The sequence below is a fragment of the Arachis stenosperma genome, chromosome 4 (assembly GCF_014773155.1).
Source record: "Arachis stenosperma cultivar V10309 chromosome 4, arast.V10309.gnm1.PFL2, whole genome shotgun sequence".
Taxonomy (NCBI): Eukaryota; Viridiplantae; Streptophyta; class Magnoliopsida; order Fabales; family Fabaceae; genus Arachis; species Arachis stenosperma.
In genome coordinates, this window is record NC_080380.1 from 100,100,103 (window position 1) to 100,164,908 (window position 64,806).

Sequence of the window (64,806 nt, forward strand, 5' to 3'; positions counted from 1 at the left end):
TTGCCCAATAGTATCACAACAAATCAACCAACTATGTTTGTAAATATAGATACTAATGTAGATAACCTACAGTTTTGAAGAAGCAAGTATGCAGTTTAATACATTTACCATATTGTATCAACTGCCAAGTCTTAGGTGGTGTTTATTTGTATTTTTAATTTTTTGTTAAATTTTCAATGAGGTTTATTTTAGTATAGCGACAAAAATTGGTATTCTAAACTCGTTGATGATGGTGACAAATCAAAGACTCTATTGCGACTAAAAAATTTGAGATACCTATCAATACTAGTTTAAAAGGAATTTGCAATGACATTTGGCGATAGTATTGCAACTAATTGACTACATATTATTTTCTAGCAAGTTAGCGACTACTTCATAACTCTACTTTCTCATTTAGGATAGCGTTGGTTTAGCGACAAAATTACGACAAATTCGATTAAGGATTTTCAAAGATTAGCTATAGATTTGCTACAAAATGTGATAGATTTTCGACCATATTAGCGAACATTTTGCGACGAGTTAGGTTCGGAAAAATTCTTCGCTAATTAGCATCAACTAAGCATTCCATTTTGTCTACAAAGTTAGCTTGCATTTAGCGATGAGTCTGCTGCAGTAGAGTTTGTCGCTAACTAGCAACTACCGTTTAGTCTATTTCTTCTATGGAAGTAGCTTTTCCTTTATTTATGGTTTTGCGACTATTTATTTGGTAGCTAAAAAATTTTTCAATGAATTAGCCACTGTTGTATTTGCCTCACAAATCTGTGACTTGTAATTAGTGAGGAAAGCATTAGTTGCTAGGCAGTAGCTAATCTATCACAAATTATATTTTGCGTTAGATTAGCGATGATTTTACGACTCTTTTTGTGGTAGCTAATCGGCCATATTCTTGTAGTGTCCGGGAACAATCATGATGCAGAGAATTATTGGAAACTCCCATGGACATTACTAAAGAACCTGAAGATTCTTAAATCTAGTGTATTTTGTTGTGCTGCATGTTCTCAAGGAAAGCTAATTTTAAGGCCATCACCAATAAAGATTGGATTTGAGTTCCCTAAATTCCTAGAAATGATTCAAGGCGACATATGTGGACCTATTCATCCATCATGTGCATCTTTTAGATATTTTATGGTCCTAATAGACGCATCTTTGAGATGGTCACATGTGTGCTTATTGTCTTCTCGCAACCTGGCGTTTGCAAGATTACTTGCTCAAATTATTTGATTAAAAGCACAGTTTCTAGAAAATCTAATCAAAGCCATTCATCTTGATAATGATGGTAACTTTACTTCCCAAGCCTTTGATGCTTATTGTATGGCAAACGGAATAAGCGTTGAACATCTAGTAGCTCATGTTCACACACAACATGGGTTAGCAGAATCACTTATTAAATGCCTCCAATTAATTGTTAGACCCTTACTTATAAGAACAAATCTTCTAACCTCAGCTTGGGGCATGCTATTTTACATGCTGCAGCACTTATTCGTTTGAGGCCAATAAGTTACCATCAATTCTCTCCTATGCAATTAGCTTTTGACCAGCAGCCAAATATTTTTCATTTAAGAATATTTGGGTGTGTGATATATGTTCCCATAGCACCACCTTCTCACGCCAAAATGGGAGCCCAAAGAAAATTGGGGATATATGTCTACCTTTATAGTGAGGTATCTTGAGATACAAACTGGAGATGTATTTAAAACCCGATTTGCATATTGTCATTTTGATGAATTGAAATTTTCAACATTAGGGGGAGAGAATAAGCTTCTTAAAAAGGAACTTAATTGGAATGAACCATTCTTGATGCATTTAGATCCTCGATCATAGCAATGTGAACTAGAAGTTCAAAAGATCATACATTTGCAAAGAATAGCAAATGAATTGATTGATGCATTTTTTGATACAAAGAGAATAACCAAATCCCATATACCAGCTGAAAATGTCCCAGTTTGAATAGATGTCCAGTTGGACAAGTGGCTACTGAAACAAATTCACGCCAGAAGTATGGTAGACCTGTCGGTTCTAAAGACAAAAATCCTCTAGAAAGAAAAAAGGTAAATACTATTCCTGTTGAAAAAGATATAGTAAAGACATCTACAGTTGTCCAAAATTTTGATATAGTTTTGACGCTAGAAGACATTTAGGTACTTGAAAATTGTGAAAATAACAAGATCTCGATAAATTATGTCTTTACAGAAGAAAAATAGGACCGAAATAAGACAATTGTTAATGAAATATTTGCATATAATGTGGCATTAAATATCATGCATGAAAGTAAGGATCTTGAGCCAAGAACAGTCGAAGAATGTTGACAAAGGAATGATTGACCGAAATGGGAAGAAGCTATGAAGGCTGAGTTAGACTCACTTGCAAAACGTAAAGTCTTTGGACCTGTAGTCCGTGCATAGAAGATGTAAAATCTATTGGATGCAAATGGGTATTTGTGAAAAAATGAAATGAGAAAAACAAAGTTGTACGCTACAAAGCTTGACTTGTGGCACAAAGTTGTTCACAAAGGCCCGGTATATATTATAAAGATACTTATTCCCTATAGTAGATGCAATAACATTGTGTTGTTTGGTTAGTTTATCCGCATACCATAAACTACATATGCATTTAATGGATGTGGTAATAGCCTACTTATACGAATAATTAGATCGTGATATCTATATGAAAGTCCTTGAAGGATTGAAGATATCTAAATTATCCAATGAATATTCACAGGGGTTATACTCAGTCAAATTGCAAAGATCTTTATATGGTTTAAAGTGATCTGGACGAATGAGGTATAATTGTCTTACTGAGTATCTGGCCAAAAATGGATTTAAGAATGATGATATCTACCCATGTATTTTCATAAAGAAATCTGCATCTAGATTTATTATAATTGCTGTGTATGTTGATGATCTGAATATCATTGGAACCCCTGAAGAGATTCCAACAATTATAAAAGCTCTAAAAGAAGAGTTTGAAATGAAAGATATTGGAAAGACTAAATTTTGTCTTAGCCTGCAGATCGAGCATATAAAAAAAGGGATCTCTATTCATCAAACAACATACACAGAAAAGATCTTGAAGAGATTTTACATGGATAAGTCACATCCATTAAGTATCCCAATGATTGTAAGGTCTTTGGATGTGGAAAAAGATCAATTCCGTCTTAAAGAAGAAAATGAAGATATCCTTAGTCCTGAAGTACCATATCTTAGTGCTTTTGGAGCGCTAATGTATCTTGCTAATAATACACGACCTGACATATCACTTGCGGTAAATTTACTAGCAAGATATAGTTCCTCTCCAACCAAAAGATATTGGAATGAAATAAAAAAATCTTTCAAAATTTTCATAGAACGGTTGATATGGGATTGTTTTATCCATATGGATCCAAGTCACAACTAGTTGGCTATGCAGATGCAGGATACTTGTCTGACCCACACAAAGGGAGATCTCAAATAGGATGCTTATTCATATATTGTAGTACAACTATATCATGGAGGTCTACGAAATAAACAATTGCCGAAACATCCTCTAATCATGCTGAATACTAGCGATACATGAAGCTAGTCACGAGTGTTTTTAGCTCAGGAGTTTGATCCAATATTTTCTGTCATCGTGTGGATTGATTGATTATAAAATGGCTCCAACTATTTTGTTTGAGGATAATACAGCATGCATTGCTTAATTTAAGGATGGATACATCAAAGGTCATAGAACAAAGCATATTTCTCTCAATTTCTTCTTCACTCATGATCTTCAAAATCAAAGAACAGTTGATATCCAACAGATTCGCTCAAGTGATAATCTGACAGATTTATTTACAAAGTCACTCCCAATGTAAAACCCGAGAGATTAGTAAATAATTAGCGAATAAATTAGTTATTGATCAAGAAACTTAGAAAATAGAATTTAATAGTTTAATGTGGTAGAATTAATTAAAATAAGAATTTTGACACTAATTTCAAAGAAATAGGCCCAAGATTGGGCCGAACGGGCTGAACCAGTCAAACCGGTCCCAAAATGGGCCCAAGCCCCAACCCATTGGTCCAATATCTTAAAGAGAAGAGTCTTCTTTTTCTTCCTCATTTAGCCAAGGACGCTAAAGCATACAAGGAGGAGGAGGAAGGATTCTAAACCCTAACCTCCATTTCAAACCACCATATCTCTCCACTCCGAGCTCCGATCGCCGCATCGTTTGTGACCACACGACCTCCAAGTCGAGCTTTACAAATCTATCGGAACAATTTCAACAAAGAAACTCTGAGAGATCTATAGCTTTTTCTTTAATATTAATCACTGCCTTTTTCCTCTTACTGATTTTTTCTTACAAACCTCACTATGTTTGCCTTTTACCATGAGACCCAGACAGGCAATACTAAGAAAAAAAAACAAACTGAACATCTTTGAAAGAGAAGAACTCAAGAAGCTCGGGTAGCTATGAGAAATATGTGCTTTCACTTTTTCTCTTTGATCTCAACCCTTGGCCATTCACCCTTAATATAGAAGGGGAAGCTTCCAAGGTTGAAACCGGTTCAACCAAGCAACTTCTTTTCCAACCAAAAAAAATAGGAGCGGTTTGGACAGAGAGAAATGAGAGGAAAAGATCGAAAACCAACATGCATGTACCTCTTTCAACCCTTTTCATCAAGCTCCTTCAATCTGAACCCTTGATCTTGTCTTTAACTCCAAGAAAGGATTCGGACCTTTGATGATCTTCTGGCTTTGGACAACTTCTTTCCTTCCATTTTTGCTTCTTTCTATGTGTAGCTCGGCGGCTACCTTCTTTCTTTGATGAATAAAAATGGAGGTGAAATTTTGTAACTGAGATCTTCCTCTCTAACAGAGGCGGATCCTTTCTTTTCTTGGTATGGAATATCTTGAAGCTCTTCTTCAAATCTTGCCTTCAATGGCAAAGATCTTGCCATGCCTTACTTTAGATCTTCTTTCTTCATAGTCTTTCTTCCATAGGCTTCATTGTGACTCTTTTTTCTTCCGATAAATTTTCAATCTTCTTTTCTCTCATTGACATGACCGAATATAAAGAGGGAGAGGAGAGAGAAGAGACAAAACTTTCAATGCACTATTAAACTCAATTTAATTTTGAGTTTCGGTTACCTATGCATGCATTTAACTAAATTGGAATTTGAGTTCCAATAGCCAATGCATAGAGTAACATATGGATCTTTTAATGTGATTCAACCAATTTGAATTTTCAACTTCAAGTTACCAAAGTGATCGAAACATGCTAGACACCCTTGAGCCATTTTCTTCATTTTTTTGTTTTATCAAAATGGGCTTATGATTTGGACTTGTCTCAATCTCAAAGTTCAGCCACTTTTTGTTTAAATTAATTTTGCACAAAGCTAAATTAATTCATTGATCAAAGTGGGCTGCTCTAACTTTTTGGCCCAATAGGAACTTAATTCCTTCTTCCTGCACACTAACAAACACATCATCCAAACCATTGGAAGCAAATAACTATTTAATAATTTTCTAATTAATATTTTAATAATGTTTGATCATCATTTTAATTAAACATAAGTTTTCCAAACTCAATACTTAATACTTTCTAATATTTATAGCCCTTTTTTATAACTAACCATTAATGACATAATACTCCCTTGTGTGCGAAAATTTGGGTAACTGTTCCCGCTCCTTTGTCCAAATGTATGACGGTTACTAAAAAATCCTTTAACTCAAAAAAACCTTCTATCTCCCTCATTTGAGTAGCTATTCAATTTACTATGTCCATTGAATCCGTGCCAAATAGTTTTCCACTCAATGTCTTCATGTGCATCCCTTTTGATCTCTATTCCATTTCAAAACTTTGTTAACATCTCAAATCAGCTCTACCTTCAAATATAATTATTTTTTACTAACAATTATAAACTTAGTTTACATTCTCAATTCATTTAATTATATACCACAATAATAAAAAATATTTATACATTTAATTTTGGAATTTTTAGTGGTAAATAAAAAAAAAACATTAATGGAAAAGAATAAGAAAATCTTAAATTATTGCATATGTCAATCTTTGTGTTTAGATACGAAATATGCATCTAATTAATATAAACTTGCCATATTGATCATTTGACCGATTTATCATTCTGAAAGAACCTTTTATTTAAGATTTTGTATTTTTTTTATTTTTTGCCAAAAACAATTTCAATTTTTCCTAAATATTTCTAACATTTTTTTATTAATTTTAATTGCATTTAAGTTATTATATTTTCCAGGAAAATAAATTTTCACATTAGATGTTTCTCTTTCTCCAATATTTTCACATTAAACATGTTCTTTCGACATTTTACTCCTCCCTTGCCAGGACTAATCTTTATTCTTTTAATTGTCCTTTTGCATGCAAAGATCTTTCAAGGAATCAAGTGTCTTTTGATTCCCTTATCTTCTTTCTTTGTAAGATTTGCTTCTTGTTAACCAACACAAGGATAGTCTCGTAATAAACAACCAAACTATATCCACGTCATAAACTTTCCAGAATCACTTAATAAAGGGTAACAATGTCTCTCAACAACTTTGTCAACAGAGTTTTCCTCCAATAACAAAATATAATCAATGATTTAATTAAATTTTAAATTGTAGATATCTTTAATTTGATAAAAAAATATTCTATTAATTCTAATATTTTTTATATAGACAAGAATTTAATTACAAAAGTAAAATTTGTGTAAAAATTCAATTAAAAAATATAAAAATTTAATTATAAAAATTTATAAAACTATAAGTACTAACAAAATAATTAAACATTTATTGTTTGAATGCTATGGATACACTTACACTACTACATTTTAGACTTTTAGTAACATTTATCTTTTAACATTTATTAAAATGTTTGTAATTATAACAAAATTACATATTAAGTAACATTTATGCTAACATGTTACCAAATATATTTAATTTTTTTAAAAAATGTTACCTATTCCTAATCACTTATTCATATTCACAGGAACAAGAGAAACTCCTTGGTCACAAAATCAAAATCTCTCACTCCTCACATCCAAATCTCACTCGCGCTACGATCTAATCATTTATTCCTTCGCGCGTTTGCTTCAATCTCGATCTCGCTGGATTTCAATCTCAATCTCGCTCTTGCTCGATCTTGATCTCGCTCTTGCTCGATCTTGTCTCACTCGATTCTTGATCTCGCTCTCGCTCTGCAAGATCCCACATCGGTTGCGGAGGGGAACAAAGCATGCCTTATAAGAGTGTGGATACCTCTCCCTAGCACGACGCATTTTGACGAGTAAGTGTGGGGGGGCTTCAACTATCATCCCTATCGTCAAAGGCAAAACCATGAGGTCTTGTGTGCCAAAGCGGACAATATCGTGCTAGTAGATGGTCTGGGCTGTTACAGATGGTATCAGAGGCGGAGCCCGGATCGATGTGCCAGCGAGGGCGTTGGGCTCCCTTAGGGGGTGGATTGTAAGATCCCACATCGGTTGAGGAGGGGAACGAAGCATGCCTTATAAGGGTGTGGATACCTCTCCCTAGCATGACGCGTTTTGATGAGTGAGTGTGGGGGGTTTCGGCTATCATCCCTATCGTCAAAGGAAAAACCGTGAGGCCTTGTATGCCAAAGCGGACAATATCGTACTAGCGGGTGGTCTGGGCTGTTACACGCTCGATCTCAATTATCGATATCTCTTCGGGGAGGATGTAACCTTTGAACCTGTCGCCGATCCGCTCTCCTAAGTCATTGTTGCCTCTGTGATCGTTGCTGCTCCTCTGTCCTCCTCATTGTAAGTGTCTTTGCTTTCCACTCGCAATCCTTGTCACCATCGCCTTGTAGGTAGGTCATCCTTCGATCCTCAATGTGTTAATTTATGTTATGAATTCGTGGCAAACCCCTAATTTAGTGCTCTTTTATTATAGAATTTGTTAATATATGAATTGATTTTGATTATTGTATTTGTTAATTTTTGTAAATTTTGATTACTGTAGTTGATTTTTAGGAAATTAAATTCCCTATGTTTAACACTATGAAATTCGGACAAATTTTAGTTATCGACTTCATCATTTCACTTCAGAAACAGAATAGTGCATTGGCAGTTAAAGCACATTAAAACCCAATTGAATGTCAAAAATTAATAATGAAGGGCCAGACTAATGTCATGACCTATTTAATGCTAGAAGAGATGAGGATGAAACAGGTATTGCTTGTATGTTTGAAGGACTTAATCATGTGTGTGTGTGTGTGAACTTATTTTTGTATCTGTGTGTAAGTTTAATTGAAGTTTGTATGTGGACTGATTTTAAAGTTGGATGTTGTCATTTAGAAGTTGTACTTTTAGAGAATGTGGAGCTAATACTTAATGTAAAACCCGATTAATTAATGGCTAATTAACCCGTAAATGAGAATTTATTCTAGAAAGCCAAAAATGGATTTTTATGGCTTAACATGATAGAGGAGATTGAGATGAGAATTTCGATACCAATTTTATAGAAATCGGACCAAAATTGGACCGAACGGGCCAAATTGGGCCAACCGGACCCAAAGTGGGCCCTTGGCCCAACCTAACTAAACCCTAAAACCCTCATTTCAGCACTCTCTCTCCTCACAATACACTCAAACACACTGAAATAGAGTAAGGGAGGGGAAGAACACTCTCTCAAACTTCTATCTCTCACTTGATCTTCAAACCACCATAACTTTTGATCTAGAGCTCCGATTGCCGCAACGTTTACGGCCACACGTTCACCGCGGAGAGCTTTAAAAAACACATACAATCAATCTTGAGGTAAGTGATGATCAGATTAATTGATAGTAACAAAATTCAGAAGAATATAATCACATTGTAAGTATAGTTTCTAAACCAACAGAGAATCCTTTCGTACAAAAGTTTGGTTGTCACAAGTAACAAAACCCAATAAAATTTATAACCGAAGTATTTAAACCTCGGATCGTCTTCTCAAAGAATTGCAGGGAGGTGTGTTTTATTATTGGATATGGAAAACAATATTTTTGGGTTTTTGAAAGGTTTGAACAAGAGAAATAAATTACAGGAATTAATAAATCAATAGCTAAGAAAACTCTTTGCAAGGTATGAAAATTAGAAGTCCTATCCTAGTTATCCTTATCAATTGTGATGAGAATTGCTCGTTGCTCCTACTTAGTCAACCTCTAACTATGAAGGTAAGTCTAGTGGATAAATCAATATGAATCCTCAAGTCCTAGTCAATTCCCAAAGAAAGACTAGAGTTAGTGGAATTCAAGTTAATTAGCAACTTCCAATTATCAATCAACAAAAGAGTTTGATAACTCAAGAGTCTCTAATTACTCAACCAAAGCCAAGAATATAGAAAGCTAAATAAAAATCATATATCTGAAATACCTCAAATTACATTAATAAGAGAAATCAAATCTAACATGGAGTTCATAAACCAATTTGAAAAGATAAATAACAATTAAAGTAATAGAATACATAAAAGTAGAAAATAAATTAAAGGAATATTGAACCTGGAATGAAGAGAAGTAGCCTAATCATAATAGAAATCCTAAATCCTAATCCTAATCCTAAATCCTAAGAGAGAGGAGAGAGCCTCTCTCTCTAAAAAGCTACATCTAAAACTAAAATTATGTATATGAAAGTTATGTTCGTCTGTATTGAGTCTCTGCATGTTTCCTGGCTTTATGTTGTGTTTCTGGGCCGAAAATTGGGTCAAAACACGGCCCAAAATTGCCCCCAGCGATTTCTGTTAATTCTGCAGATTGCGCTTGTCACGCGTACGCGTTGTTTGACGATTGTCCCCTCCACGCGTGCGCGTTAGGGACGCGCTCACGTCGCTTGCGCGAACTCCAATCCACGCGTACACGTTAAGCACGCGCACGCGTCGATGTGATTTTCTTCATTTGTGCGCACGCGTCAGCCATGCGTTGCGCGTCGCTGTTTGCTGATCCTCTCCTTAGTTTCTTGTGTTCTTTCTATTTTTGAAAGCTTCTTCTCCATTCTCTAAGGCATTCCTGCCCTATGAAGCATGAAACTCTTAACACACAGATCACGTCATCGAATGGTATAAAGGAGAATTAAAATACACAATAAAAAGATCTCTAGGAAGCAAGTTTTCAACCATAGAACAACTTTGGGAAGGAATTGTAATATCATGCTAATCATATGAATAAGTGGGTGAAAAGTTAATAAAAACCACTCAAGTTAGCACAATATAAACCATAAAATAGTGGTTTATCAGTAAGCCACAGTTTGCTCTTCGAAATTCCAGCTCTTATTTTCTAATTTCATGGGTGAAATGTTGAGATTTTGGACTCTTTGATGTTATAGGACCCAACTCTCTTGAAGGAGAAGATTAATCTTGTCTTCTTGAACCTTGGATAAGGTAAGATATCTCAAACCCTAGTGAGAATGTTGAATTAGTGGTTTTGGGTATTGAGCTCTTATGTTTTGGTATGACATTATGGCTTAAGCATTTTATATATATGTATTGGAGCTTGATTGGTGATTTTGGAAAGCATGGAAGAGGGTTTTGTGTGCTAAAATCTGTTCTTGGAGGTGTTGAGCCCTTGAGAGCTTGAGGAAAAGTGGTTTGGAAGTGCTCCGGTTGAGCTTGGGAAATCGGCTAAGGTATGGTCTCGGTTTCTCGTATCAAAAATGTAATGTAGAGGGAAATACTTAGGCTAGAGGCCTTAAGATAGGCATTGAATTGTTGATGTTGTTGAATGGTTGCAATATATGATGTGGTCATATATGTGATTATGAATATTGATGCCTTGATGGTGTGATATATGAGAAAATGCATGTTGTGATATATGCTTGATGAATGATTGAGGTCGAATTATGGTGAAACCATGTTGATGGTGAGTATGATATTGATTATATGTAATGATCGTTGATTGAAAATTAGGATGAGAAAGGATGTATGACATGTTAATGTGTTTGTCTCTTAGCCATTTGATTGAGGAGTGTTAAAATGGTGGGATGATGTTTTGTGAATTGTGGTGAAATGTTAATGTGTGAGTTGAGGAGGCTTGATGTTATTTTTGGTATAATTTGATTGATTTTAAAAAGGGATGAAATTGGAATATTTTGGTTGATTTTAGAAAGGGTTGAAAATGGCTTGTTTTGAAAATGGCACTTTGTGGTTTTCTACGAAAATATGGTTTTTGGACATACTTTGATGGAACATAACTTGGACTCCGGACCCCTGTTTTGTGCCAAAGTTGTTTAGAAATAAAATTGGATCTGGGATGTTCATGCTGTTTGAAGAACGGGCGAAAAATGTTTTGAAATGAAGAAGTTATGTCCGTTGGAAGATTGTGGGTTTAATCTGTGGATTCTGCAACTTAGAAAAATTTTTAGCAGAACACCCACCCACGCGTAGGCGTTCTTGACACGTGCGTGTTGTTTCTCAAAAGGGCACCATCCATGCATGCGCGTGGTGCACGCGTGCGCATCGATGCGCTGCACCAAATGCCCAGCCATTTTCCCGAGAGTTGTGCCAGAATTGTACCAGTTTGTGCGTGGGGCACAAATGCACCCATGCGTATGCGTCGTTTGGCTGCTTTTCAATCCACGTGTCCGCGTGGGTGACGCATACGCGTCGATGAACTTTAAGGCCATCCACGCGTGTGCATGGAGGACGCGTACGCGTGGCCCTGTATTCATCCCAAAGTTGATTTTTGAGTTTTAAAAGCCAAATTTCATACTTCTAAGCCTCCGATCTCACCACTTATGTCTTAAATCATTATGATATGCCTAGCAATGAGAAAAGGAGCTAGGGTATGTGGTAACTTGCGAGTGAAGCAAGGGAAAAACGAATGATCAATGAGGATCAAAGATGATTATATGAGATGTAGAGGATGGTGGTGGAAGTGCTTGTTATGCCATGGGCCGAAGGGCCGTAATTGTTAATGAATTGGCTGGTTATGGATATAACCGTGGGCCGGATGGCTGGATTATTGCCGTGTTACGGCAGTGCCATTATTGAATTATGGCTGAGTATAAATGCATATATGCTGTTGAATGAAATATGAATGTTGCACTTCCACCATTTGAGACACGAGTTTTACTGGGAAAAATCAGTGGCTAGCCACCACGTGCTCCAGGTGGAGACCTGAGACTCTGTTGACCCTATGTCGTAAGGGTGGCCGGGCACTGTGAAAGCCCTAGATGAGCTCGCCCCCGTTAATATACACCAGTGAGGGTGTTGGATATGGATCATGATTATGATCACGATTATGTTGAGTATAACTCGATTTGGGGATGCACGACAGAGGGACAGTCCAATAGTTAGCTACCAGGACTTGTCGGATTGGCTATATAACCGATAGATGATATCATCAGCCATTAGCGACATGCATTCATCATATGCATACTATGTGAATTGTTTGGTATTGCTTATTTGACTACATATTACTTGCTAATTGTCTTAGTGCCTTATCTGTTCCTATTTGTATAACTCTTGTCTGATATAACTGTGTTTGCTATATTATACTCCTGCTGGTGGTTGGAAGGTCTGAAGGAATTGGAAAAGGAAGTATTAGTTAGACTGAAGAATCCTTAGTCAGTTGCCATTTATGGTTTAGCTTGTTTATAAGCTTTGATTTTATTTGGAGGGAGATCTAGGGTTACCTTTGGCGTTTCTCTAATATTACACATTAAATATGTGGGAACTGTTACCATACTGGAAACCTCTGGTTCTCACCCATGCAGATTTTGTAGTTTTCAGATGTAGGACGTGAGGCTTCTCGCTGAAGCATGCTGGAGACTTCCGGATTAGCGAAGATCCTTTGTTCTTGGGGCTCTGTTTTGGTTTATATGTTTTGCTTAGATACTTTTATCTCCATTAAATAATACAAACTGTGATGACTCCTCTTATAGGAGATTTTGGAGAATAGGTGTTCTTTATTTGTATCCTTTTGGGTTTCCTTGGGGTTCCTTACTCTATTTACTTGTATATATTTCTATGCTCGGACCGGTTATCTTCGTAACTGGGTTATGAGTTTTGATATTCATGTTTTTGACACTCCTTTGTATATATATATATATATATATATATATATATATATATATATATCTCGCATTGGTTTATCATTGTTCGTTACGTTATCGATCGGAGTGTTGTGCTTTCGAGTTACGATTTTTGCTTACCCATTTTTCTTCAAAGGCTCCTAGTTATACTCATTATTCTTACTACTATATGCACTAAATTTTAATTTTTGAGGTCGTAATACCTTGCCCTCTCTGAATTATGAGTTAAGCATAAGACTCTGTATGGTAAGATGTTACACTTGAAGCATTTGATTATCTCTAGCTTCCGTTTACACTAAAGCAAGGTGCAGTGATATCATCCTTCTATATACATTTTAATGATTTTTTTTTATTTTACCATTATTTCGTACTATTTTTTCCTCCTTGATACATTGGTTGATTAGAAATTTTATATATAAAGTCATACATTCACACTGGACCTATTTATCATCCACACATTACATCAAAAGAATTAGGTGCTAGTCATCTGTATGGTGTAAAGCACATGGTCTCTTCAAAGGACTTCCCTTTCACATGTTGAGAGATTGGAAATTCATAGTTCACAAATGTTTTGATTTTCTTTGTATTCTTAGTTGGGAGGATATCTTTTCCTCCACTTTGTGTCTTTTCTTCTCTAACAATTTAATTTTAAGGTGGTAGTGGGGTACTGAAGCTGTTGAGAAAAGAGATTTTGTTGGCAAAAAGGCTAAGCTAGTAGCAACGAGCAAAGTTGGAAAAGTTATCCAAACGTGTGAGTGGTAAGTCCTTTGTTTTCAATTTAAAGTCCTACCTATTAAAGTTCCTTTCAGTGATTTTGTTTATAGTTAGGTTCTATAATCTCCCCAATTTGTAGTTTTTTTTCCCTATTGCATTTGTCCTAATTTTTGAAAGAAAAAGATTAGTTAGCTTCGTTGCATCTTTTAACTTTACTAAAGAAGATATAAAATTTGGAGTCTGAGCTTTTGGACTTGTCATTGTGTTAATTCATTCTTATTTTATTTTAGTTTTTTTTTATTTTTGGACTGTTATGGTGTATAATGTTATGGTCCTTCTTGAACCTCTCTTTATTATGCTTTGCAGTTGTTTATTTCTAAAAACAGATATTGAGTTCTAAATAGTTATAAATGCTTTGTTTAGCTGCTCATTCATGTTTATGTAGATTCATGGGCAACATTTACATATACATTCTTGGCTAGCTAGATTTGTTGCTGCAGTGTTGTACTTGTTAATTCACACATTAGGTGCCACATGGAGAATTTCCAAAGGAATTTATTAATGAATGTAAACAGTGAACTCCCCCCCTAAAAGGAGAAAAGTTAACTGCATAGATCAATATGAACTTATTTTTATTAATTCAACTACTAATCGTTGGTGAACATTAGCCATTCTTTTATGTAACTGATGCATTACTTCGATGAGTATTGAGTCATTGAACTGTGTAATGTAAAACATCTGTTATTAGTGAATGTGCTATATATATATATATATTTCTCTATTTGTATACATATAGTGGTTGTGATTTGTTAAATTGAAATTTATCCTCGACTGTTGGTTGCTTTGGAGCAGAGGATTAGCTGGTGCCAAGACATTGCTTGATCCTGTCTCTTGAGGTATGCACTTAAGCTTTTTTAGTTCTTTCTTTTGTTGTTCCTGCTGTGTAATAAAAGAAACATAGTTTTTTAAGTTATTAACTTATTATCTTCTGCTCTTCACCGTTCTGTTTGTGCCAATAATGCGCATGTTCAAAGTATTCCTCTTGCTCATTCAAGCACTTATTATATGTACTTTATTAAGACCATCTCGTATTAACTTGTTGTTTTCATGAATAGTGCATGGTATGGAATATAGCAGAAACTAATTAACAATGAAATGCTTCACTTGCATATTAACTAGTTTTTGGTTCTTCATATTGATCTGAAGGACATTATTGATTCCCTTCTTCCAGCATGCACGACGCCTGATTTGGAAACCGGTGTTCCATTTAGATCCCAGGCTATTATTGCCAATCCTCCAGCTTATGGTGAGTAGTTATTAGATCAAATATAAAGTGTTAGTAATGTTCTTAGAAAGGGAATAGGAAACTAAGATTACAAAAGTAACTTGCAAATTTGAAGTTTGAAATTCAGAGGCTTTTACATAAAAAAGCATGTAGAACATAGAAGTTTGTTTTTCCAAAATTTGTTTCCCAAATTCATAAGGTTATTGTTGATTGCTCTTTGTTTCAAAAGAAAAGTTTTCCTTTCATTCTTGTAGAACATGTTTATTGTTTGCAGATTTGTGTAACAGTGGCGCATGACTTTTTAAGAATGAAATAGATCAAACTCTATCATCTGCTCTGACTTGTAGGACACGCACATGTTGCTGAAGCCCTTGGGGTACCTCTTTGCATCTTATGCCATGGACGTGAGTTTAAATTGCCTTAACAATTATATATATGTAAGATAAGGTTTCATAACAAGTTAGGCATAACATCAGAATTTGATATTTAATATGCAGGCCAACATATGCATTTCCTCACCCTTTGGCATGAGTTCCTCAAAGTGCTGGTTACTGGATAAGTCTTTTGCCAAAACAATATTTTGTTATTTAATTTTGGTGCTTTTGTAGTTTCCAATAGATCTTTTGTTCCAATATTTCCTTCTGGCTCCAGTTATCTTATATAGTTGTGGATCTACTAATATGGTGGGGCATAAGAGGAATCATCAATGACTTTAGGAAAAACAAATTGAAGCTTTGATGAGCGGATAATTTGTATGCTTTTTGGCATTGTTTTTAGTATGTTTTTAGTATCTTTTAGTTAGTTTTTAGTATATTTTTATTAGTTTTTAATTAAAATTCACTTTTCTGGACTTTACTATGAGTTTGTGTGTTTTTCTGTGATTTCAGGTATTTTCTGACTGAAATTGAGGGTCCTGAGCAAAAATCTGATCCAGAGACTGAAAAGGACTGCAGATGCTGTTGGATTCTGACCTCCCTGCACTCAAAGTGGATTTTCTGGAGCTACAGAAGCCCAATTGGCGCGCTCTCAACGGCATTGGAAAGTAGACATCCTGGGCTTTCCAGCAATATATAATAGTCCATACTTTGCCCAAGATTTGATGGCCCAAACCGGCGCTCAAAGTCACCTAAAGAAATTCCAGCGTTAAACGCCGGAACTGGAATAAAATTTGGAGTTAAACGCCCAAACTGGCATGAAAGCTGGCGTTTAACTCCAGAAAAGGTCTCTACACGAAACTCCTTCACTGCTCAGCCCAAGCACACACCAAGTGGGCCCGGAAGTGGATTTTTCTGTCATTTACTCATTTCTGTAAACCTTAGGACACTAGTTTACTATTAATAGGATCTTTTGACATTGTAACTTGACCTTATGACCCCATAACATTTTGTACACGTTTCTTTCCACAGTATGAGCCTCTAAACCCCATGGTTGGGGGTGAGGAGCTCTGCTGTGTCTTGATGGATTAATGCAATTACTACTGTTTCTTATTCAATCATGCTTGCTTCGATTCTAAGATAACACTTGTTCTTAATCCGGATGAATGTGATGATCCGTGACACTCATCATCATTCTCAACTATGAACACGTGCCTGACAACCACCTCTGTTCTATCTTAGATTGAGTAGTTATCTCTTGGGTTCTTTAATCGGAATCTTCGTGGTATAGGCAGGACCTGATGGCAGCATTCAAGAGAATCCGGAAGGTCTAAACCTTGTCTGTGGTATTCTGAGTAGGATTCAATGATTGAATGACTGTGATGTGCTTCAAACCTGTAACCTACTGGGCGTTAGTGACAGACGCAAAAGAGGGATTCTATTCCGGTAGGGGAGGGAACCAAACCGGTGATTGGCAGTACTGTGACAGAGTGCGTGCATTAGCTTTCACTGCGAGGATGGGAGGTAGCCATTGACAACGGTGAAACCCTACATGAGCTTGCCATGGAAGGAGACTTGCGTGTTTGATGAAGAAGACAGTAGGAAAGCAGAGATTCAGAAGATGGAGCATCTCCAAAACCCCAGCCTATTCTCCATTACTGCAAAACAAGTACCTTTTTCATGTTCTTTTGCTTTTTACAATCAATCCTGATAATTTCTGATATCCTGACTAAGATTTACAAGATAACCATAGCTTGCTTCAAGCCGACAATCTCCGTGGGATCGACCCTTGCTCACGCAAGGTATTACTTGGACGACCCAGTGCACTTGCTGGTTAGTTGTGCGGGATTGCAAAAGTGTTATTGCAATTTCGTGCACCAAGTTTTTGGCGCCGTTGCCGGGGATTGTTCGAGTTTGGACAACTGACGGCTTATCTTGTTGCTTAGATTAGGACTATTTTATTTTTGTTGGTTTAGAGTCTTTTAGTTGAGTCTAGTTTCATATTCTAAGTTTGGTGTCAATTGCATGCTTTTTGTTTTTCTTCTTTTAATTTTCGAATTTTTCTTGTCCCTAGTCCCGTTTTGATTCATAAAAGTTCTAAGTTTGGTGTCCTCTTTGTGTTTTTCCTTTAAAATTTTCGAAAAAAATTAGTGTTTGATTTTCTAAAATTTTAAGTTTGGTGTCTTTTTGTGTTTTTCTCTTTCCTCCTTTTAAAAATCAAATCTTTTTCATAAAAATTTTTTCAATCATATCTTTTTAATTGCTGTTTTCAAAATCTTTTTTTTACTAATTGATTCAGTTCTCAATTTACTTTGATCTTATTCTCTTTTGATTTTCGAATTTTCATTTTAATTTTCCTTTATTTTATTTTAATTTTTTCGGTTATTTTAAAAAAAAAAAATAAACAAAATTTATCTCTTTGCAATCATTATCATTTCCCTTTTGTCCATTATGGACTTAAGTGGAATTAATCAGTCCAGAAGGACTCTGGGGTCATATGCTAACCCCATTACAGCTGCATATGGGAGTAGCATCTGTACACCTCCCATCAAAGCAAGCAGCTTTGAGCTAAACCCTCAACTCATTATCATAGTGCAGCAAAATTGCCAGTATTCCGGTCTTCCACAGGAAGAACCTACTGAGTTTCTGGCACAATTTTTACAAATTGCTGACACAGTACATGATAAAGAGGTGGATCAGGATGTCTACAGACTATTACTGTTTCCATTTGCTGTAAAAGATCAAGCTAAAAGGTGGTTAAATAACCAACCTACAGCAAGCATAAAGACATGGAAACAGTTATCAGACAAATTCCTGAATCATTTTTACCCTCCAAAAAGGATGACACAGCTAAGGCTGGACATCCAAGGCTTTAAACAAGAGGATAATGAATCCCTTTATAATGCCTGGGAGAGGTATAGAGGTATGCTAAGAAAATGTCCCTCTGAAATGTTTTCAGAGTGGGTACAGTTAGACATTTTCTACTATGGGCTTACAGAAAAAGCTCAGATGTCTTTAGACCACTCAGCTGGTGGATCTATACACATGAGGAAGACAATTGAAGAAGCTCAAGAGCTTATAGACACTGTTGCTAGAAACCAATATCTGTACTCTAGCAATGAGTTCTCTCCAGAAGAGGAAGTCATGACAGCAGTCACTGACTCTAATCCTCAAGAACAGATAATGGAGCTTAATCAACAACTACTCCTGATGACAGAACAGTTAGCAGAATTTAAAGAGATGCTCCATGAAACTAAAGTTGCTAATAAAAGCATAGAACTACAGTTGAATCAAGCAAAACAGCAAATATCTAAACAGATAACAGAGGAGTGTCAAGCAGTTCAATTGAGGAGTGGGAAGACCTTGAATAACACTGCTCAAAAGAGCAAAAAGCCAAACAAGGAACAATTGACAGAGGACAACCAAACCACTGTTCAAAATCCCTCTGAGGACAGTAAGAGCCCAGAGAGGAATATTGGCGTTCAAACGCCAGAAAGGGAAGGAAAGCTGGCGTTAAACGCCCATTCCTTGCCCAGCTCTGGCGTTCAAACGCCAGAAAAGGGGGAAAAGTTGGCGTTAAACGCCCATTTTCCACCCATTCCTGGCGTTCAAACGCCAAGGGAAGATCAGACACCTGAGAGTGCTGACAGTAATCCCTCTAACAAGGCTTTTTCAACCACTTCTGTACGGAATAAACCTGCAGCATCTAAGGTTGAAGAATATCAAGCCAAGATGCCTTATCCTCAGAAACTCCGCAAAGCGGAACAGGATAAGCAATTTGCCCGCTTTGCAGACTATTTAAGGACTCTTGAAATAAAGATTCCTTTTGCAGAGGCACTTGAGCAAATACCTTCTTATGCTAAGTTCATGAAAGAGATCTTAAGTCATAAGAAGGACTGGAGAGAAACTGAAAAAGTGTTTCTCACTGAAGAATGCAGTGCAGTCATTCTAAAAAGCTTACCAGAAAAGCTTCAAGATCCTGGAAGCTTTCTGATACCATGCACATTGGAAGGCACTTGCACCAAGACAGCTTTATGTGATCTTGGAGCAAGCATCAATTTAATACCTGCATCCACTATCAGAAAGCTTGGGTTGATTGGAGAAGTCAAACCAACCAGGATATGCCTCCAACTTGCTGATGGCTCCATTAAACACCCATCAGGCATAATAGAGGACGTGATTGTCAAGGTTGGGCCATTTGCCTTTCCAACTGACTTTGTGGTGCTGGAAATGGAGGAGCACAAAAGTGCAACTCTCATTCTAGGAAGACCCTTCCTAGCAACTGGACGAACTCTCATTGATGTACAAAAGGGGGAAGTAACCTTGAGAGTCAATGAGGATGAGTTCAAGTTGAATGCTGTAAAAGCTATGCAGCATCCAGACACTCCAGATGACTGCATAGGCGTTGACATTATTGATTCTCTGGTAGAAGAGATCAATATGGCTGAAAGCCTAGAATCAGAGCTTGAGGACATCTTCAAAGATGCTCAAACTGATCAGGACGAGCCAGAGGAGGCAAAGGAATTTTCGAAAATTCCTCAGGAGGAGGATAAGCCTCCTAAGCCTGAACTCAAACCACTACCATCATCCCTGAAATATGCATTTCTGGGAGAGGGTGACACTTTTCCAGTGATTATAAGCTCAGCTTTAAATCCACAGGAAGAGGAAGCACTGATTAAAGTGCTAAGGACACACAAGACAGCTCTTGGGTGGTCCATAAGTGATCTCAAGGGTATTAGCCCAGCTAGATGCATGCACAAGATCCTGTTGGAGGATAATGCCAAACCAGTGGTCCAACCACAGAGGAGGCTAAATCCTGCCATGAAGGAGGTGGTGCAGAAAGAGGTCACTAAATTACTGGAGGCTGGGATTATTTATCCTATTTCTGATAGCCCCTGGGTGAGCCCTGTCCAAGTTGTTCCCAAAAAGGGAGGCATGACAGTGGTTCATAATGAAAAAAATGAACTGGTTCCTACAAGGACAGTCACAGGGTGGCGCATGTGTATTGACTACAGAAGACTCAATACAGCCACCAGAAAGGATCATTTTCCTTTACCATTCATAGACCAAATGCTAGAAAGACTAGCTGGTCATGATTACTACTGCTTTTTGGATGGCTATTCAGGCTATAACCAAATTGCAGTAGATCCTCAGGACCAAGAGAAAACAGCATTCACATGCCCTTCTGGCGTGTTTGCCTATAGGAGAATGCCTTTTGGTCTGTGCAATGCACCTGCAACCTTTCAAAGGTGCATGCTCTCTATCTTCTCAGATATGGTAGAGAAATTTCTGGAAGTCTTCATGGATGACTTTTCAGTATATGGAGACTCATTCAGCTCCTGTCTTAACCACCTATCACTTGTCCTGAAAAGATGCCAAGAGACTAACCTAGTTTTAAACTGGGAGAAATGTCACTTTATGGTGACTGAAGGAATTGTCCTTGGGCACAAAATTTCAAGCAGGGGAATAGAGGTGGATAAGGCAAAGGTAGAGGTAATTGAAAAATTACCACCACCTGCCAATGTTAAGGCAATCAGAAGCTTTCTGGGGCATGCAGGATTCTATAGAAGGTTTATCAAGGATTTTTCGAAAATTGCAAAACCTCTAAGTAACCTGCTAGCTGCTGACACGCCATTTGTGTTTGACACACAGTGTTTGCAGGCATTTGAGACCCTGAAAGCTAAGCTGGTCACAACACCAGTTATCTCTGCACCAGATTGGGCATTACCATTTGAATTAATGTGTGATGCCAGTGATCATGCCATTGGTGCAGTGTTGGGACAGAGGCATAACAAACTTCTGCATGTCATTTATTATGCTAGCCGTGTTCTAAATAATGCACAGAAGAATTACACAACCACAGAAAAAGAGTTGCTTGCAGTGGTCTATGCCATTGACAAGTTTAGATCCTACTTAGTGGGATCAAAGGTGATTGTGTACACTGACCATGCTGCTCTTAAATACTTACTCACAAAGCAGGATTCAAAACCCAGGCTTATCAGATGGGTATTGCTTCTGCAAGAGTTTGATATAGAAATAAGAGACAGAAAAGGGACAGAGAACCAAGTGGCTGATCATCTGTCCCGGATAGAACCAGTAGCTGGGGCGTCCCTCCCTTCTACTGAGATCTCTGAGACTTTCCCAGATGAGCAACTCTTTGCCATCCAGGAAGCTCCATGGTTTGCAGACATTGCAAATTATAAAGCTGTAAGGTTCATACACAAGGAGTACAGTAGTGTGCAAAGAAAGAAATTAATTTCAGATGCCAAGTATTACCTTTGGGATGAACCATATCTCTTTAAGAGATGTGCTGACGGAGTGATCCGCAGATGTGTACCCAGAGAAGAAGCACGAAGGATCTTATGGCACTGCCATGGATCACATTATGGAGGACATTTTGGAAGTGAGCGAACAGCCACTAAAGTCCTCCAGTGTGGCTTCTACTGGCCTACTCTCTACAAAGATTCCCGAGAGTTTGTGCGTAACTGTGACAGTTGCCAAAGAGCTGGTAATCTGCCTCACGGATATGCCATGCCTCAACAAGGGATATTAGAGATAGAATTGTTTGATGTATGGGGAATTGACTTCATGGGGCCATTCCCACCATCATACTCAAACACTTACATTCTGGTGGCAGTGGACTATGTATCTAAGTGGGTAGAAGCAATTGCTACACCCACTAATGATACCAAGACCGTGCTGAAATTCCTCCAGAAAAACATTTTCAGCAGGTTTGGCGTCCCCAAAGTGCTAATCAGTGATGGGGGCACTCATTTCTGCAATAAACAGCTATACTCTGCTATGGTTAGATATGAAATCAGCCATAAAGTGGCAACTCCGTATCATCCACAGACAAATGGGCAAGCTGAAGTCTCTAACAGAGAGCTAAAAAGAATCCTAGAAAGGACTGTGATAGCCCGAAGAAAGGATTGGGCAAAGAGCTTGGATGATGCTCTGTGGGCATACAGAACAGCATTCAAGACTCCTATAGGCACCTCTCCATACCAACTGGTGTATGGGAAGGCCTGTCATTTGCCTGTGGAACTGGAACACAAAGCCTACTGGGCAACCAGATTCCTAAACATGGATGCACAGTTAGCTGGTGAGAAAAGACTGCTCCAGCTAAATGAGCTAGAGGAGTTCAGACTCAATGCCTTTGAAAATGCAAAAATTTATAAGGAAAAGGCAAAGAAGTGGCATGACAAGAGATTGTCAACCAGAGTCTTTGAGCCAGGACAAAAAGTTCTGCTCTTCAACTCCAGGCTCAAATTGTTTCCAGGAAAACTCAAATCCCGGTGGAGGGGTCCGTATGTGATTACAGGAGTATCACCATATGGATATGTTGAGCTTCAGGATATTGATTCTGACAAGAAGTTCATTGTTAATGGACAGAGAATCAAGCACTATCTTGAAGGAAATTTTGAGCAGGAATGCTCAAAACTGAGACTTGAGTGATTCTCAGTGAAAGTCCAGCTAAAGACAGTAAAGAAGCGCTTGCTGGGAGGCAACCCAGTCATTAGAAGGTTGTATGAATTGTTCTTACAAAGGCAAGTATCAAAAATGAAGGAATTCACAGAGTTACAGAAGGATTCAGCTCAAAAAGCAGAGAAAATGAGCTTACTGGCGAAAAAACGCCAGTAAGGGGCATTTTGGGCGTTAAACGCCAGAATGGGCACCATTCTGGGCGTTTAACGCCAGTAATGGTACCATTTTGGGCGTTAAACGCCAGAATGGGCACCATTCTGGGTGTTTAACGCCAGGTGTGCAGCATCCTGGGCGTTTTGGAAAAACGCCCAGTGATAAAGGATTTCTGGCGTTTAACGCCAGCCAGGGCACCTGGCTGGGCGTTAAACGCCCAAAAAGGGTAGCAAATGGGCGTTAAACGCCAGAATGGGTGCCATTCTGGGCGTTTAACGCCAGAAAGGTGGGGGGACCACATTTTTGTTTTCAACTCAATTTTTTTTCAAACTTTCCTCTTTTTAACCATACTCTTCTACATAAATGCACTTCAATCCTTCATCATTCACTTTCAAATCTTCACAAATCAAAACCATTCTTCAAATCTATTTCAAATTAATCCCAAATCTTCTTCAAAAAACTCACCCTTTTCTCAATTTCTTTCCATATCTTTTCAAATCCCTCTCTTGTTTTTCGAAAACTCCCCTCCCCACCTTATAAATACACGTTTGGCTCCCTCATTCAACCACACCATTCGAATTTTCTCTTCCTCCCCCTCTCTTCTCTCTTTTATTTTGCTTGAGGACAAGCAAACCTCTAAGTTTGGTGTGCTTTTCCGTGATCACTAAGCCAAGATTCATCAATATCATGGCTCCTAAGGGAAAACAAACCAATTTAAGAGGCAAGAAAGAGAATAATCCAAAGAATCTTTGGAATGAAGAGAAGTTCTTAACCAAAGAACATGAAGACCATTATCATAAAATAATGGGTCTGAGGTTAGTGATCCCGGAAGTTAAATTTGATCTGAAAGAAGATGAATATCCGGGGATCCAAGAGCAAATTCGAAACAGAGGATGGGAAGTTCTAACCAATCCTGAAACAAAGGTTGGAAGGAACATGGTTCAGGAATTCTACTCAAATCTGTGGCTAACAGATAAGCAGAGAATGACTGGAACCGCTTACCATACCTACAGAACCATGGTCAGAGGGAAAGTTATATACTTTCATCTGGACAAAATAAGAGAAATCTTCAAGTTGCCTCAACTGTATGATGATCCTGATTCCTTTAATAGGAGGATGGTGAGAGTAGATAAGGGGTTGGATCAAGTTCTAGAGGACATATGCCTCCCTGGAACTAAGTGGATAACCAATTCTAAGGGTGTCCCAAACCAACTCAAGAGGGGAGACCTCAAACCAATTGCAAGAGGTTGGCTAGACTTTATTGGGCGTTCCATATTGCCCACTAGCAACCGTTCTGAGGTCACCATCAAGAGAGCAGTGATGATTCATTGCATTATGCTTGGAAAAGAAGTGGAGGTGCATCATGTGATTGCTTGTGAGATCTACACAATTGCAAATAAGAATTCCACTGAAGCCAAATTGGCTTATCCAAGCCTGATTTCCTTGCTCTGTAAAGAGGCCGGGGTTAAGATGGGAGTAGATGAGTTCATACCCATTGAACACCCAATCACCAAGAAGTCAATGGAAGGACAAGTGCAAGACAACTCCATCAAGAGGAGGGCGCAGGAATTCCTCCCTGAATTCCCGAGAATTGACTACTGGTCCAGCCTAGAAGCATCTATCACCAAGTTGCAAGAGACTATGGTGCAACTGAAGGAAGAACAGCAGAATCAGAACTGCATGCTCTGCAAATTGCTGAAGGAACAAAAGAAGCAGGGGCGTGAAATCCAAGAGCTGAAACGCCAAAAGCTATCCTCTCAAGCTGAGGGAGCATCCACTTCTCAAAATCAAGGTTGTTGAGTCCTAACTCTGTGAAAACCTCTATCATTAGGAGCCTATTTTTTTTTTCGTTTTTCTTGTTTTATTTTCTATTTTTATTTTTAGTCTCATCTTATATCTATATTTGAGTCTTATTTTTAGTTCATAATTAATAAAATTTATGCCTTAAAGTTATGAATGTCCTATGAATCCATCACCTCTCTTAAAAGAAAAATGCTTTAATCACAAAAGAACAAGAAGTACAGGATTTCGAAATTTATCTCTGAAACTAGTTGAATTAGCTTGATGTGGTGACAATACTTTTTGTTTTCTGAATGAATGCTTGAACAGTGCATATGTCTTTTGAATTTGTTGTTTTTAAGAATGTTAAATTTGTTGGCTCTTGAAAGAATGAGGAGAAAAGAGAACTGTTATTGAGTATTTGAAAAATCATCAAATTGATTCTTGAAGCAAGAAAAAGCAGTGAATACAAAAAAAAAATATTTTTCGAAAAAAAAAAGAAAAAAAAAGGGGAGAGAAGAAAAGAAAAAGAAAGAAATAAAGTGGTGATCCAAAGCAATAAGAGTGTGCTTAAGAACCCTGGACACCTCTAATTGGGGACATTAGCAAAGCTGAGTCACAATCTGAAAAGGTTCACCCAATTATGTGTCTGTGGCATGTATGTATCCGGTGGTAATACTGGAAGACAGAGTGCTTTGGGCCACAACCAAGACTCATACACTAGCTATGTTCAAGAATCAATATACTTAACTAGGAGAATCAATAACACTATCTGAGTTCTGAGTTCTTATAGATGCCAATCATTCTGAACTTCAAAGGATAGAGTGAGATGCCAAAACTGTTCGGAGGCAAAAAGCCACTAGTCCCGCTCATCTAATTGGAGCTATGTTTCTTTGATATTTTGGAGTCTATAGTATGTTCTCTTCTTTTTATCCTATTTTGATTTTCAGTTGCTTGGGGACAAGCAACAATTTAAGTTTGGTGTTGTGATGAGCGGATAATTTGTATGCTTTTTGGCATTGTTTTTAGTATGTTTTTAGTATCTTTTAGTTAGTTTTTAGTATATTTTTATTAGTTTTTAATTAAAATTCACTTTTCTGGACTTTACTATGAGTTTGTGTATTTTTCTGTGATTTCAGGTATTTTCTGACTGAAATTGAGGGTCCTGAGCAAAAATCTGATCCAGAGACTGAAAAGGACTGCAGATGCTGTTGGATTCTGACCTCCCTGCACTCAAAGTGGATTTTCTGGAGCTACAGAAGCCCAATTGGCGCGCTCTCAACGGCATTGGAAAGTAGACATCCTGGGCTTTCCAGCAATATATAATAGTCCATACTTTGTCCAAGATTTGATGGCCCAAACCGGCGCTCAAAGTCACCTAAAGAAATTCCAGCGTTAAACGCCGGAACTGGAATAAAATTTGGAGTTAAACGCCCAAACTGGCATGAAAGCTGGCGTTTAACTCCAGAAAAGGTCTCTACACGAAACTCCTTCACTGCTCAGCCCAAGCACACACCAAGTGGGCCCGGAAGTGGATTTTTCTGTCATTTACTCATTTCTGTAAACCTTAGGACACTAGTTTACTATTAATAGGATCTTTTGACATTGTAACTTGACCTTATGACCCCATAACATTTTGTACACGTTTCTTTCCACAGTATGAGCCTCTAAACCCCATGGTTGGGGGTGAGGAGCTCTGCTGTGTCTTGATGGATTAATGCAATTACTACTGTTTCTTATTCAATCATGCTTGCTTCGATTCTAAGATAACACTTGTTCTTAATCCGGATGAATGTGATGATCCGTGACACTCATCATCATTCTCAACTATGAACACGTGCCTGACAACCACCTCTGTTCTATCTTAGATTGAGTAGTTATCTCTTGGGTTCTTTAATCGGAATCTTCGTGGTATAGGCAGGACCTGATGGCAGCATTCAAGAGAATCCGGAAGGTCTAAACCTTGTCTGTGGTATTCTGAGTAGGATTCAATGATTGAATGACTGTGATGTGCTTCAAACCTGTAACCTACTGGGCGTTAGTGACAGACGCAAAAGAGGGATTCTATTCCGGTAGGGGAGGGAACCAAACCGGTGATTGGCAGTACTGTGACAGAGTGCGTGCATTAGCTTTCACTGCGAGGATGGGAGGTAGCCATTGACAACGGTGAAACCCTACATGAGCTTGCCATGGAAGGAGACTTGCGTGTTTGATGAAGAAGACAGTAGGAAAGCAGAGATTCAGAAGATGGAGCATCTCCAAAACCCCAGCCTATTCTCCATTACTGCAAAACAAGTACCTTTTTCATGTTCTTTTGCTTTTTACAATCAATCCTGATAATTTCTGATATCCTGACTAAGATTTACAAGATAACCATAGCTTGCTTCAAGCCGACAATCTCCGTGGGATCGACCCTTGCTCACGCAAGGTATTACTTGGACGACCCAGTGCACTTGCTGGTTAGTTGTGCGGGATTGCAAAAGTGTTATTGCAATTTCGTGCACCAAGCTTGCTCCTATTACATACTTCAGTATGTACCGTGGATCGATATCTCAGTTACCAATTGGCTACATGTTGAGTGATTTCTTAGCTCAAGGTGGATATCATATTCTTTTGTGATCTTGAAGTAGATTTTAGTTCGTGATAGCTTTGTTTCTTATAATAAAACTAGTTACACACAATGATTTAGAAAATTCTTCACTAGACTTGCTTGTGTATAATGTGATCTGAATAAATTTTTCCATTGAACAGGATTTGGTTCTCTTGCCATGATGACATCAGTGCTAGTATTACTTTTCTAATTTTTTTCAGTCTTTCTCTGCCATTTTTTCCTTTGCTTGTATTTTCAGCATGGATTTTTATTTAAGAAGGTACATTTTTTGACAGGTTTGCCCAGATAGAAAAACCATTGAAGCAGAGGCAGCACATGGAACTGTTACTCATCATTACTGAGTTTATCAGAAGGGAGGTGAAACCAGCACAAATAGTATAGCATCAATTTTTGCCTGGCCTCGAGGTCTTGCGCATAGGTAAATATCGAAATCCATAGAAATAAATTTTTATTGTACTAAATTCATCAAAATTAATATCCCCAACTTGTACTCCAAAAGAAAGAAATTATACTTCGTGAATAGAATACTAAGAGATTTAACCTTTCCAGGGCAAAATTGGATGGAAATGTTAGATTGTTGGACTTTACAGAGAAACTGGAAGCAGCTTGCATTGGAACAGTAAAATTGGAAAAGATGACAAAGGATCTTGCACTTCTTGTCCATGGGCCTAAGTAATTTTTGGTACTGGGACACTTCGTTTTCTTTTCTTGTTCTTTTGCTTTTTTTTTTCTAATAAAATAAAATGTTTGACATATTTAAATTCTAGTATCCTACCATTTATGATGCACGAGAATGCAATTATATTAATTGAGTGCTTAAGCAGCTAGGCCTTAGAGTGTGTTAGGTGTAGTATATTTTTCACATTGTCTAGGATCATATTAAATCAATGGTTATGTTGATTGTGGTTTTAATTTTGTATTTAATTATGTAAGCATATTGAAGAAATAGAAAAATTGACTTATTAGACCAATTTTAATGTTTAAATATCTTGGATTTAATTTGTAAAGTGGGTGTAAATATGTAATTGAGAAAAATATTTTAATTCAATATTTTGTGTATTTAAATATTACTAAAGATCTATTGTAATATTTTTTGTTGTTAGCAAAGAAAATCTTTTGTAACATTTATTAGAGTATTGCTATAAAATATCTATTTTAACTTTTTTAAAATGTTATTAGAAAGACCTATTGTGATATATTTTTTATTTTTACATAAAATATCTATTGTAACATTTTTCAAATATTATAAAAATATCTATTGTAACATTTTTTAAGTGTTGGAAAAATTACCTATAGTAACATTTTTTTAAATGTTACAAAAAATTACCTATGGTAACATTTTTCTAAGTGTTACAAAAAATATCTATTGTAACATTTTTCTAAGTGTTACCATGAATGGTTTATTGTAACATTTCTCATAATATTACTATAGAATATCTTTTGTAATATTTTTACTAAATGTTATTAAATCTTTAGAAAAATATTAGTAAAACTTTTTAGTAACAAAGGATATATTTAACATTTGTTAAAATGTTACTAATATACATAGGTAACATTTTAATATGATTTGGTAACATTTTTTAAATATTAGTAAAAGTCAATTATATAGTAGTGTTAACGGCTAGCATAAGAATGAAATTTCATTTCGCTTTTGATAGTTTGTTTAGTTGTCTGGGTATGTGCTTGTAACTTGTAATTTAGCATGCTTTTATTTACTAGTTTTGTTAAAATGTTCTAGTTTAATTGAATATCATTAGTTACTTTTATTATTCTATCATGTATTATATTCGCATAATTGATTTAGTAGTTAATTTTTTGTATATATATGTAGTATAGTTAAATGGACATGTGAGAAGAGGATCAATAGAACATCTAGTGAGGAGGGTGGATGAGATGGAATATGAACAATGAGTGAAAGACAGAGGAAGACCATCTATGAAGTAGTCAAACGAGATTTACGTGTAAACTATTTCTCTGTAGATATAATATACAATAGAGTGTCGTTTGATCTATGTAGCCGACGGCACCTAGTGGGACAAGGTTTTGTTGTTGTTTGCATGTAATATGGTTAAATACCAAAATTGTTTAGTATTATTTTCCTCTCATGTAACTTCTTAATTTTTTTTTTAAAAACTAGCCAACTCGTTTAACACTTTAACTTGTCAGCTTAGCGCAATTCGAGTCTAATTGACATTTTCATAATTGGTTAAAAGGCTAGTTCGTTATTTATTTATTTTTCTCTTTTTTTTTTGTCATGGGCTAACTCATTATTTTAAAATTTGTTTTGGTGCGCTGATAACAAATTTACTGAAACTTTCTAGTCCATCTTATTTGGGTTGAGTTGTTGTTGACTTCTTGTGTTTTAGATTTTCTCTTTTTTTTTTTGCAAGTGAAGAGGACGAACCCCAAACTTTTGACAGTTAGAAAACTCTAATTAGGCCCATAACTTTGGGTGGTTTGGATATCAAAAATTAGGTCAGCTATTAAATGAAACACCAAATGTTTGGGGTTTTTTTCTTTCTTTAAAAAAAATAAATTGTAATTAATTGCTTAACAAAGTAACAACTAACAAGCCTTATTATGACAATAGAAAAAAATTAAATTCACGTCCTTGTGAAACAGTATAAATAACTAATAATAAAAAATATTAAACCACTAAAATTTAAAGTGATCAATAATGAAATTTCACAATTAAAAGTTGTATTACAATTAAAAAAACATTTGATTATTTACAGTTAAATGACAAAAATTAAGAAGATTGAAACACTACTATTCATAATTAGTATAAAAATGACATCTTATTCTAGACTTGGGAAGTGAGCTGAGCAACATCATTCGATGGAGAGGTAAATTGGATTTCTTGGTAATGTAAGTAGAGCTTCTGCCTCTTTCACTATTGTTGCTAAATCACTAATTATGGTAATCTTTTTATCATTATGAAATTTTTTATGACGTGCTCGATAAATTTGACCTCTTGTTCTTTTCCTGTGAATCATTTTATGGTTGCAAACTTTAACGTGTGATTAATACAATTGTACAGGTTGTTCTTCTCCCAAAACATTGACGTTGGAAATGGCAAACAGACATTATCATAAGAATTATTTGCACCGGCGGAGCATTCGTCCTCCTCAACCTATGAAATATAGTAATACATCATCAGATCAGATATATTCTACCAAACTTATAATGTGAATGCAATATGCACCGGAGTAGCAATCATAACCTCAATGTAATATATTTCTTTTGGTTTTGACAAATCATCAACAGTATATAATATTAAGCTTTAGTAATTCAATTATATTATATAAACATAAAAAATCAATCACTCATGTACTCGTTTACGACTATAAAATGATTATGTAGTCACATTTATAATCAAAGTAAAAAAATATATAATCGAACTAGATTATTTATTATATTAATAATCAATAGTAATTCACATGTAAAATCAAAATAGAAAAAAAAGTATAGGTAGACAATGAGAATATTAAATAATGTGAAAAATGGATATGTCGGATGTTCAATTCAATAGGTATGTAGATGATTATGTTCATTATTTTTAATTGGATGGTTATTTCTTTTTATTCGATTTACTTATGCATAGTTAATAATGGCTGGATGTTCAATTAATTAGATATGCAGATGGTTATCCCGATGTTAAGGTTTAAGAGGTAATTTGGAATGGAGTATTTTTTTACTGTATTGGTTTAATTCTAGATCCCATTGTTCATATTGTTTACAAAAATTATTGTCTACCTAACAAAATCGATAGAAAAAATGTATATGAGTATTTTTATAAGTTATTAGAGCAATGTTGTGACTCAAACATACCAGCGGTATTGTTATTTCAAGAGTTTCATGACAGAGGGATAATCTTAGTATGTAGAAAAGTGCCATAGATTCTCTTATGTTATTCAAATCCAAGTCAATTGACACAATCAGTATATTTTGAAACATGTTGAATGAGTTATATCTCTGCAACGAATATATAGTCATCAACACATTGGGTATAAGGAGAAATCTCAATTTATAAGAACAAGACATTGCAATATATCGTATAGTAATAAGGATTAAATAAACTTTTGTTTTCATGTAAAATTTGTGATTATTTTATAGAAATTTATGATTTTTATTTCTCAACATCAACAATAAGAATAAGGCTGCTCAAATAAGATGTTTCATATAAAACTTATTTTATTCCTTATATTTTTATTTTATTTTTCTAAAAACATTTAAAACATTTTATTTAAGTTTCTATCATTAGGTTTTGCCTTATAATGACATGACTAATGAAATATGTGATCTACTTTAGTTGAATTTTCATTAGTGACATTAATATTTAATGGAAAGAAATAAATGGAGTAAGGACCTAAAACAAAAAATTCAAAAATTTTATATATTTTCACTAAATAAATTACACAAACTAAAACAGAAAATCATGAATTACGCTGGAATTAAAATTATATTTAACAACAAAAATTGATAAAATTAAAATTATATATATATATATATATATATATATTACCAAAGATAAGGAGAATCAAACCCGCGATAGATGCAGTATGTTATTCTAAAAATGTTAACTAAAGATATTAATACCAAAATTTTAATTATGTTAACTTATTATTTTTTTTCTCGGAAAGCAATTAAAAAGGTTTTTTTTTTGAAATAAAATAAAAAAATTATTATTTTCCTAAACTCCATTTTTCAACTTTAATTTCTCAAATACGATTTTCTTTTTCTTTATAGCAAGTTCGGCACATCCCTGGCGAACTCTATATCTAACCCCTAACGAACTCCCCTTCAAATGGCTAACTCAAATTTTTAAGATTCACAATAAACTATGACAACCGTTATCATAGTCTTCAGAGTATATAGGAATACACTAGAGTTGCTAATTAAAAAAGGTTTGATGAAGAGAGAACTTAATTACCAAAAGATCACTGCAATATTAAAAAATATCTTGCATTTTCACAAGAGGTTGGTCATATGAACGGATACGTATTCTCTGAGCAATTGAGTTGAAAGAAACGTGTGAAATCCTCAGGTTAACTGTATAGATTTTCAAACCCTTTGGTGGACACATTAAAGAATCAACAACCAAGGTTTCAAGTCCCTCAACACTGAGATCAACCTCATTCACAATCAACCACCCAAGTTCCAAGAACTTAAGCCATGGATTGTTAATCTCAAGTGTCTTAAACCCCTTTGACTCAACAATACTCAAACTCTCCAAGCCCATACATTTGCGCAAAACCCCATTGATGGCGTCATCGCTCATACGCATGTTCTTCAACTTTAGGATTTTCAATTTCCAGCCACACCCATTAAAAGCTTCTGGCATTGACGTAGTCATCGTGTAATTGGTCAACTCGAATGAATTTAGGTTTGAAAAAACCATAGGACAGAAATTAAGTTTGACTATTCTAGACCCTTTAGGAAAAAATGGGGGGGGGTTTAGGTTCTACAACCAAACGCTCACATTCTAAGCTCAAAGAATTTATCTTTTTGAATTTATTCAGAACAAAGTCAACCCAAAATTCCAATTCGCCAACGTCAATGCTCCTAGGGAAGTGTTTGAAGCTAACACTTGTTAAATCACCAACATAGCCATTAAAGACCATACCTATGATAGTGCCATATAGCCTACCAGTACCAAGTTGTCTCTCAGGCAATATGGAAGGTCTTGGCATGGTAGTTTCATCGAATTCGAAGCATGCGGCGTGCCTTTACAATCCCCACCATGATTTTGCCAGGGTGCTTGTCCTCGCGGCTTCGACGACGGAGAGGGAAGAGATGACCATAGTCAACAGCTCGTTTGGGAAGTAGTTGAGCCTGTCTGATGGTGCATGAAGGGTAGTTTCATCTTCTTCTTTTCTCATGATTTTAATTTCACTTGCCATCGAGAGGGAAGCTTGTTAGTATCTTATGTGTTATCAGGGTGGCGATAGTGTGCCAATGTTACTACTTATAGCAGAAAATCTTAAAAGTAATATAAAGAATTAAAGATTGGAAAAGTATAGGTGAACAATAATACTAGTGAACAATATGAACAATGGGGTTATAAAAGTAAATTAATCATAAATGTAATTAATGATTTAATTAATTTAATTATAATAAAAACCATTTTTCAAATTTTAAAAAATCAGGTTTTTGAATACAAAACAGTTACATGTTTCTTATCCTCTCACACCATATCTCCTCCCTCTCTAGGTGGACCATCCCAACAATGAAGCTAGCCTTCCCCGCCTACCCACGACTGACGCTGCCTCCATTTGTGTCAATGTCCGGCCAGCCCCACCAAGCGGAAAAAGTTTTTTCCCCACACCCCACAACCCGCGCACCGTGCAGCCTGCCATTGGTCACCGCGATCACACCCTATGCAGCCCATGGCCTCCACCATTGCAGCCTCGTCGTCACTGACTGATCCGGTGTAATACACGGGAGAGTGGCGGCTCCCGTTTCATACGTACGTGATTTCTCACAGCCATATTAATGGAAGACAATTCCGTTGAACCGAGTTGTCTCGTGCCAGATTCTTTCACCGACGACATTACTATGCATTCGATTGACAACCTGCTCAATTCGGTCGACGGGGAAATTGAACAGTCGGACAAGGTAACCAATGTATGTTCTTTCATTCAGACGAATGTTTATTTTCATATAAATTATATGGTTATTAAAAGATCATCATTCTTAACCCATGATGATATTTTGTAACAAAAGGTAAAATTTGGATGGTGTTCTTGTCCGTCCATGTAGTAATTAGTGAAAGTGTAATATATAAGTGGATGATCATGTAAAAAAATTAGTTTCATTTTTTTCTATTTAAAAAGAATTTCATTTTTAGAATGGTGGGATGTCATAATACAATGTCCTAGTTAGTTGTTACTACTTACTAGCTACAAAAGAACCATTGTTACAATAAACCATTGTTCAAGCTTTAAAGAAGATGAAAATGGAAATTTATTTACTGGAGATGATAAATTGTTACATTACTTTTTTAATAGGTTAACTTGAGATGTTTTTAATATGTTTAGTCTTAAATGAGAAAATTTTGCCCATGGTTGCGACTAGAATGTTAAGAATCCCCATCTGTATGCTCCCATTCCATGCATGTACTAACAAATGTGGATAAATATGTAAGAAAATTATAGGAGATAATAACTAGACTTTTCACAGCATAGTAGAAGACTCTCTTTTATTTTGTGTAGTTATATTTTATATGTGGTGAACTTATGCATTCTCTATATAAATAATTAAAATATAACTAACTAGTAAGGCGCCACTTTGTATGAGTATAGTCTCATTATTCTAATTTTATTTAATTTATGTATATTAATAAATTTTAGTATCATATTTTTAAATAGAGTATTAATAAAATGTATTTAGTCGATATTTTATTATAGTATGTATTTACTTTGTGTATGTTTGATTGTAGGCCATAAAATGTACAGAAATTACTGAGTTGGGATGTGATGACATGGATCTTGTTGATAAGGTCTGGACTCTAGTTTGTTGTTATTTTTTGGTTAACCGCATGTTTGAATTGACCATTAATCGTCATGTTCATCAAATGATGTCTATTTTGAACTGATTCCCAGTTACCAAATCATAGTTGCCTTGCTGAAGATGAAATACCATGAGTTGGGATACGGTTTGAGCATTTAAAGCTGGCCCAGGATTTTTACGTGAGATACGCAAAGAAAGTTGGCTTCATAAGTAAGATATGGGCCACAAATTTTGACAGGATGACAAAGCAACCGATCAACCAATCTATCTATTGCAATTGGGAGGGTTTCCGCAGGTCACGTGTCAAAGCACCCATACGAAAGAACACTATTGTAGCTGTGGGGTGCAGAATAAGAATATATGCAAAGTTTGACAGGGAAAAGAAAGATTGGATCTTATTGAAGGTTGAACTAAATCACTCGCACCCGTGTTCAACCAAGAAGGCGGTGCACTACCACGCGAACAGGGAGTTGACAATGCATGCGAAGTGCATCATTGAGGTTAATGATGAGGCGGGCATTCGACCCAACAAGACCTTTCTAGCATTATCCAATGAAGTTGGTGGGCCTTTGAACTTGGGCTTCTCAGAGAAGGACGTCAGGAATTACATTTCATCAAGGTTCCGATCCATAAATGTCAACGCAGATGTCAAGGAGATGCTGAATTAATTCATGCGAATGAAGGAGTTAAATCCGAACTTCTTTTACGTAGTGAATGTGAATTATAATTATAAGTTTACGAGTGCAGTTTGGGAGGATGCAAGGTGTAGGGCGTATTATGAATACTATGGAAACGTGGTCTCATTTGATACCACATACAGCACGAACCGGTAAAATGTATTTATATTCATGTTATTTAATTATTTAATTATTTTTTATTAGTTGGATGTTTCTAAATATGGTTGTTCTTGCTTTAGGCATGGATTATCGTTCGCTGCTTTCATTGGTGTGAACCACCATGGTAAGTCTACTTTGCTAGGCTATGCTCTGCTAGGCAGCAAAGAGATCTCGAGTTTTGAGTGGGTGTTCACACAATGGTTGAAGTGCATGGGAACTGCACCGAAGGGCATCATCACAGACCAATGCAATTTTATGTTTAGTGCAATTAAGAAAGTCCTCCCCAATACACGACACTGTTGGTGGATATGGCATATAACAAAAAAGATACAGAATAAGCTTGCAGGTTATGCTAGGTTCAAAAAGTTGAATGTTGAGTTAAATCACATTATATGGAACTCTCAGTCAGTTTAGGATTTTAAGGATCATTGGGCCGAGTTCATTGATGAGTTTAACTTACATCACAATAGATGTCTATCAGGTTTGTGTCTTTTTAGTAAAATCAGGTGTCGTAAGTGCTTAAATGTTGTTGTGTCCTTGTATTCTATTATGAAAATATGTTCTTATGGATGGTTTTATTTTTGGTGGGTTTGTTTGCTTTTTAGATCTGTTTGAGGACCGACACATGTGGGTGCCGATCTTTTTCATCGGTCAATTCTGGGCTTCCATAAGGAGTACGCAGAGGAGTGAGGGTATGCATTCATTCTTTGGTGGATTCTTAAATTGCAAGACTAGTTTGCTCCAGTTCGTCCACGAGTTTGACAATGTGCTAGGAACGATGGAGCAGAAGGAACTGGAGGATGATGCTGCAGACTCGAGAGGTCTAATCCCATGTGCAACTAGATCAGCCATCGAGAGATGATTTCAACAAGAGTACACCAACGAGATATTTAGGGATGTCTAAATGGAGTTTAGCAAAAAGGCTAATTGCACTATTCGTGTCGTGTATGAATAGAGTGAGTCGGCTTTGGTAAAGGTAGAAGAGGAAATACTAGTCTATGAGACGACCCGGTATGTTACATACGACGTCCATTTTGACCATTTGACTCATGCGGTTCGATGTGATGTAAGTTGTTCGAGAGTGCAGGTATATTATGTTGCCATTGTCTGTGGTACTTTCATCTTACAAAGTGAATGACTTGCCTTCCTGCTATGTTCTACCTCGTTGGAGCAAGAACATAAACTACAAGCACACCTACATTAAGAGTAGCCACGACGTTAGATGTTCAGATGAAAGCCACAACATTTTTAGAGATTTGTGTGCACATTTCTACTACGTTGCGCAGGAATTCGTGGATTGTGACGATGAAGCAGACATGTTGCATGCTGCTCTGGATGATGCAAGGGCCAAGCTAGTAGAATACCGTGCCAGGATGCGGAATAAGACCGTCGCTAATGCACATAATAGCATCGCCACAGACACTTCAACTGTGTTGGGCAAAGAGGACATTCATGCCCCCATCAAAGGTAACCACAAAGGGTCGTCCAAAAGGTAAAAGACTCGGATATGAATTGGATAAATTAATCAGAAAATCCATGCAGAGAAAGCGGAAGAGTTTAGGCAAGTTATATATAGGAATTAAATTTAAACTTCACCTTTACTACGGTTTTTATTATGTCAATAGTGACTTGTTTTTGTTTGAGTTTGTTTTTTTCAGGATAATCATGTAGAATCTACTGGAAATCAAGATTTGGATGCTTCTGCTCAACAGATTGCTAAGCAAGGAGTTGGTGAATTCATGTCCATGTTAAACTCTTTCGATAATACCTAGAGTATTTAGGATATAGAATCCATTATTTTATATTAGAGGTCCATTTTGTTAGGTGTTACAACTCAATATATATGTTTCATGGTTATCTTTTTGTTTGGGTTGTCTATGGTCAAAAAATTATGAAACTGGTATTCCGTGACCTTAGCTTCTTGCTACTCACGTGGCCGGCGTGTTTATATTTTTTTATGTGGTTTAACTGGTTGTAAAATGTCTGGATGAATACATGCCGTATAATCTGGATGGTTACTTGTAATATAATTGGGATTTTGTGTGTGATCATTTACGAGTGGCATAGCCTGGATGTTCGATTTCATATGGTAATGGATGGTTATTTTTATGGTGTTTGGATGGTTACTTCTTATAGGATTAGCATGATGTCTGTGATTATTTAAATGTATTATAATATGGATTTTCGCTTCAGTATGTTAGTGGATGGTTGTTTCTATTGGTGCTCGGATGGTTATTTTTAAGAGGATTATGAATTGTGTGTTATTAGTTACAAGAATTATAATGTGGATGTTCGCTTCAGTAGGTGAGTGGATGGTTATTTCTATTAGTGTTGGATGGTTATTTCTAACAGAATAAGAAATTGTGTGTTATTAGCTACAAGTAGTACAAGGTGGATGTTCGATTTAATAGGGGAGCAAATGGTTATTTCCATTATTTATTGTGATTCAACCTGTGTGTGGATGGATACTTTTATTACCTGTGTTGTTCTTTATTATTAGCTTTTAGGCACCCTTAACTACATGGAAGAAAATCAGATGATTTGCAAAATAAATAAACCCTAGAAATTAAAATTGCCAAGAAAATTTAGGAAGTATGTTGTAACAAAACTCTAACCAATATACACAAAAAGAAGCCGTCAAGAATTGCTTTCTCCCTTTCCGGTTCTTCTTCACAGGTAATTCTCCCACTCTTTTCATCAATGTCCTTGTGCTTGGTGCTGTGAAGGGTGATTTAACCACCTTTTTCTTATATCTTTGACGGTTGCGGCATACACGTCTGTCATTTTGCTCCAACAAAGATCGCACAGGCTCAATTGATTCATTGTGTGCTCCCATGACAATATCCAACATCAGCTCACGTCTCATCGACAGAAGCATTTCTTATGTAGTGTTAAAAATATTAGTACGTTGTTTAATGTGTCAAATTAACATGAAATGGTAAAAACAAATTAAACAGAGGCCGAATGATTAACTTACTTCATTCCATTCATCTATGTTACAATCTTCGGTCCATGTCTCCATGAATTTAACGGCATAGATGCCACAATCTTAACTACGTAATCAAGTAAAAATGATGCCATCAATAAAATATCAATGCTAAAGCTACTGTCAATGGATTCATTTATTGGGTTTGTTGCTTGGTACTACTTACCCATTTGGTTGCATGGGGACTTTGGCATTTGTACACATTGGGCCATTCGTACTTCGGACATATGTTGGAATGGCCACTTTAGCTATGTCTTTAATTAGTCGTCCCTGTAAATCACTCAACAATATCTTTTCAGCATATGTTTAATGTGGTTCATGTATTCATAAATAATGTTTAAGGGGGTGTTTTATCTTACCACATATGAATCTAGTTTCTTCCGTGCATCGTCATGTGCCTCATCATGAAGACTATCGATTAGCACAATCTTTTTTCTTGCCACGTCAAATGCATACAGCCACCAATGTCCTCTTGAACACATCAGAAAAAACCACTGTGACAACAATTCACGTATAACAATAGAGTCAAATATTACTCCCATGGTGTACTATGCAGGACAAGCAGATCAAATCCTACACAAGTGAAACAATTATCCCCATTCACGGGCACCAATAGGAGATACAAATCCCGTCCCAATTATGATGAATACTATTCAACAAGTACTAGGTAACAAGTCGGTCACGAAAATACACGAGAAATTGTCCTATATATTCAACAAACACCTAGCAAAGTATGCAGAATAATTGACACCGACAAATACATTCTCGTCTAAATATGCTGTATCATGCAACACGTAAAATATACCAATGACTCACCCATTTTCTTTTTGCTGCATTCACTTTATTAAAGAATTTGGTATCCTTTCCAAAGTTTGGACCCAAGCCCTCATACACCGGAACTGGCCCATTATGGAACGAATTGAGGTTATGCTGTTGTATGACTATTTCCTGTTGTCAGAGGATTAGTCAGCTATAAAGTGTCGACAATAAGTTGCGAAAAAAGTATATTATTCATACCAATATTCCCGGACAAACACAATAGAAATCACGATTGAATCTCACGGACTGTGCATCATTGAATGATCTGCGATTCAAAATTAAAACGCACAATATAAGCTGTACGAAGAACGCAATGAGTGAAACTAAAACATGCAGATTAAGCACTTACGTTGCTGTTGACCCACCCATGTGCTTTCAATGTACATAGATCCTTCCTCAACAGCCAAAGATATGGCCTACCTTCGTAGGTGGCCAACAGCTCCTCTTCGTTGAGGGAAGAATTCAGAATCCAACCTATGACCATGTCCTCCTTATCCTCTCCTAACTTGACATCCTTAAGACTTGGATGTACTGCTGTGATAGGGGGTGTGGTTGGTGAATTCTCAAGCTATATCAAGCCAAGCAAAAATCTAGGCCTTTCGGGACTCGGGGTCTAGCAGCAAGACTTCTTCGGCGTCACTGTCTTCAGGGGTTCCATATCTAATGGCTTGTTGTATCTCTTCTGTTCTAGTTTTAGTAATATCTCCTCCATTTCTGGACATTGCACAAAGTTCAAGTCAAACTCTCTGCATCGAAAGCAACAAAGTTAGACAACACAATTAGCACTTGGATTGAAACCACACGAATAGCAAGATATCGCCAATATATATCTACTACAGATGTTAACTGATAGAGCTTACCTGTCAAAATCATATTCAGTAACTTGTACAAGTTCTGTGGAAGGTGTAACTGGATCCACTTGTTGCGCATCTGATGGTTTGGCATCCTGATTTAGCTGCTCGCCAGGCAGGTTCGAGCTATCATGAAATAGACGGCGCTTTCTTGGAGCAATTGGCACGTGGTCGTCATCGTCGGAGTCGGAAACAACTGCAAGTCTCTCCTTGCGCCTCTAGGCAACAGGTGCTGTACTGCTGCCTTTATCGGATTTTGGTCTGACGACTGGCAGCTTTCTTCACGTGCCTATCTTTCTTTCCTGGGTATAGAATATCCACCAAGTTATCAGGTCTTTAGAAAGAAACAACTTTGTTATAAACTCGCATACAAATCAACGATAACAACAGAAAATCAATTCGTAAAAAGGCTATGTTGTTTCCTATAAGAACCTACATATCACTATGTCAATATCCATGCCAAATACAATTAGAGTTGAACATCGAATACATCTAACAAAGCACAAAACCATATTTGGCATCCAACCCCAACAATATTAACATGAGATCAGAGTAATAAATTCATGAAACCAGCCTATACCTACAAAAAGATGAACTCACCCCTTGTGCCGCTGTATGGCTTCCAGGAATTTTTTATTCAAATGGCCTTGATGGCATTTCAGCTGCTTTCTTATAGTACCCATTTGTAACAGATGCCTCCTTGCATTCTTGTGTACATTCAGCGAGAAATTCATAGAACAACTTTACTAAGTTCGACATACAAGTACATTGATGTGAAACCTATAAAACATCCAAACGCTAAAGGAGCATGCCTCCAGTTGTGCAATTAGAAATAAACACTTCAAAGTATCATATGATCTAACCGCCTATGGCTTTAATGTTGCACGTACTCTACATTCCAAAAGCCACATTACCTTCTGAACTGCTCTATTCTCGCATTCTCTCTTTCTGCTCTTTTTTTTATGTGGATTCTGCACCCTTCTTCCTGGTTCGAAATTTAGGGTCCTCACAAACTTTTGTCCTATTTCTGATGGGACCCTAATATGAAAATCTCAACTAATGTTACAAAACAATCATCCGAAATCCCACGCTAGAAAATTCTAACTGTTTTAATTGGATTATAATATAACAGAGAATATATCATCAATCTTAGTACCTCATCAAGGACATTGGTTGCCTTTTTTTCAAGTTCTGATGCAGTTCATGCAGTCACCCATGGCTCTGGTTCTCGACAGCGCTCTAGGGAACCATGCCTCAGCCGCTGAAAGTACAAGAGCTGGATGGAAAGGTTGAACGGTTAATTACTTCAACATAACTGCAAGTTGGATAAATAAGTAGTTGAACAATTAAAGTTACCATCAGGGCAACCATGCAGCCGCCACAAGTTTCAAGCTTCTTATTTTGGTGTGTTTCTATCGCTTTCCCCAACCACTTGAATGTCTTCTGTGCCCAGTTAAATTTGCTGGGATTTGAGACTGATGAGCGGATAATTTATACGCTTTTTGGCATTGTTTTTAGTATGTTTTTAGTATATTTTAGTTAGTTTTTAGTATATTTTTATTAGTTTTTAGTTAAAATTCACTTTTCTAGACTTTACTATGAGTTTGTGTGTTTTTCTGTGATTTCAGGTATTTTCTGGCTGAAATTGAGGGACCTGAGCAAAAATCTGATTCAGAGACCAAAAAGGACTGCAGATGCTGTTGGATTCTGACCTCCCTGCACTCAAAGTGGATTTTCTGGAGCTACAGAAGTCCAATTGGCGCGCTCTCAACGGCGTTGGAAAGTAGACATCCTGGGCTTTCCATCAATGTATAATAGTTCATACTTTGCCCAAGATTTGATGGCCCAAACCGGCGTTCCAAATCAGCTCAAGAATGCCCGGCGTTAAACGCCGGAACTGGCACAAGAATGGGAGTTAAACGCCCAAACTGGCACAAAAGCCGGCGTTTAACTCTAAGAAGAGTCTCTACACGAAAATGCTTCAATGCTCAGCCCAAGCACACACCAAGTGGGCCCGGAAGTGGATTTTTATGTCATTTACTCATTTCTGTAAACCCTAGGCTACTAGTTCTCTACAAATAGGACCTTTTGCTATTGTATTTTCATCTCGGGATCTTAGATCATCTTTAGATCTTTGAATCTTTTGATCCTTGATCATTTTGAGTCTTTTGATCATGTATTGGGAGGCTGGCCTCACGGCCTTGCCTAGACCTTGTTCTTATGTATTTTCAACGGTGGAGTTTCTACACACCATAGATTAAGGTGTGGAGCTCTGCTGTACCTCGAGTATTAATGCAATTATTATTGTTCTTCTATTCAATTCAGCCTATTCTTGTTCTAAGATATTCATTTGCACCCAAGAACATGATGAATGTGATGATTATGTGACGCTCATCATCATTCTCACTTATGAACGCGTGCCTGACAACCACTCCCGTTCTACAAGCAAACAAGGCTTGAATGTTTGTCTCTTGGATCCCTTAATCGGAATCTTCGTGGTATAAGCTAGAATTGATGGCGGCATTCAAGAGAATCCAGAAGGTCTAAACCTTGTCTGTGGTATTCTGAGTAGGATTCAATGATTGAATGACTGTGACGAGCTTCAAACTCCTGAAGGCTGGGCGTTAGTGACAGACGCAAAAGAATCAATGGATTTTATTCCAACCTGATTGAGAACCGACAGATGATTAGCCGTGCCGTGACAGGGTGCGTTGAACATTTTCACTGAAAGGACAGGACTGTAGCCACTGACAACGGTGATGCCCAACATACATCTTGCCATGGAAAGGAGTAAGAAGGATTGGATGAAGACATTAGGAAAGTAGAGAGACGGAAGGGATAAAGCATCTCCGTGGGATCGACCCTTACTCGCGTATGGTTTATTACTTGGACGACCCAGTGCACTTGCTGGTTAGTTGTGCGAAGTTGTGAAATTATGTTTATACCATGGTATTGAGCACCAAGTTTTTGGATTCATTACCGGGGATTATTTGAGTTGTGAAAAGTAGTGATCACAATTTTGTGCACCAAGTTTTTGGCGCCGTTGCCGGGGATTGATTCGAGTTTGGACAACTGACGGTTCATCTTGTTGCTTAGATTAGGTATTTATCTTCATAGTTCTTAAGAATGAATTCTAGTGTTTCAAGGTGATGTTCTTATCATCACCAAAGCTGATTGATTCTCATCAATTTAGCTCTTGAATGCAATGTCCTGCTGAAGCTTGGCTAGCCATGTCTAATTTCTTTAGACTAAAGCTTTAGACTAACGTTGCATGATTCCTGGAATTCTCATTAAGAATTTTGATACCTTTATTTTCTTTTCCACTTAATTTTCGAAAAATCCAAAAAAATTTACAAAATCATAAAAAAACCAAAAATATTGTATGTTTCTTGTTGAGTCTAGTGTCTCATGTTAAGTTTGGTGTCAATTGCATGTTTCTGTTCTTCTTGCATTCATTCATGTGTCTTCATTAATCTTCAAGTTGTTCTTGATGATTTCCCTGCTCTGATCTTTAAATTCTCTTGTTTTGTGTGTTTTGTTGTTTCTCATGTGCATTCTCATTTTGTTAGGGTCATTAGTATACAAACTGCTAAGTTTGGTGTCTTGCATGCATTGTTTATTTGATTTTAGTTGCATTTTGATTATTCCTCAATATTAAAAATCCAAAAATATTTTTAATTTGTGTCTTTTCAAGTCAATAGTACAGGGAATTAAAGATTCAGAACATACAGCAGAGGAATTATACAGAAAAAGCTGGGCGTTCAAAACGCCCAGTGAAGAAGGCAAACTGGCGTTTAAACGCCAACCAGGGTGCCTGGCTGGGTGTTTAACGCCCAAAAGGGTAGTGCTTTGGGCGTTAAACGCCAGAATGTGCACCATTCTGGGCGTTTAACGCCAGGATGGCACAAGAGAGAAGATTCTGTTTTCAAATCAAATTTTTTTTAGGTTTTCAAAATTTTTCAAAATCAAATCTTTTTCAAATCATATCTTTTCAATCATATGTTTTCAAAATCAATTTCTTTCCTTTTTCAAAAATACTTGCTATCAATTAATGATTTGATTCAACATTTCAAGTATGTTGCCTTTTCTGTTGAGAAAGGTTTAATGTTTGAATCATATATTTTCTTGTTAGCCAAGTCATTAATTTTCAAAATCAAATCTTTTTAAATTGTTTTTCAAATCATATCTTCTCAATCACATCTTTTTAAAACCATCATTTTTCAATCATATCTTTTTGATTTCTAATTTCAAAATCTTTTTCAAAAATCACTTGATTTCTTTTCCACTCTTAGTTTTCGAAAATCAATGAGTATTTTTCAAAATGTTTTTAAATCTTTTACTTAATTTTCGAAAATTTCTTCCCCTCTTCTCACATCCTTCTATTTATGGACTAACACTATTCCTCAATGCACAATTCAAACTCCATCTCTCTTGATAAGTTAGAATTCTTCTACTTCTTCCTTCTATTTTTCTTTTCCTCTGACACCTCAAGGAATATCTATACTGTGACATAGAGGATTCCATATTTTCTTGTTCTCTTCTCTTTCATATGAGCAGGAGCAAAGACAAAAGCATTATTATTGAGGCTGACCCTGAACCTGAAAGGACCTTGAAGCGAAAGCTAAGAGAAGCTAAGGCACAACTCTCTATAGAGAATCTAACAGAAATCTGCAAAGAAGAAGACATGGCAGCCGAAAACAACAACAATGCCAACAATGCAAGGAAGGTGCTTGGTGACTTTACTGCACCTACTCCCGACTTCTATGGGAGAAGCATCTCTATCCCTGCCATTGGAGCAAACAACTTTGAGCTTAAGCCTCAATTAGTTTCTCTAATACAACAGAATTGCAAGTTCCATGGACTTCCATTGGAAGATCCTCATCAGTTTTTAGCTGAATTCTTGCAAATCTATGACACTGTCAAGACTAATGGGGTTGACCCTGAGGTCTACAGACTTATGCTATTCCCTTTTGCTGTAAGAGACAGAGCTAGGATATGGTTGGACTCACAACCTAAAGAAAGCCTGAACTCTTGGGAAAAGCTAGTCAATGCCTTCTTGGCAAAGTTCTTTCCACCTCAAAAATTGAGTAAGCTTAGAGTGGAAGTCCAAACCTTCAGATAGAAGGAAGGAGAATCCCTCTATGAAGCTTGGGAAAGATACAAACAATTGATCAAAAAGTGTTCCTCTGATATGCTTTCTGAATGGAGCATCATAGGTATTTTCTATGATGGTCTATCTGAACTGTCCAAGATGTCTTTGGATAGCTCTGCTGGAGGATCTCTTCATCTGAAGAAGACGCCTACAGAAGCTCAAGAACTAATTGAAATGGTTGCAAATAACCAATTCATGTACACTTCTAAAAGGAATCCTGTGAACAATTGGACAAATCAGAAGAAAGGAGTTCTTGAGATTGATACTCTGAATGCCATATTGGCTCAGAACAAGATATTGACTCAGCAAGTCAATTTGATTTCTCAAAGTCTGTCTGGAATGCAAGCTGCACCAAGCAGTACTAAGGACGCTTCATCTGAAAAAGAAGCTTATGATCCTGAGAACCCTTCAATGGAAGAGGTGAATTACATGGGAGAACCCTATGGAAACACCTATAATTCTTCATGGAGAAATCATCCAAATCTCTCATGGAAGGATCAATAGAGACCTCAACAAGGTTTCAACAACAATAATGGTGGAAGAAACAGATTTAGCAATGGCAAGCCTTTTCCATCATCTTCTCAGCAACGGACAGAGAATTCTAAGCAGAGCCACTCTAACTTAGCAACCATGGTCTCTGATCTAATCAAAACCACTCAAAGTTTCATGACTGAAACAAGGTCCTCCATTAGGAATTTGGAGGCACAAGTGGGACAGCTAAGCAAGAAAATTACTGAACTCCGTCCTAGTACTCTTCCAAGCAATACAGAAGAAAATCCAAAAGGAGAGTGCAAGGTCATCAACATGGCTGAATTTGGAGAGGAGGAAGAGGCAGTGAACGCCAGTGAGGAAGACCTCAATGGACGTCCACTGACCTCCAATGAGTTCCCTAATAAGGAACCATGGGAATCTGAGGCTCACATTGAGACCATAGAGATTCCATTGGACTTACTTCTGCCATTCATGAGCTCTGATGAGTATTCTTCTTCTGAAGAGGATGAATATGTCACTGAAGAGCAAGTTGCTAAATACCTTGGAGCAATCATGAAGCTAAATGACAAGTTATTTGGTAATGAGACTTGGGAGGATGAACCCCCTTTGCTCACCAAAGAACTGGATGACTTGTCTAGGCAGAGATTACCTCAAAAGAGACAAGATCATGGGAAGTTTTCAATACCTTGTACCATAGGCATCATGACCTTTAAGAAGGCTCTGTGTGACTTAGGGTCAAGTGTAAACCTCATGCCTCTCTCTGTAATGGAGAAGCTTGGGATCTTTGAGGTACAAGGTGCAAGAATCTCACTAGAGATGGCAGACAATTCAAAGAAACAAGCTTATGGACTTGTAGAGGATGTTCTGGTAAAGGTTAAAGACCATTACATCCCTGCTGATTTCATAGTCCTAGAGACTGGGAAGTGCATGGATGAATCCATCATCCTTGGCAGACCCTTCCTAGCCACAGCAAAGGCTGTGATTGATGTGGACAGATGAGAATTGATCATTCAAGTGAATGAAGAATCCTTTGTGTTTAAGGCTCAAGGATATCCCTCTGTCACCATGGAGAGGAAGCATGAAGAGCTTCTCTCAAAACAGAGCCAAACAGAGCCCCTACAGTCAAACTCTAAGTTTGGTGTTGGGAGGCCACAACCAACTTCTAAGTTTGGTGTTGAACCCCCACATTCAAACTCTAAGTTTAGTGTTGGGAGGTTCCAACAATGCTCTGAGTATCTGTGAGGCTCCATGAGAGCCCACTGTCAAGCTACTGACATTAAAGAAGCGCTTGTTAAGAGGCAACCCAATGTTATATTTTATCTATTTTCCTTTGTTATTTTATGTTTTCTGTAGGTTGATGATCATGAGAAGTCACAAAATCAATTGAAAAAGAAAAAACAGAATGAAAAACAGAAAGAAAAACAGCACACCCTGGAGGAAGACCTTGCTGGCGTTTAAACGCCAGCAAGGGCAGCAAATGGGCGTTTAACGCCCAGTCTGGCACCATTCTGGGCGTTTAACGCCAGAAAAGGGCACCAGACTGGTGTTAAACGCCAGGAAAGGGCAAGAAGCTGGCGTTAAACGCCAGAAATGGGCACCAGCCTGGCGTTTAACGCCAGAATTGGCATAAAGAGCAATTTTGCTCACCATTTGGTGCAGGGATGACTTTTCCTTGACACCTCCAAATCTGTGGACCTCACAGGATCCCCACCTACCCTACTACTCTCTCTCTTCTTCACCCATTCACCAATCACCTAAACACTACTTCTCCCCCTTTGGCCGAACCATACGCCATCTCCATCTCCTCTATTTCTTCTTCTTCTACTCTCTTCTTTCTTCTTTTGCTCGAGGACGAGCAAACCTTTTAAGTTTGGTGTGGTAAAAGCATTGCTTTTTGTTTTTTCATAACCATATATGGCACCCAAGGCCGGAGAAACCTCTAGAAAGAGGAAAGGGAAGGCAAAAGCTTCCACCTCCGAGTCATGGGAGATGGAGAGATTCATCTCAAGGGTGCATCAAGACCACTTCTATGAAGTTGTGGCCTTGAAGAAGGTGATCCCCGAGGTCCCTTTCAAACTCAAAAAGAGTGAATATCCGGAGATCCGACATGAGATCCAAAGAAGAGGTTGGGAAGTTCTTACCAACCCCATTCAACAAGTCGGAATCTTAATAGTTCAAGAGTTCTATGCCAATGCATGGATCACCAAGAGTCATGATCAAAGTGTGAACCCGAACCCAAAGAATTGGCTTACAATGGTTCGGGGGAAATACTTAGATTTTAGTCCGGAAAATGTAAGGTTGGCATTCAACTTGCCCATGATGCAAGGAGATGAACACCCTTACACTAGAAGGGTCAACTTTGATCAAAGGTTGGACCAAGTCCTCATAGACATCTGTAAAGAGGGCGCCCAATGGAAGAGAGATTCAAGAGGGAAGCTGGTTCAATTGAGAAGGCATGACCTCAAGCCCTAGCTAGGGGATGGTTGGAGTTTATCCAACGCTCAATCATTCCCACTAGCAATCGGTCTGAAGTTACTATAGACCGGGCCATCATGATCCATAGTATCATGATTGGAGAAGAAGTAGAAGTTCATGAGGTTATAGCCCAAGAACTTTATAAGGTGGCGGACAAGTCCTCTACCTTGGCAAGGTTAGCCTTTCCTCATCTCATTTGTCACCTCTGTTATTCAGTTGGAGTTGACATAGAGGGAGACATCCCCATTGATGAGGACAAGCCCATCACTAAAAAAAGGATGGAGCAAACAAGAGATCCCACTCATCATGAAATCCCTGAGATACCTCAAGGGATGCACTTTCCTCCACCAAACTATTGGGAGCAAATCAACACCTCCCTAGGAGAATTGAGTTCCAACATGGGACAACTAAGGGTGGAGCACCAAGAACATGCCATCCTCCTCCATGAAATTAGAGAAGATCAAAGAATCATGAGAGAGGAGCAACAAAGGCAAGGAAGAGACATTGAGGAGTTCAAGCACTCCATAAGATCTTCAAGAGGAAGAACAAGCCGCCGTCACTAAGGTGGACCCGTTCTTTAATTTCCTTGTTCTTTATTTTTTTGTTTTTCGAAAATTATGCTTATGGTTATCTATGTTTGTGTCTTGTGATCATTAGTGTCTTAGTGTCTATGCCTTAAAGTTATGAATGTCCTATGAATCCATCACCTTTCTTAAATGAAAAATGTTCTTAATTGAAAAAGAGAAGAATTGCATGAATTTTGAATTTTGTAACAGATTAATTATTTTGATTTGGTGGCAATACTTTTATTTTCTGAATGTATGCTTAAACAGTGCATGTGTCTTTTGAATTTGTTGTTCATGATTGGTTTGCTCTTGAAAGAATGATGAAAAATGAGACATGTTACTGAGGATCTGAAAAATCATAAAAATGATTCTTGAAGCAAGAAAAAGCAGTGAATACAAAAAAAAAGAAGCTAAAAAAAAAAGAAAAGAAAAAAAAAGACAAAAAAGGAGAAAGAGAAAAAGAAAGAAAAAGAAAGAAATAAAGTTGTGATCCAAGGCAAAAAGAGTGTGCTTAAGAATCCTGGACACCTCTAATTGGGGACTCTAGCAAAGCTGAGTCACAATCTGAAAAGGTTCACCCAATTATGTGTCTGTGGCATGTATGTATCCGGTGGTAATACTGGAAGACAGAGTGCTTTGGGCCACGGCCAAGACTCATAAAGTAGCTGTGTTCAAGAATCATCATACTTAACTAGGAGAATCAATAACACTATCTGGATTCTGAGTTCCTATAGAAGCCAATCATTCTGAATTTCAAAGGATAGAGTGAGATGCCAAAACTGTTCAGAGGCAAAAAGCTAAAAGCCCCGCTCATCTAATTAATACTGATCTTCATAGATGTTTTTGGAATTCATTGCATATTCTCTTCTTTTTATCTTCTTTAATTTTCAGTTGCTTGGGGACAAGCAACAATTTAAGTTTGGTGTTGTGATGAGCGGATAATTTATACGCTTTTTGGCATTGTTTTTAGTATGTTTTTAGTATGTTTTAGTTGGTTTTTAGTATATTTTTATTAGTTTTTAGTTAAAATTCACTTTTCTGGACTTTACTATGAGTTTGTGTGTTTTTCTGTGATTTCAGGTATTTTCTGGCTGAAATTGAGGGACCTTAGCAAAAATCTGATTCAGAGACCAAAAAGGACTGCAGATGCTGTTGGATTCTGACCTCCATGCACTCAAAGTGGATTTTCTGGAGCTACAGAAGTCCAATTGGCGCGCTCTCAACAGCGTTAGAAAGTAGACATCCTGGGCTTTCCATAAATGTATAATAGTCTATACTTTGTCTGAGATTTGATGGCCCAAACCGGCGTTCCAAATCAGCTCAAGAATGCCCGGCGTTAAACGCCGGAACTGGCACAAGAATGGGAGTTAAACGCCCAAACTGGCACAAAAGCCGGCGTTTAACTCCAAGAAGAGTCTCTACACGAAAATGCTTCAATGCTCAGCCCAAGCACACACCAAGTGGGCCCGGAAGTGGATTTTTATGTCATTTACTCATTTCTGTAAACCCTAGGCTACTAGTTCTCTACAAATAGGACCTTTTGCTATTGTATTTTTATCTCGGGATCTTAGATCATCTTTAGATCTTTGAATCTTTTGATCCTTGATCATTTTGAGTCTTTTGATCATGTATTGGGAGGCTGGCCTCACGACCATGCCTAGACCTTGTTCTTATGTATTTTCAACGGTGGAGTTTCTACACACCATAGATTAAGGTGTGGAGCTCTGCTGTACCTCGAGTATTAATGCAAATATTATTGTTCTTCTATTCAATTCAGCTTATTCTTGTTCTAAGATATTCATTTGCACCCAAGAACATGATGAATGTGATAATTATGTGATGCTCATCATCATTCTCACTTATGAACGCGTGCCTGACAACCACTCCCGTTCTACAAGCAAACAAGGCTTGAATGTTTATCTCTTGGATCCCTTAATCGAAATATTCGTGGTATAAGCTAGAATTGATGGCGGCATTCAAGAGAATCTGGAAGGTCTAAACCTTGTTTGTGGTATTCTGAGTAGGATTCAATGATTGAATGACTGTGACGAGCTTCAAACTCCTGAAGGCTGGGCGTTAGTGACAGACGCAAAAGAATCAATGGATTCTATTCCAACCTGATTGAGAACCGACAGATGATTAGCCGTGCCGTGACAGGGTGCGTTGAACATTTTCACTGAGAGGACAGGACTGTAGCCACTGACAACGGTGATGCCCAACATACAGCTTGCCATGGAAAGGAGTAAGAAGGATTGGATGAAGACATTAGGAAAGCAGAGAGACGGAAGGGACAAAGCATCTCCATTCGCTTATCTGAAGTTCTCACCAATGAATTACATAAGTATCTCTATCTCTATCTTTATGCTTTATTCATATATCATCCATAACCATTTGAATCTGCCTGACTAAGATTTACAAGATGACCATAGCTTGCTTCATACCAACAATCTCCGTGGGATCGACCCTTACTCGCGTAAGGTTTATTACTTGGACGACCCAGTGCACTTGCTGGTTAGTTGTTCGAAGTTGTGAAATTATGTTTATACCATGGTATTGAGCACCAAGTTTTTGGATTCATTACTGGGGATTATTTGAGTTGTGAAAAGTAGTGATCACAATTTCGTGCACCAGAGACATCCAGAATTAGAGGTATGTGCCACGGAGAAATGGTTTGTTGACTGGTTGGACAGAGGAACATCTTTAAGATCACCAATATGAAGTACCTTCTAAAATTCATCCTATCCGCTTCTGTGTCCATAGGGCAGGCATAAACAAAGTCGCGCAGCTGAGTGGTTGTTTTCTTCTTAAATTGCTCTTTGATTTCCAGGTGAGCCGTATTCTTTTTTTCTATTTTCGGAATGTCAACACCTACATTTCAGCGTCAAACAAGTATATAGAATAAATTTAAGGGTTAAGTATTCTTTTCATCCCTAAGGTCTGAGGCCAAAATCAAAATCGTCCTCGACCATTTTTTGTTATTAAAATCATCCTCAACGTTACAAAACGTTATAAAATCGTTCTTTTCTACTTTAATTTTATTTTATTTTACTAAATTACCTTTAATAACTAATATAAATAATAAAAATAATATTAAAAAACTCTCCCACTCCACCTGTCGCCCCACTCCCCCTTCCTCATAACACCCCCCATTCCATCCCCTTCCCCAATCCCCCTTCCTCATAACACCCCACCCCCGGCATCCCATCCCCTTCCCCAATTCCTCAAAGCTCAGCCTACCTTTTAACATTCTCTAATTTCTTCTTCATGGCTATGTACTTGTGAGAGAACCAAGTAAGGATCAAGTGGCTGAGAGTATTGTTTGATGTGAGAGAATTTCCACCATCATCATCAACCCAATGTTATGGGACAAGTTCTGTGGCCAAGTGAGAACCATTTGACGATGTTGGATCTTTCATAGGTTTGGCCAGTTGAAAGTGTTACTGGCTCTTGTATTGGCTCAAGTGAAATTGATCAAATGAACACCGTAGGAACATCATCAATGCTTGTTGAAGATTCTATTTTCTCAATCATTACCTTTAGCTCCAATTTCTCAGCAACTTTCAATAGAGCCTTATTATCTAGACCCAAAAAACATCAAGCTTTGAAGTTTCTTTAGATGATTGATATTGTGCCATGAGGAAGGGGGTATGAGGAAGTGGGGTGCAGAGGAGGGGGTATGAGGAAGGAGATGGAGAGAGAAGAAAGGGAAGAGATAACGACGAGGGGGGAGAAGAGAAGGGTTTGTTTTTATTTTTTTAATATTATTTATATTATTAAGGGTAATTTGGTAAAAAGAATAAAATTAAAGTAGAAAAGGATGATTTTTTAACGTTTTGTAACATTGAAGATGATTTTAATAACAAAAAAAGATCGGAGATGATTTTGATTTTGGCCTCAGACCTTAGGGACGAAAAGAATACTTAACCCTAAATTTAACGATAGCTAAGAGCAAACCCACCGAACCATATATGACAAAAAAAATCACAAGCAAAAATAAGGAGCTTACCACTGGACCGTATCCCTAATGCCCTCCCTATTAACTCAGCATTAACTCGGATGTTCCCGACATCCACTATAAGTGTGTCTGTCTCCACATCATATGCCTTGGCCAGTTGAATCATTATCTTCTGCTTCACTGCCCAGTGCAAAATCTTCTTCACAAATCCAAACCTAATTGCGTCAATCTCAGTTAGCTTCGCATCGGCATTTATTTCTTGAAGGTGGGTAAACATCCTGTTGATGTAGCATGGAGAACATCGCGTCTCCACTAATTTCTATTATGAAACAAAATACAAGTTATAAAAAAAGGAATTAATACTTAGTAAGAACAAAACGCTGGTTACCTTTTTTTCCATCTTAATGCTATTCAGCAACTAAAACTCAAAGCAGGTTCTTGGTTATCAGGAAACATTCAATCATAAGTCTTGACACCCAAGACACATTATCCATAGTGTATAGAGTTTCAAAGTGAATCACATAAACCAGATATAGATAAATAAAATAATTCAAAAAAATCAATCACCAAAACTGCAACAAATTTCATTGTATTCGTTTTTAATCCAAGCAACCGTGCACCATGTGATATTACTAACTGTGTTGTAATTTAAAAAAAATAGAAATCAACAGCAGAACAACAAAAGTTGTGCGCAATACGAGTAAATAGGCAATGAACAAAAAATTGGGCATAACACGGTCCTTAGAAAGATAGCAGTAAAAATTGGACTTCCGATGACGAAAGGAACCAATACAATTCATAATAAAAATTGCTTAATAGGCACTAGAAATTATTAACACTAAAAATTGCTTCATAAATGCTTTAGATCATTTCACAACCCTAATTGTTAACATTCATATAGTATAACTGTCCGCTCGCATGATTTTAAAAATATTATTTCTATATAAATATGTATTATTCTTAAAATTTTAACATGAGTCTTTACAACCTCTGATACAGAATAATAAAGTCATAAATATGTTGCCATAAAAAATTATGCAACTTTAGTATTTACCCCCATTTAATTCATATCTAGTAAAGCCACCACAAAAAGCCTTCTCTTTTTGCATTGATGGTTTCTTACAAAATTGAACATCCCTAATGCATAGAAATTAAAAGTCAATCACATGAACCAGATATAAATAAACAAAAGAATTCTAAAATATCAATGACCAAACTCCAACAAATTTCATACTGTTCGTATTAATCCAAGCATCCATGAACCTTGCGATACTACTATCTGTGTTGTAATTTAGAAAAATAAAAATCAATAGCAGAACAACAACAGTTGTGTGCAGTACGAGTAAACATGCAAAGATCAAATAATTAAGTGAAACAACGTCCTTGGAAGCGAAGCAGTCAAAATTGAACTACCGATGACGAAATGAACCAAAACAAGTCATAATATAATTTGCTTAATAGGCTCTAGAGATTAGTAACAATAAAAATTGCTTCCTAAATTCTTTAGAACATTTCACAACCCTAAATTTTAAACATTCATCTAGTATAATTGTCCCGTTGTATGTATTAAAAAAATCACACGCTTAAAAAGTATTATTTCTATATAAATACGTATTATTTTTAGAATTTAAACACGTGTCTTCAAAACATTCATGATCCAGAATAGTAAAGTCATAGTTCACTAACTCTTAGCAATACAATTTTGCAATATTTTTGTCTTATAAGACGTGACAAGCACTTCAAAATGTTTCACAATCTACTTTTGTGGAACTTGCAATTATTAATTACACATGTAACAAAAAACATACTTCCTTCCCTACTTCTCTTACATTGAATTACAGTCATTAAGTTTTACAAAAGGAAAAAAAAGTAAAAAAGTAAACGTGATTTGTTTCATTGAGCTGTCGGAAGAGAATAGTCACGAAATAATTAGTGAAAGAACTAATAAGTGATGTAGGTAATGCATTTGACCAATTAACTTGCAAATTGAATGCAATGCACTGTTTATTTTGATCTGATGTGTCAAAAGGACTATTCTTACTGACTTACTAACTGTTTTTAAAATCTAAAGCGACTCTATTTAAAATGTTCCCAAATATTGATTGCGATGGTAGACAAATATGGTCATCAGCATGTAAATAGAGTCTTTAAGTGGTCAAACTCAATGCCAAAACTACTTTCCTTTAGATCCTGTCCAATCAAATGCTTCAAATGCAAGTAGACATGTGGGAAAAAAGTATAATACACTTTCAGCTAAGACTAGAAAAATGTAAATTAATTCCAAATTATACTTACAATTTTTTCCTTAAATAAAGAAACATGATACCAATTAAAACATATTTCTTCAAAATCAAATATGCCTAATAAGAATATTGAACAGTTATTAACATGTGATACCCTTTTAGGTAAGGTATCGAAAGGAAAAAAAGGTTTAACATCCTCAACCAAATTTCAAACAATTGTGAAAAAATTCAACCATCCATTCCTGATAGAAATAACCATCCGACTTACAGTGATTAAACAACTCATAAAGCAACAAATTTTAAGCATGTGCTTCACACCAATTGACTTACTAATACCCGGAGACAAAACAAACCCAAATTCAGTCAACCACTAAAAAACAAGACGCAAAAAATACGATCCTCAACAACATATATGGGTCATTGTTATTTTCAATTTCTTTATGTTAACAAACACTTCAAAAAGTCAAACAGACCCAGCAATTTCCACAAGTAGCAAAATCCTTCAATGCAACCATAACATAAAAAATACTATGAACATCTAATTCGTGAAAAAAACAGCTAGCGGGGGACTTACCTTGAATGGGGTGAGCATACACACACACACGGTTACTCTGGTTTTGTCCGAGGAAGACTCCAAGCGACAAGAACATGCAGGGACTTCAAGCTCGGGAGCTGGCCATTAAAATACGACGCTGGTGGCAGCTGGGCAATGTCCACGTAATGGCGACAGGGGGGTTCGATTGCTGCTTCTCGTCTTCACAATGGAGGGGCCCCGGAGGATGGTCGGTATGGCGAGGGGCAGGCTGGACAATGGAATGCGGTAGAGACAAAGCGCCGGCTATGGGAAGGTCCTCCTTCCTCAATGCCGTTTCAATTGGGGGTAGGGGAAGGCTCCTCCTTCGTGAATGTCGTTTCACTAGTGGGGAAGAGGAAAGGTTTTTACTGCTAGGTCAAAAAAGAGGGGAGTGGGTGGGATAATTATGATGTTAGTAATTAAGATGATTAAAATTAGGATTTGGGGGAGGGGGTGTATACGGGTATACTGTGTTAGTAGGTTAATTGGGCTAATTTTTAGGACTTATTGTTCATATTGTTCAAGATGTTCATTGTCTACCTAGCATTTTTCTTAAATATTTTAGGCGATATGTTAATTTTTTAAAAAAATTTTAAAAAATAAAAATAATTTAATATTTAAATATTTCATATAAAAATATTTTAATTCTAGTATGCTGATTAAATTCGATTAATAATTTATTTTATATATAAATACATTGGTTATAATCCTAACTAAAAGTGAGTTCCTTGTAACTATAACTCAGAATAACAAAATAATAAATATAAAATCCAAATCAAGTTCAATTATTATAATTTTAAATTTAAATTATAATAAACTTAAATGTGTGTTCTTGATTTTTATTTGAGGGAATGACATTATATTGTTAGGCAGTACGAAAACAACCTGTATTAATATTACGAATCGGTTTATGATCTTTGTAAATTGTAATCATGGGTTGACTTTCAAAAATTAAGCAAGAAAATATTACTTCAATAAAAAAATCACAGGTTATCCTGGCGGCGGCAAATGGTCACTACAAGAAAAATACCCATTCAGCCACACTTTTTTTAAGCTACATTTGAAAAGCGTAGCCTATTTTATGAATAGGCTACGCTTTTCTCCGTGTTGCCTTTTTATGAGGGAAAAGGATACACAATTGTGGCATCATTTAAAAAGTGTAGCCTTAGGTATTATAGAAATCACTTATAAAGCGTAGCCTTAGATTAATATTTATGGGTTCACTTTTTGTATCGAAGGAAACGCTTTTAGAGGGTAACATATTGCTAAGTTTTAAGTACACTTAAAAAGTGATGCCTAATGTATCTAAAGCCAAAAACTTGACACTTGGTAACTTTTTTTCCCTCTTTTTCTCGAAACACTTAGTGAAATTTGTGTAAATTCCTCTTTTTTCCCTCTTTTTCCTTCATCCCTGCACTGACCGTGAAACCACTCACCATCGCGCAGAAACCCTCTCACCATCGCGAAGAAACCCACTCATCACCACTCACCACTGACCGTCACTCCTGTTCGCTCTCATCTCTGCGCTTCTCACCTTCTCCAACCCTGTCACACACAACCCTCACCTTCGCCATTCTCGCCGTCGCTGATGACCGTCGCTGTTGCTGCATTGACCATCGCTCTTCTTCTCCGTTCTACCCTAATCGTCTTCTCCGTGCCCTAATCGCTGATGACCGTCACTGTTCTGACCATCGCTGTTGCTGCGCCATCGTCACCATCGTCATCTCCGTGCTTCTCATCATCGTCTTATCTGTGCTCACATCATTGAATATGTATGTATTGATTTTTATTTGGTTCTGAAATTTCAGAGGTTTAGGGTTCTGATTTTAGGGGTTTTAATTTGGGAGTTTTAATATGTGAAATACATATATATAGCTTGTTTTGATTTGCTTAACTTTTAGGTAAAAATTATATTTTATATATGAACTCTGTTCAATTTGCTTTGATTAAGGGTAATCTTATTTTTGCAACTTCATCTGATTGTTGTGTTTAATCAAGCAGGTTATATCTGTGAAGGCATTATCATTAATCTTGTTGTGGTGCAAACAAATAAGAAGTGATGCTCCACTAAACTCTGCTTTTATATTTATATGGCAATTCTTCTAGAGGAGTACCAGATCTCCCTATTCCTGCTCAGAGGTGCTTGGCATTTACATGAATTCTGGTATTAAAGCATTGCTCCTTTTTCATGATTGAAGTGCGTGATGATGTCCTTTGGTTGCTATGCACTTGTCTCATGGTTATTCCCTAAGCTATAGATCTCGAATTTTAATTCGGAAATAGTGCCCAAATGAGTTATAGAAGTTAATTTCTAATTATTGAAGTGCCTGTCTTTTCCTTAGGGACATTGCCATCCTGAAATTCTGAAAGCCTTAACAGAGCAGGCAGAAAAGCTGACCCTGAGCTCTCGAGCCTTTTACAATGATCAGTTTCCACCATTTGCTGAGCATTTGACAAGTATGCTTGGTTATGATATGGTTCTTCCCATGAACACTGGTGCTGAAGGAGTGGAAACAGCTCTGAAATTAGCAAGAAAGTGGGGTTATGAAAAGAAAAGAATTCCCAAAGATGAGGTATAACAATGAGATCATCTTAACAGTAGTCATATCTTAATGATTTACATTTTCCAAGGTTATGAGGTTGAAGTGAATATTTGCTTAGTGTGGGTCTATGGCCTAGTACACAAGGAATATCTCATGACATGCTAAGCTAAAATTCACAATACTTTATGACTTTATTTTTCCTCCCCCAACCCCCTTTTTTTTGTGAATATTAATAGTATTTGCAAAACTAAAGGGAGAAATGCTTTAGCTATGGCCTGAAGAATCTGTTTTGACATATGTTCTCAATAAATATTTTGGAAACTAAATGCTTGTAAGATGTATTGGTACTCCTCCTCTGCAAAGATAAAATGAAGGAAGTCTACTCTTCAAAATATAGCATCTTCTTTTCTGTTTATGAGATGCATATTTGAATTTTCCTGGTGTTTGTCTATTTATGTTCACGGATACTTGTGGCAGGCTATTATTGTGTCATGTTGTGGCTGCTTCCATGGCCGTACACTAGCTGTTATATCTATGAGTTGTGACAATGAAGCTACCTGGGGTTTTGGTCCTTTATTGCCTGGCCATCTTAAAGTTGATTTTGGTGATGCAGAAGTCCTTGAAAGAATTTTTAAAGGTTCTTAGTGCTCCCATACTTTGCTTTACATTTTCATCACTATATTTTAGTTTAAATTGACTTATCTTTGATTTTTTTCTGTGAAAAAATTCAGAAAAAGGAGAACACATAGCTGGCTTTCTTTTGGAACCCATCTAGGGTGAAGCTGGGGTATGATCTTTTGAGAACACTTAATCTGCTTGGCAACACTCACCTTGTTGGTTGAATTGAAAATTGAGATGATAAAGAAGTTGCTATATACATTATACCCTGATGTTATAGTTTGATGGTGTTATTTCCGGTCTCACCATTTGATTGTTTTATATTATGTTTACATACAGTGGGAAATCCTTGTTGCTTCTTCAAATTCTTTGGCTAAGAAAAAGATAAGTGTGCTTATAGATTTCATTTTGGTCAAGAGCCATGACATTCGGTTGAATATTCATATTTTTATTATGTTCTGATTTTTCAAAGTACATATCTCGGTTGCATCTTTTGATATGTTTTTATTATTTATTTGAAGGTAATCATTCCTCCGGATGGCTATTTGAAAGTTGTTAGAGATCTTTGCACCAGATATAATGTGCTGATGATTGCAGACGAAATACAAACTGGGTTAGCAAGAACAGGGAAGATGCTGGCTTGTGACTGGGAAGAAGTTCACCCAGATGTTGTGGTTAGAAAATAGAAATCAGCTTAACCTTGTGAATTGTATATCTTTTTATTCTTTCCCAGCACTATGAGTTGAACCTTATTCTGTCTTTTTACTCAGATACTAGGGAAAGCATTAAGTGGAGGAGTTTTTCCTGTGAGTGCAGTTCTTGCAGACAAGGATGTAATGCTTTGTATAAAACTAGGAGAGCATGGAAGGTTTGATTTTATCATACAAATGCTTTTTATAAATGGTCCTTATTATGATTCCTTTATTTACATTTTCTTGCCGATAGTTATGACTGTTGTTTGAAGTTTTATACTTCTGTTTACCACTTGGCAATATTTTTAGTCTTCTGTATAGGTCGAGTAATTTCATCTATTGAAATGAAAGCAAATTTGTTTATTAATTAAACAAGAGAAGAGTGCTGAACTTCTTTATATATTATTGATTACAGTACCTTTGGCGGGAATCCATTGGCCAGTGCTGAACATCTTAAATCCTATGATTATAAAGTTTTACCTAAAGGAGCTAAAGCTACTGTCTCTCTATGGTTCAGGTACAAAACTTAATTATTTTGCTGTATAATTAATTTACCTAGCTATCTATCTTTTGCTTTATAATATCAATTTCAATATATCATTTTGAATTTGAAATCACCTCTATCAGTTGCATTTGATGAAGATTTTGAAGCTCAACTAGCTAACAACAATGATGCAAGACTGGAAGTGTCACTATTGGCGAGGAGCCCTGACCAAGAGCTGACTGAAGTTAGTAACTCAATAGTTGAACAAGTTGGCTTATAGTCCCCCCCCCAACAAAAATGTCCTTAACATGATGATATTTCTATGACAATAGAAGAACATACTGATTTGCAATTTATTATAAGTGTGTTATTTCTTTGAATTTCTTGAAGCTCGTAACTTTGTAGTAATTCGCCACTTCTCTTACCAGGCATTTATAAGTATAATTATTATAAGTGTATTATAAGTATAATTATGTATTTATTTTTATTTTATAATATTCAACTCATTTAAATAAAAATGTAGAATTATTATATATGTAATCATATTATTAACTATTATGTTGTATTAATAATTATTAGATATATATAGAAAAAAAATGAGACCTAAGGCTACACTTATATACAGTAGCTGTAGTATACAAAAAAAAAGAGGGACCTAAGGCTACGCTTATAAAAAGTAGCTATGGTATACAATGTGGCTACGCTTTACAAGTGATGCAGTAGCATTGAAAAGCGTAGCCTATTCTAGAAAAATGAAAGCTGAAAAGCGTAGCCTTTGGTCCTGGACAGCATCACTTGAAAAGCGTATCCTATTCCCAAACGTCAAAAGCGTAGCCCTTGGTGCAGAAAAGCGTAGCCTTTGAGAATAGACAACGGCTGAATAGGAATCACTCCAAAAAGCGTAGCCATAGCCCAAAAAGCGTAGTCGTAGCCTAAGGCATCATTTTTTTTCACTTTTGGCTACACTTTTCAAGTGTACCTGAATGAGTATTTTTCTTGTAGTGGGGAGTGATTGTTGTCGTTGTTGTTAATTAAATAAATAAAAATAAATTAAAAATATTTTAATAAATAATAATTGAATTACTTTGAAAAAATATTTAAATAATATTTTACTCAAATAGTGTATTTTAAAATAAAATAAATAATTATATTTTAATAATTATTAACTTTATTACTTTAATATTATTGTTATTTAATCAAATTGAATTTAGATATAATGATAAATATAAGATAATATCAGAAATGATAAAATTTAATTTCTTATACAGTTTACACCAAAAATGTATTTTCATAAAATTTTATTAGGTCTTAATGTATTATACAAATTAAAACGGATACTAAAAAGCCTGAAGCCTTTCGGTTAATTTAATTACATACCACCACAACAATAAATAAAACAATATTTACACAATTAATTTTGAAAACATTAGTGGAAAATAAATAAAAAGTGTTTTGAGTCTCTCTTTTGACCTAATAAAACACTATTGAACTCATGGCACAAACCAAAAACGTTTTTTGGAGACCTTAAACACAAACGTTTTTTATAATTCAAATCATATAAAATTATATCTGTATATTTAAATCATATCTTCATCTTATTTTATCAAGTAATTATTTAAATAAATTTTTAAGAAAAAAGTTTTTAAAATATTTTTTTAGAAAAATAAAAATAATTTAATACTTAAATATCTTATATAAAAATAACTTTTACCTATAAATATATTTGTATGTAATAATATAAAATTATTTTTTTATTTATTATATTAAAACTTTTTTAAAGTTAAAAATATCTTTTTAAAAAGAAAGTAAATTTTAACTTAAAAAAAATATTTTATTTTTTTAGTATTTTCACGTTTACTATTAAAAATTTGTCAAACATACTAAAAAATATCTCGTATTATTAAAAAATATATATTCTTTTAACAATTTAATAACAGTTAATCTTTTTTTTTAAGTATCCCATTTTGATTTGCACAAAAAAAGACGAATACGAACAAAAAAAATGACCCCGTCGTTTTGTTCTCTCTCTCTCTCTCTTTTTCTGAAGAGAGAATTTTTCTAATTTATTAGAAAAAAATATGCAAGTCTTTTTCGTAACCTAAAATGATGGACGGAGGGTTATAAAGATAATTCCGAAATATTTTCTTTATTGAAGAATAAAGCTATTACTTAATAAATTTTTTATTTTTAAGGGATAAGATCAATTCAGAAGGACAAGTTGAAGTATTTATTTTTTACCAAAGATAAAAAGATTTGAACCCGTAACCTCTAAGTGTGTATAAGGAGACAATGTGTAAGAACCCGCATTTTCACGTAAAACTGTTTTAATAAAATAATTTTAGTGTCCAGAATAGATTCAAAATTTAGAAGTTTTAATTAGGAAATATAAATGTGAAATTTGGTTTTAGTGAATTTTTCAGAGTCAGAAAATGTATTTTCTGGGAAAAACCGAGAAAAGCCACGAACCGGCAGCCGAACCGGCCAAACCAATTTAAGTCTGTCCGATGCTATGTTTAGAAAAATAAGATTTTGGAAAATTGGTTTATTATTTTGAAAGGACAAAAATAATTTTAGAATTTAAAAATCGGGCACTAATTTAAAGGTTTTAGTTCAAAGTGAGCCAAACGGACCAAGAACGCTAACGGGTTGGACTGGGTCCAAACCGGGCCCAAGACCCAACATATATAAGCTCATTCAATGAGCTTTGAGCTCATTTTCCAGCCCTAAGAGAGAGGAGAGGCGCGGTTTTGAGAGGAGAGGAAGAAGAGAGAGTGCTCTTTTCACTTCCACCTTTCGGAAGCCATAACTTTTGATCCGGAGCTCCGATTGGCAAGCCATTTGCGGTCATGCGAAGCTCTAGTCGAGATCTACATTTCTATCTAAAGAAATCTGGTAAGATCTCTCTCTCTATATCCCAGTTTCCAGCCCTAGATTCTGTGCATTTTCATGTATAGTTTATGAGTAAATTTTGTGGTTTTGGTTGTTTAGGTGATCTCTAGTAGTAGGTAATTGTTGAATTTTACCCCTAATCATGTTGAGTAAGGTAAGGTTTCACTAAACCCTTGTGTTTAGTTGTTTTGTGTATCTTAGGTTTTGATGTTGGTATGTGTATGTGATGTTAGATTGAGTTTTGGTGTTTGTTGGAGTTGATTGAGGCTTTGGAGCAAGCTTGATGGCTTCGTTTTGATGTTTGGATCATTTTGGGAATCGGCCAAGGTATAGTTTCGGTTTCCTTTATGTAATATGTAATGTTCATGGACACTTAGGCTAGTTGACCCTAAGATAGGATGGAATGTTATTGGTGTATGAATGATTATATATGAATTGGTGATAATTGTTGGTTGTATTGGATTAGTGTGGTTGATGATGATTGTTGGAGATTATTGGTATTGATGAGTATTCATTGTGATTAATTATATTGGTTAATATTGAGGATTTTGAGAATTTAAGGTAATGAGTTAATGTAAAATGTGGTGGTTTAGAATAAAGGATATTGATGATTATGACGTGTGAGAATGTATATTGATAATTGATGATGTATATTGATGTTGTTGGTATTTAGTGAATATAAAGGTTGATGAAGAATATTGATGTTGTTGGTGCTAATTATAAATTATGATGTTGTTTGATGTTAGTGAGTATGTATGTTGAGTGTGGTAATATGAATATGGATAATGATTGATAATGTTGAGGTTAAGTGATGAGGATTTGAAGTAGTTGTTGATGTTGGATGTTGGTTAAAGATTATTTATGATGGTTTTGGATGTTGATGAGTAAGGAATTTGGTGGTATTGAGTAGTGTAATTGGGATTATGGATGGTTGAATTGGAAAAGGAAGGGTATGGGCTTTTATGTTGTTTTGGTAATGTTTGGGTTGTGGTTGGTTTGGTTTTGAACTGTGAGTTTTGGAAATTGAGGTTTTGAGGCTTTTGGTAAAAATGGATTTTTGGTAAACTTTGTCTGATCATTACTTTTGCCTCAGTTTTCAAAATTGAATGGAATTTATTTTAAATTAAAGATGATTTTAAGAGCTTTAAAATGATATAAAGTTTGAGGAAAATGGATCTTTGTAGAGGGAGTTATGATCATTCAAAGTTGGTGTTGAAAATCTGAAATTCTGCACTTTTGCAGAATTTCAGGATTTTCTAATATGTGCGCACGCACAGCCTTGTGCGCATGCACACTGTGTGAAGATTGTAACCTGTGCGCACGCATAGACCTGTGCGTCCGCACACGCAGAGGTAGGCAATCTGCTTGCAGCGCTAGCACAGCTTGTGTGCGCGCACACCAATGGAAAATTGCAACCTGTGTGTACGCACAGACCTGTGCGCACGCATACGTTGGGAAGGCCAGTCTGTTGGGGGCGCTAGCACACCTTGTGTGAGCGCATAGACCTTATAAAAATTTGTACCTGTGCGTACACACACCCTTGTGCGTACGCACACTTTGAAAATTTTCCTGGGTGTGTGGACGCACACGCCCTGTTTCATAGTTTTAAACTTTGTTTTCAACTATTTCACTTTTCCGACAAGGTTGTAAGCTTCTATAACACCATTTTAAGACTCTTGGGCTTATTTCTAGAGAATTGATATATGGGAAAGGTCCTAGGGGT

General features: G+C 36.4%; 2 pseudogenes; both read left to right on the forward strand.

Moving 5' to 3' along the window:
• Window positions 1–27,317: 27,317 nt before the first annotated feature.
• On the forward strand, window positions 27,318–28,072 carry LOC130975248 (cytosolic isocitrate dehydrogenase [NADP]-like; annotated as a pseudogene).
• Window positions 28,073–56,003: 27,931 nt separating this feature from the next.
• LOC130975249 (ornithine aminotransferase, mitochondrial-like) lies at window positions 56,004–60,372 on the forward strand (annotated as a pseudogene).
• Window positions 60,373–64,806: the final 4,434 nt, after the last annotated feature.